This window comes from Gymnoscopelus braueri (genome assembly GCF_963280865.1).
Source record: "Gymnoscopelus braueri genome assembly, chromosome: 9".
Taxonomy (NCBI): domain Eukaryota; kingdom Metazoa; phylum Chordata; class Actinopteri; order Myctophiformes; family Myctophidae; genus Gymnoscopelus; species Gymnoscopelus braueri.
In genome coordinates, this window is record NC_137610.1 from 52959224 (window position 1) to 53031312 (window position 72089).

General features: G+C 40.3%; 2 protein-coding genes across 3 annotated transcripts; both read right to left on the bottom strand.

The window, feature by feature from the left end:
* Nucleotides 1–2220: 2220 nt before the first annotated feature.
* On the bottom strand, nucleotides 2221–26430 carry LOC308091355 (uncharacterized protein). Of its 2 annotated transcripts, XM_080436910.1 has the most exons (8): nucleotides 26261–26430; nucleotides 20034–20180; nucleotides 12561–12623; nucleotides 12288–12371; nucleotides 7735–7923; nucleotides 7362–7403; nucleotides 4266–4394; nucleotides 2221–3663 (listed from the first exon to the last, which is right to left on the bottom strand). In XM_080436910.1, exons 1-8 carry the CDS (start codon nucleotides 26394–26396, stop codon nucleotides 3377–3379), a joined length of 1077 nt encoding a protein of 358 aa, XP_080293036.1. In that variant the 5' UTR covers nucleotides 26397–26430; the 3' UTR covers nucleotides 2221–3376. The 2 variants fall into 2 exon arrangements, with proteins under 2 accessions (XP_080293036.1, XP_080293037.1); XM_080436911.1 differs by lacking the exon at nucleotides 12561–12623.
* An 8096-nt stretch (nucleotides 26431–34526) lies between these two features.
* On the bottom strand, nucleotides 34527–47376 carry LOC308091614 (cerebellin-1-like; the record flags this gene model as incomplete). The annotated part of the gene is made up of 8 exons (XM_080437277.1): nucleotides 34527–34950; nucleotides 35512–35640; nucleotides 38927–38983; nucleotides 39124–39165; nucleotides 39320–39361; nucleotides 45237–45278; nucleotides 47015–47056; nucleotides 47229–47376. The coding sequence occupies 8 exons, from the start codon at nucleotides 47374–47376 to the stop codon at nucleotides 34658–34660; spliced, it is 795 nt and encodes a 264-aa protein (XP_080293403.1). The 3' UTR covers nucleotides 34527–34657.
* Nucleotides 47377–72089: the final 24713 nt, after the last annotated feature.

Genomic DNA, 72089 nt, shown 5'->3' on the forward strand with positions numbered 1-72089 from the left:
TTCTGACATGTTACGTCATTCATAAATGTTCACCCAAAATTAGTTATAATTGCTGAATTCAACAAAGTGTCATTTTACAAAATGTACTTACTTCTGCTTGAAATAATATATGTTTTCCAGGTGTCTATAGCTGCCGTTGAAAAGGTCATCTCTGTTCAGGCTGACACTTCTGAAACACTTGTGCCTGGTCTGACTGCAAGAGCCATATTAACAGCTACAAGTTTTGAAAAAATGAAAGTATGTTGCACTAACAACACACACTTACTGTTTGGTATACTGTAAACAATGACAGTCATACAAAAGGCAACTGCCTTGCATCTTACAGGAGAATTTTGGAATCACATATTTTAATAGCTTTAAAAAAAAAAAAATGGTGATAGTGACAGAACATTATGCAACCAAAAAAATTAAATAAAGCAGAAGTCTCGCTAGACGAGATTGAAATCTCGAGATTTCAATCTCGTCTAGCGAGACTTCTGTTTTTTTTTTTTTTTTTTTTTTTTGTTGCATAGTGTTCTGTCACTATGAACGTAATTTCTTAAAGCTATTAAAATATGTGATCTAACCTAAGGCCTATCCGCGCACCTTTTAAGCTGTGGCGGCTCAGGGGTGGAGTTATGAAAATTTTCTACTGTACCATTCATCCTAAGATATCATAACGTCATAGAAAAGGTAAGAAAACTTTAGTCCAAAATTCTCCTTTAAGCCTTGCAGATTAATGTTTAAGTGCAGACAGTGTCCAAAAGGTGCAAAAGGCTTAGTAAATATGGCCTTGAGTGTATTAAACACTGAAAGTGCCTTCTCTTTCTATGACATACAATGACCAGGTGGATACAGACAGTTACGAGTATGTGCAGTATTTTCCATACTTACAGTTATGTTCTCTGCTTCAAGGTTCTACCAGCATGTAAAGTGTTGTCACACAGCACTGCAAGTGCCATTCGCACGCTGGTGCACTGTCAGCAGCTGCCAAATGAGGCCTTAACCACTGGCTGGTTCATTGATATGGTGAATGACTTGTTTGACATCGAGAGGTCACCTTTATGGTCAGCGCACACACTGAATTCACACTGAATATCAGATCTACAAGCTCACAACATGTCGCACTGCACCACGTTGTGGGCTTTTAGATCTGATATTTTCGGTGCACAACTAAAAATAAGTCACTATTTAGAGGTGAGACGTGTTCCCCAACATGAACAGTTGACTTGGTGTTTTGTTTTAGTCACATGTAAACTGTTCTCAACAGTCAGCAGAGCAACATGCTCATATAAACATTAAATATCCTCTCATTTCTGCTGTTTGAAGGGTAACTTTTAATTTACAGAGACTTTGGAGTCTAATGAAAGAACTTAATAATTTAAGGCCACACTGTCTGCCCCTTTAAGCTGTCAACTTACACAGGCAGTGTAGGCTGTGTCCCAATTAAGTTTACTGTTTATGTCATTTGGTGGAATGCTGTGCAGACTTTAGTCTTGCCCAGTTGACCTCTATTAAATGTAGTTGTATTTTTTGATAATAGGCAAAGTAAAGAATATGTTACATTCACTTTAAAATAACCATTAAAGAATGGCCTATATAATGACTAAAGCCGTTTTCTATACCAGAGTGTTATGGCTATGTTTAGACAAGCCTATATGGAGAGTAAAGGATGGTTCTATATTGTGTGGATGTGTAATTGAGTCTATACTCTGTGTTGGGGGTCCACTCATCATTCAGAGATTCCATTATTCCCACCATTAGGTTAGTGTGAGGTTAGGGTTAGTTATAATGGGGCCAGTCTGAATAATGACATGGCACCATGTGTTGTAGAGATCATTAGATCTATAGAACACCCTGTTCTTCTCATCCACCACCACTGTCTTTTATCTGGCTATAGTGGTCTATAAGTACATCCTCCAGCTGCAGATCTTTTGACATCTAGAGCTCAAAGAATGCACTTGAACTGATACATATGAAGAGTTAAATGATCTCTCTGGTTTCCTGTGCAAGTGCTGACATTTTTACCATTGAGCTAGTAGAGCCTGCCTGCTTGCTCAGGGGATAAATAGAATCTTTACATCAGGTGAGACACGTAATAATAATAATAATAATAATAATAATAATAATAATAATAATAATAATAATAATAATAATAATAATAATAGTAATAATAATAATAATAATAATAATAATAATAATAATAATAATAATAATAAAAACATACAATAGACACAACAGTGCTTTAGAATGTGTCTTTATTGACAACATGAATATGAGCATTATGGAAGCTCTTTAATGTAATGCTACCAGGACCAGTGGTGGAAGAAGTACTCACATTTTTACTGGAGTAAAAGTACAAATACCATTTACAAGTACAAGTTACAATTTAGACGTTTACACTCTTATCCACAAAGACTTACAAGTATAAACACAATGTAGAAATACTCTATTACAATAAAATACCTGCAAAAGTATTATAATTGACTTATATAATTTGACAAAATTGTCAAAATCTTTAATAAAAAAATCACACCCTGTGTGAAGTGGGCGGTGTCTTGCTAGCTAATCACAATACTGAATGGAGTCAACCAATCATGTACAAAAGATAAATACATTTATTGAAACACTCTTTATGATGGACGAAACCATAACTTGAAAAAAACCAAGTTATGGTTTTTTTCAAGTTATGTTTTTTTTCAAGTTATGGTTTCTTATATAGGGCTATGCACATGTGTCATGTGACACTGGCCAATCACAGTCCTGAATAGATTGTGATTGGCCAATCACGGTGCAGGATAATTGTACAAATTTCCAAACCTCACTTTTAGGGGCGGTTTCACAGCGCAGGATATTTGTACATTTTTCCAAATCTCACTTATAGGGGCGGTTTCACCGCCCAAAAATAGCAGATCTACAAAATCATAACGCGATGCATTGTGACATGCTGTGAGCTTGTAGATCTGCTATTTTGGAAGGGCCAACGTCAAAAATAGGGCTTAATGTGTGTTTTGTATTAATAATGTCAATCTACAAGATACTAATAACTAAAGCAGTTGAATAATTGTAATGGAGTAAAATGTATTTGGCTGCAGACCCCCATCTGAACAGATTTAGAGCCAGACACCCCCATAAGAGAAGATTTGTGATTTTATATTTAAACAAATTATTCCACATTATTCATTATGTATTTGTAAATAGCAGATCTACAAGCTCACAACACATCACTGTGAGCTTGTAGATCAGCTATTTCTGAATAGTAAGTAAAACATTGTGGTTAAAATGATGATGATGATGATGATTAAAATTAAAAAAATCTCTAAATCTCTAAATTGTACTTAAGTAGAGTATTTGAGTAAATGTACTCAGTGAGTTTCCAGCCGTGTCCGTAGCAGTGTTACATAGAATAGAGCAGAAAACCACTGAATGTGTTCTGATTGTTTGAGTCATCAGAGAGCCTGTAGGAAACACCAGGTAACCTCATGTCTACTGTGTCTCCCTGCTCCATCTCTACTATCACTCCATTAGACATGTATTCATACCATGCATGATCATTGTATCCATAGTTATTAATGAGTTGCTGATTATTTTTATACATGATGATACGCATCTCCTCTGATGATCCATAGGTAGCTGCAGTGAATCTGAAGTAATAAACTCCTTTCACTGGAGATCGAAAATAACCTAGAACGCACACGCGCGCACGCACGCACACACACACACACACACACACACACACACACACACACACACACACACACACACACACACACACACACACACACACACACACACACACACACACACACACACACACACACACACACACACACGTCATGTCGATGCTTTTAACCCATTCAATCCGGGGAAGCGTCTGTCATTTTAGATTTCTTTGGCTGTTCAAAAAATAGCAGATCTACAAGATCAAGCTCGAGTGCCGCGCTATGAGCTTGTATATCTGCTATTTTTTGAAAAATCTTGAAAATGTGTTCAATTTCGTCAATTCTACAAATGTCAGTTTTTTTAAAATGTATTTGTCCTCTGACCCCGCCCCATCTCAAATATATATATATATATAATAATATATATATATATATATTGTGTTAAGCTCATTAACATAATGAACTTAATCATTGAATGTAAAGTCATTAACATAATTAATGTCATCACTTAATATAAAGCTCATTAACATAATTAACGTCATCACTTAATGTAAAGCTCATTAACATAATTAACATAATCACTTCAAGTAAAGCTAATTAATATAAGTAACTTTCACCACCTACCTGTAAATGGATTGTAGGCGTTTCCGATGTTAGTGATGACTCTCTTATAAACCAGAGTGATTAAAGAACTAAATGGTCCAACATGTCCATCATTACTCAACCCAACAGAGAAGGCCACCTTTGGTTGGTCTGTCAACACAGGAGCATTATCACATTATTTATATTGTTATAAAAGCATATATTATACTATTCATTATCTAATAAATTATGATTATAAAGTTGTCGGGCAGAAACCTCATATATCCATAATTATTTGTAAATTAACGCCCTACTTCATCATAAAGAGTGTTGCAAAATGTTTTGAAAATAGCTACAAGATCACAATAAGTCACAATGCAACGTTGTGATCTTGTAGATCGGCTATTTTCACTAAAATGTTTTTAAAAGTATTCTAAAAAATGAATGGTTTAGGACATACAACGTTTCCACCTGCAAGCAATGATAAAAGCATATATTTTACTATTAATTAGATAATTATTTATATCATTATAAGAGCATTTATTATGTTAATTGTCAAGTTATTCATATTTAACATATCGTTGTTGTAAAACCTTTTATCTCTATATTTAGACTATTTTATGATTTGTTAAATTCATATCTTACTTCATCATACAAGAGTGTTGCACAACAATAGTGAAAATATCAGATCTACAAGCTCTTTGTATATCTGCTATTTTCACTATTTTAAATGTTTTTTAAAATAATAATAAAAAAGGAAAGGTTTCCACCTGACAGAGACGATATATAAATACAAGAACCGTCCATATGACCATATATAGCAGTGGTTCATATGACCATATATAGCAGTGGTTCATATGACCATATATAGCAGTGGTTCTCAAACTTCATCGTGTCAAGGACCCCCAAATTGATGTGTATTTGGCCGCGGACCCCCATCTGAAAAGGTTTTGTGCCAGGGACCCCCAGAAGAGAAGATTTATGTTAAAAGCATTTTCGATATTACTCTAAAATGTTCACAAATATTTGTACAAGCTCACAGCGCGGCACGATGTGAACGTATAAATGGATAAAGTGGTTTAAATGATTGTGATGCTGTATTAAATACTTTTGATGGAGACCTCCTGGAACCCCCTCAAGTTTTTTAAAATAGTGATAAAAAAGGAATGGTTTTGGACATACAAGGTTTTCACCTGACAGCGACGATAAAAGCATATATTTTACTATTTATTAACACATTATTGATATCTTTATAAAAAACATTCATTATACTATTAAATATCAAATTATTCATATTATTGTCTCCGCCGGAGGCGGAGAGTATGTTTTCACTTCGTCCCGCTGTGTGTTCACCTCCCTCCTAGCCAAGCTAACATTGGTCAAGCTCCACGTGACACGTGTCAATATGTTGACACCAATGCCTTTGATTGGCTAGAGGGACGCATGACGAAATAAAATCCTATAAATAGGTGTGTCACTTCAAAAAGTCATCTATGTTTTTGAAGTGAGGTAAGACAGGATCAATCAGTCTTGATTGGAACAGTACCTTCCAGTACAAATCACCCGTCCGTGCGTGTGTGTGTCCCTCTGAGAACACCTAACATTGGTCAAGCAAAGGCGCAGAAAGCCAAAGCTAAGAAAGCATACTCATCTACAACAGTAACACAGAAGAGGACTATAGAGTTGAATTGATCCCACAACAAGGCCGAAGTCTTAATACTGTAACAATTGGCCACCTTGATCAAATACATTATGTAGCACTAGAGAAAACTGACATAGATCAAACACACCAATCAACTGCTGAAACTGTTCAAGACAATGAAGATGAAGAAGACAGACAAGCATTTGAACAAACCAGTCAATTACGACGACTCCCATATGACACATTGCTTCAAGAAGAACATTTTTTAGATTTTTTATTCAGTCGCCCCTGCAGAACACCAAAAACCACGCGCATTCTACCAAGACGACCCGTTCTACCAAGACGACCCGTGCTATTAAAATAGCACGGGTCTGCTGGCGGAGACTTGTGCTCCGAGGAGCACATTTTCTAGTTATTACATCATATCGTTGTTGTCAGGCAAAAACCTTGCATCTCCATATTTAGACTTTTTCAGTTTTTTTGTGAATTAATAACTTATTTCATCATACAAGAGTGTTGCACAAAAACAGTGAAAATATCAGATCTACAAGCTATTTGTAGATCTGCTATTTTCACTATTTTAAATGTTTTTTAAAATAATAATAATAATAATAATAATAATAATAAAGGAATGGTTTTGGACATAAAAGGTTTCAACCTGATAGAGAAGATATATAAATACAAGAACCGTCCATATGATCATATATAGATATGACCATATATAGCAGTGGTCCATATGACCATATATAGCAGTGGTTCATATGACCATATATAGCAGTGGTTCATATGACCATATATAGCAGTTGACCATATATAGCAGTGGTTCATATGACCATATATAGCAGTGGTTCATATGACCATATATAGCAGTGGTTCTCAAACTTCATTGTGTCAAGGACCCCCAAATTGATGTGTATTTGGCCATGGACCCCCATCTGAAAAGGTTTTGTGCCAGGGACCCCCAGAAGAGAAGATTTATATTAGAAGCATTTTCGATATTATTCTAAAATGTTCACAAATAGCAGATGTACAAGCTTGTTCACGATGTGAACGTATAAATGGATAAAGTGGTTAAAATGATTGTGATGCTATATTAAATACTTTTGATGGAGACCCCCTGGAACCCCCTCAAGGACCCCTGGGGGTCCCCAGACCCCACTTTGAGAACCACTGATATATAGGACTATGTCCATATATAGGTCCACTATTTGTGGACTTTTGTTGTTGTTTTAACTTTTTTTATGTTCGAAATAAACATTAATTCATTCATTAATTCATTCATATATGGAGAACCGGTTGTCCAGAATCATCGATCTAACCGATATGACCATGTATGGGCATACCCGTATACAGTATGGGCATATGCTGATGACATCAGGGATCTCCATATATGGGTATGAAAGGGACACAGACAGGCTGACAGACGGCTACAACAGTTATTACATAACCAGGTGGGACATAATTATTTAACTTTTATATTTGATAAACATACTTACTGGAGAGACTACTTTTTACTGTGGACAGCTGAGCACCATGAGCTGAAATCAATACAACATGAATATTAAATCAATACAACATGAATACTAAATCAATACAACATTAATATTAAATCAATAAAGCATGAATATTAAATCAATACAACATGAATATTCAATCAATACAACATTAATATTCAATCAATACAACATGAATATTCAATCAAAATGCTCCTACGAGTGGATTATATGGATCAAACACACAATAAATAACATGATGAAAACAAGATCAGATCTCTGAGCTCAACTGAATTAATTATAAAGTAAAGTAAGACATTTTTCAACACTATCCTCTCATACATGGATTGACTGAACATCATTCTGGTCTAATTACCTCCACTTTCTTTCTTCAAGTTCACCACCTGGTCTTCACTGGTACTGAGTCTGGTCTGGATGCTCTGGATCTGGTCTTCACTGGTATTGAGTCTGGTCTGGATGCTCTGGATCTGGTCTTCAGTGGTACTGAGTCTGGTCTGGAGGACTTCAACCTGCTTCTGGCTGGCAGTCAATTCAGCAGCCATTTCTGGAAAACATATCACAAAACATATCACAGAGAAAGATTCAACCTTTACCTTTACATATTCTTCAGGCTGCATTTTGTTCCCTAACCAGCATTTTATTTTGCCATACCTTCAATCTCATGTTTGGTGATGGCCAAATCCACCAAATCTGTGTTCCTATTGGCTGGGGTTTAAACAGCCATAACTCCAATTCTCAGCAGGCTTGAAACTTGGTGGGTGGCCTTACGGAACAGGCTGTTATTACTTAAGACTCTGTGTTTCTATTGGCTGGGCTTTAAACAGCCATAACTCCAGTTTCCAGCATGCTTAAGGCCCCAAACTTGATGGGTGCTCTTAGACATCCAATAGGGATGGATTGTAATTAGCTGATTCCCCGCCCTATGTGTTCCTATTGGCTGTGGGGTTTAAACAGCCATAACTCTAGTTCCCAGCATGACACAGGCCTGAAACTTGGTGGGTGGTCTTATGGGACAGGTTGTCATTTAAGCCCTGCCCCTCTGTGTTCCTATTGGCTGGGCTTTAACCTGTTTTCAATCCTGTATACTTTGCTAAAAAATGTCTATACACAGCACACCCAAAGTAAATTGATTGTTGTTCTTGAACCATTTGGAATAAATGCATGGGCATGGTCTCATTTTGAAGGTAACACTTGTGTGTGAATGGAAGGTTTTCCTCAGCAAAAATAATCAACTCTATGAGCAACTGACATTGAGTTATACAAGTTTGAACTTACTGGAATAGAAGGTTTTTAATTTTCGCCTAAATATTTTCTACAAATAGATATATTTATAACACTGTTATTATCATATATGAGCTGGAAAACACAATGTGGCCACAGTATGAATCCTAACCTAGCCCATGGCCATAAAACATTTGATTATGTGAAAAACGAAACTAAAAATGTTATTATATGATATATATTTAATTAAAAAATATGTTGTTTTGCGGTTTTCAAAATTAGTTTTTCACAGAATCTAATGTGTTCTGGTCATGATTCACCAATCTAGGCTTAAAATAATTTATATAAATATTTTTGGAAATCTCTATGGGAAAAATGTATGTCCTTTTTTTGAGTGGAACCACAAAATGGCCACCACTGCTATGCCCTATTGGGGTTTATGTGGGGTTCTTGAAGGAAGTGGTTTGGTCTTTATATATCACTTAATTACTCTTCCCCAAAGTAAGGGGAGACATGTACCTTTAAAATGGTAAATAGCTTGGTAGGTGACACACACACACACACACTTTTGTACACTTGTTTGTCTGAAAAAAAAAACGTCCGTGGGCCCGCCGTAAACAGCCATAACTCCAGTGGTGCTCTTAGACGGCCAATATGGACGGGCTGTAATTGTCTGATGCCCCGCCCCCTCTGTGTTCCTATTGGCTGGGGTTTAAATAAATAACACACAAATTATGTATTTCTTCATCATATATCCACAACTGAAACGTTGCACACATCTTTTTTAAGTGTTTGAGTGACCCCAGAGGTGTAAATGCTTTGTTTTCCCTCTGTAATGCAATGAAATGTAATGTAATGTAATGTAATGTAATTTAATGTACTCATTGGCAAAACGGCCTACTCTGTGTGGAGTTTGCATGTTCTCCCCGTGTCTCATAGGGTAGTTAATACCCTCACAAAAACATGTAGTAATCCTGGTCACTATACTGCCTCCCCCTGGTCAGCCGGGGCGCCTGATGGAGGGGAAAGGAACTGGTTGGAATAACGTGTTCCTTCCATGCGCTACGTCCTACCGGGGAAACTTCCCCCTGTCAGGTGACAAGAAGGTCAGTTGGCTCTCATGCATTGAAGGAGGCATGAGCTCGGCCCTGGCCTCCCTAGGCTGGTGGGGGGAGTGTAGTGCCCAGGATCCCTTAGAAAATTAGCACCGGGTGAAACAAAAAGGGATACAAAATCGAGGGATACAAATTAGAAAAAAAAAAAAAAGGTAATGTTATGTACTCTATTGTCTGCTTGTTTAATGGTTTTTTTTGTGGGGACTACGGATGTAAATTAAAATCTTTAATAAATCCAGTGCATTTAAAATTACAATGATATATATTGTTCATTAATATGGTGTCCCGTTTAAATAAATAAAAAATAAAGTAAAATAAACTCTGAGGCACTGAGTCACAGGAGTATGCACTCATGCCGTGCGTCTGTGTGTGTTTCGATATTTTTCCAAAATGTTCTAAAATATCAGATGTACAAGCTCGCAGCTCGAATTGATGAGCTGCAAACTAGTAGATCTGCTATTTTTGAATAGCCTACGTATAAATGGATAAAGTGGTTGAAATGATTGTTGATGCTATATTAACTGCTTTTGTTGGGGACCCCCTGGAACCCCCTCAAGGACCCCTGGGGGTCCCCGGACCCCACTTTGAGAACCACTGATATATGGGATTATGCCTATATATAGGTCCACTATTTGTGGACTTTTGTTGTTTGTGGGCTTTTGTTGTTGTTTTTGTTTATGCTTTTTATGTTTGAAATAAAAAAGTATTCATTATTATTTAATTCATTCATTCATTCAATCATTAAATTATTCATAGGCATAGGAGAACCGGTTGTCTATGGGATACATATCCGTCGTCCCTCTGGGCTATGAGATACATATCTGGCCCTTCGAGCTATGGGATACATACGTCCCTACGGGCTATCGGTTAATTCCCACCAGGCTATGGGTTACATCCTCCCAGGCTATGGGTTACGTCCCCCCAGGGCAGGGGTAGGCAAACTTAGGCACGGGTGCCATCATTGCCACAGGGGAGGGTGATCACTGGCACACTGGCATAAGTGAGAGTGAGAGGATTTTTGGTTTTAAATACAATTTTTTTTCAACGTAGTCAATTAAATTAAGTCCCCTCACATCTGTATGCAAATTGCATCCTGCACATAATTCTACATTCATTCAAACTCTGAACTCTGACTGGAGATGCAGTGGGAGATGGTTATTGCTCTGAGTCTAATGATCATTACAATGTCCTGATGTGAAAGAAAATATTTCAAAAGAAGGAAAAAAAAGGTTATATTTATGGACAATCAAAATCTGCTGGAAATATTTTATTTTGATGTGGTGTCATAATTAATCTTAATGTTGATATGGCACACTGACCATCTAGAAAATAGAAACATGGCACTGCATTTCAAAAAGGTTGCCGACCCCTGCCCCAGGGTATGGGTTATGAACATTCAGGCTATAGGATCCATTCAGAAGCGGATCTAAAAGCTCACAACGTGTTGTATGATGCGGCGCGATGTGAGCTTGTACAATTCAAAAGCCGATCTACAAGCTCACAATGCGCTGGATGACGTGGCACGTTGTGAGCTTGTAGATTGATTGTAGATCATTCAATCAATGAAAAAGGTCAATCTGATGGCTAGGCCGTTTGGGCAGTAGGTAGAGAAACTACCGTGATCGAAGTGTTAAAGGTTTAATGACATTCACTTTTACACCACATTCAAAGTCTTTGTCCTGGTCCTTCAAAAGTGTACAAAAAGTTTTAAGTGAAAATTCCATTCCAGTGATCCACTGTAGGTGTTTTTGTCTCACATTTCTAAAGCCTTTTCAACTGCAATGTCAAAATAAATATTTGCCTGCGGGTGTCGCTGGTGAGGGATTTTGCCTGTCAATCATCGCCTCTGCTCCGCCCCCCCCCAAAGGAAAGGATAGGGGAGGGGAGGGGCGAGGAGGAGAGTGGGCGGGATTAATCGGCTGTGACCTCACTGTCGAAGGGCCAAGCTCAGATTACTTTTCAGCCTAATTATTCAGAAAACCCCAGACCACAGAAAATCCACTGAATGTTCAAAGTTCAGATTTTTTGGGTGTAATTGAGGTCATAAAACCCCCCAAAAAACATAAAAGATAAAAAAAGTGAAAATGAATGTCATGATACCTTTAACCAATCTTCTATCTTCCTGGCCTCCAACCTCAGACAGAACAGTAAAACGAGCAACGCCCCACAACCGTTCATTCTGAAACTGTAGATATTGTAATGTCTCGAACGGATGTGTGTATTTATTCAGTTTCCCTGGTATGTGGTGGTTCTTATTGGACGGAGGTGTGCAGCAATGCTGTTAGGGCTGTTAGGGCTGACACGGTTTTATAGAGGAAAAGGTAGGAATTAGAGTTAGTGTTGTGTTCCTCAAAGGACTGTTTTTGTTCTGTTTTGGAAGAGATAGGCAACTCCTTCATGCCTCCTTTAGATTGTTCCAATAGGGATTAAAATGTGCATGTGTTTTAGGTATTCTCTTCCTTATACTTTTTTAAGTGGACACTCATCATAAAATAACACAGATGACTAGTTTCAGATATTTTAGTTGTCTTTGTGTATGTGAGGACGACAGCAACACGTAGCGGTTTAATACCTGCATGCTGTCTCTTCAGTTCTTCGATTTCTCTTTCTTTTTCATCCAGCCTCGTTTCTACGATGGACAGCTTAGCACGGTGGGCTGAAATCAACACAGTATTGGTATTAGATCAATCATGAATACTCATACAGTTTTGTTTGAGTGGGTAAGCTTTACATATAAAGTAAATCACATTATCAAAACTATCAAAAATCTATTCTCTGAGCTCAAATTAATTTGTATTAATGCTAAAACAAGTCATTTTTAAACAACAGGGTATCTACAAATTACCTTCACTTTCTTTCTTCAAGTCCTCCACATTGTTATCACTAGCATTCAGTCTGGTGGCCATATCTGAAAAATATATAACAGAGAAACTTAGTGAAAGTTAAAGATCCCCTAAACCCTTGTAATGTGTTTTCCCACATTATTTTGTTATACTTTTATTGCAAGTCGTTCATATTACATTTCATATGTGCATTTCATATGTTACATTCTTCTTGCAATTGTTTTCTTTTTTTCTTTTTTCTATACACCCAGTGTCATACACTAAAATAAAATGCAGTAACCAAAAATATAATTGAATAAGTCAAACAAAGTAAATTATACTAATACTAATAATGATAAATTATAATAATGATAATACTAGTGATATTAATAATGATACATTTATTATTGGGGGGTGCGTAAGTGTGGGGGGGTGCGTAAGTGCGTCCTCTATGTTGAGAACAGTTGGTTGTCTCTATTTTTATGTCAGTTCTTAAGATCTGACTGCCTTTTTCCTATTTTAAATTTTTTATAAAATATCACAGACCGAGCTTCCGATATGGAATCGTTGCTGGGTCATTCCCCAACTTTTTTTCATCATAAGTTTTCCCACTTTAGACCAGGTAGATGTAAAAGGTCAAGTTAACGGTTAATAAGTGTACAATGAAGGATTTCTTAACCTTAATGAACAGTGTTTCCATTTAAGACCAGGTAGATGCAAAAAGCATAGTTAACTGTCAGAAAGTGTATAATACACATACTCTGCAGGTTTCCAGAAGCTAGCATACCCATGTCCTTAGTTTGATTGGCTCGGCTGCAATCAATCAAATGAAGCAGTGAAATCAGCCAATCAAATTAAGCTATAGACAAATTAACCAGAATATCAAACGTACAGTATGCCTCCTTCTGAACACCTGGGACTAAAATATGCACAGAGCTTATAAAGGATGTATTAACCTTAATAAAACATTGTTCCCACTTTAGACCAGATAGATTCAAATATTGTGGTTTAAATGTTAGTTTTATTTCTACAAATTCTATTATGGATAGATCCGTGGTGGGATGATTTTCAGAAAATAGCAGATCTACAAGGCAAACAGGTTTGATGTGGAGGGGAAAAAAGAGCAGACCAAGTACGGAGCCAAAGGTCAAGTTTACTACATATTGACAGTTTAAGTGGTTAAATGTCTGAAAGTACACCTTGGAAACAGAGTCCAAGAGGGAAGCACATCTCAACAAAAATACGTACAATGGAGAAGAGGGAAAGTCACACTGTTCTGTAGCTCCCAATAGAAAAGGTTTTATTTAAAATTAAGGCGACAACGTTTCAACCCTGTGTGGGTCTTCATCAGCTCTGATGAAGATATCAGTCCTCAATGCACTGCATATACACACACACACACACACACACACACACACACACACACACACACACACACACACACACACACACACACACACACACACACACACACACACAATATATATATACGCATTCCTCTTCCCAGAATGGAATTAAACATATTCAGCTATTTGTCTCAAACATTGACACATAATTGCTCATTGGATTGTTTAAAGCTAGGGTCAGTGATTTGTTTTTCTTAAAATAAGTGTAAAACAGCTCTATATTCTGATAGTATTCATTGCCATAGAGTGCTGGGGGTCTCCATTGTGCCATCTATCAATGTAAATGGTGACATCGATATTTTAGTTCGTGCTTTTAACCTGCACTGCTCTGACATTTTAGATGTAGTTGCTCCTTTTAAATCCCGCACTGTTCGCACTCTAAACTCATCACCCTGGTGTAATGAGGATATTCGTCGTTTTAGACGAAATTGCCGGTGTGTGGAGCGCAAGTGGAAGTCCACTAAGTTTGAGGTACATCGTCTTCATCTTAAGCAACTTTTAATAGATTTTAACAGTATGGTTAAGGAGGCAAGAGCTGCCTATTTCACAAACCTCATTTCCTCCAGCAAACAGAACCCCAAAGTCCTCTTCGACACGATTAACACCATTGTCAGTCCACAAACTCCTGTCACACCCGTTTTCTCTGCTGAGGACTGTCACAATTTTCTATTATTTTTTGTCAATAAGGTCGCCAGTGTCAGGGCAGGTATTACACCCTCCACCTCAAACCAACCATTATCTCCAAACCGCCAGTTTACTCTTAATTCCTTTTCACCCATTACCCTCCATGACCTATCAGAACTAGTGAGCAGCACAAAAACCTCCTCTAGCCCCTTAGACATCATCCCAACTTCTCTGTTAAAGGACGTTTTCAGCACTATTGGTCCCTGTCTGCTTTCCATCATAAACATTTCGCTGGTTTCTGGACAGGTCCCCGCCTATTTTAAACAGGCAATCGTTCAGCCGCTCTTAAAAAAGCCAAGCCTGGACGCCTCGTTACCAAGTAACTATCGGCCCATCTCCAAGTTAACTTTTATGTCCAAACTTTTAGAAAAAATTGTTGCCAATCAGCTTTTAGCTTTTTTAAATGAACACCACATTTTTGATAAATTCCAGTCCGGCTTTCGCCAAAAACACTCCACAGAGACTGCACTCTTAAAAGTGTCAAATGATCTACTGATGTCTGCCGACTCTGGTAAATGCTCTATTTTAGTTTTATTGGACCTCAGTGTTGCGTTCGACACTGTGGATCACAACATCATTACAGACAGGCTCAGAAATTGGGTGGGTGTCACAGGGAGTGCACTTAAATGGTTTAAATCAGGCTTGTCAAACTCGCGGCCCGCGGAAAGGTCCATTGCGGCCCGCGAAGTGATTTGAAAAAACACCTTTTCATACTAGCTCTAATGGAAAAAAAACGAGAGAGAAAAAAAAGACAAAAAAAACGGCGGAGCCGGCAGGCAGTTATCCCCCCCAACCCCCCTTGCCTCTGACTGTGAAGGTCTAATAGTGGCCAAACTTGTTTTGTGAGAACAATGGCCAAGTCATGTCTAAACAATCAAGACAAGAGGAGATCAAGAAATAAATCTAATCACCCACGCTGGCACAAACATGTCAGTCTAAAAGTGTATAGATCCCTGCTAACCAGCGCTGCCCAGGGAAACAAGGACGAGGAATTTTATTGGCTCACTAGGATACATCCTAACATCGCTTCTTTAAGGGGACCGTAAGGGTCCATTTGGTTCCATTTGTACGGGTGGTTGCGTCGTTGTGTTTACATGTGCGGTGGAATAACGGCCGTTACGAGTGAAACGCTCTAAAGTTTCACTCGTCCTCTGTCTCCGTTGACAATTTTAATAATCCAAATGATAATAATCTGTTTAGGAAACTCTTAAAAACGCGAATGAATGACTAGTGTCGCCTAGTGTGACATATTCAATGTGCGCTGTCTTTCGTTGCCGAAAATGGCTGATCTACAAGCTCACAACGTGGTGCGAACAGACGCGGTGTGAGCTTGGAGATAGGCCATGTTTGGTGCGTGACACTGTTGTACGATGAAGTATAAATTGCGCTTTTAAAGTGACAGTACACACATTAACCAGTTAACAGTTTCTTCAATATTAATTTGTATATAATCTTCATAACATTTTTTAAAGTGATATGCTGTAGTTATAGCAGTGACTGAGACAACAGACTGAAAAACAATGATGTATAACTGAATGTGCATGAGCGTGCATGCGTGTCTCTGTGTCTGCGTGCCCAGTCTGCCCACCTCAAGTCACCATTTGACCAATCTTGCCCGGACACCAAAATGAGTTTGACACCCCTGGTTTAAATCCTATCTCTCAGGTAGATATTTCTCAGTTGCAATAGGCCCTCATGTGTCTAAGTCTGTCCCCCTTTCCTGTGGGGTCCCCCAAGGCTCGGTACTTGGTCCAATTTTATTCGCACTGTATTTGCTCCCGCTAGGACACATTTTAAATTATTTTAAAGGCATCTCCTACCACCTTTACGCGGATGACATCCAGCTGTATTGCTCTTTTAACCCTGACTGACTTTAATTCTAACCTTGCTGTTTTAAATGAGTGTCTGTCTGCCATTAAGGCCTGGTTAGCAAGTAACTTCCTCCAGTTGAATGAGGCCAAAACCGAGGTGCTCATTGTGGCCTCTGATGGTGTTGCATCCAGGGTGGCTAATTGTATCGGGTCCCTCAAAAATAATGTTAGCCCCAATCTCAGGAACCTTGGGGACATTTTTTATCAGGCCATGCACCTGGACACGCACATAAAATCGGTGACCCGCACTTGTTTTTTCCATCTCAGGAACATTGCCAAGTTAAGGTCGATTGTTTCCCATTCAGATCTTGAAATGATTATACATGCCTTTGTTTCCTCTCGCCTTGATTACTGCAATTCAATTCTCACCTGCCTCAATAAGACATCCATAGACCGCCTCCAATTTATTCAAAACACTGCTGCAAGACTATTAACTAGCTCAAACAGAAGGTGTCACATTACTCCAGTTTTGGCATCTCTGCACTGGCTTCCAGTAATTTTCAGAGTTCAGTTCAAGGTCCTGGTGCTGACTTTTAGGGCTCTGCATGGCCAGGCACCTGCATATGTAACTGACCTGCTGGAACCATATGTGCCCAGCAGGTCCCTGAGGTCAGCAGACCAGGGTCTATTGGTCATTCCTCATACCAGGTTAATCACCAAAGGTGACAGAGCTTTTCAGTCTGTAGCGCCTAGACTCTGGAATGCCCTCCCGTGTGGCCTGAGAGCTGCAGCTTCTGTGACTATTTTTAAGAATCAGCTAAAAACTCTGTTGTTTTTACAAGCTTTTGGGTAATGTCACTGAGGTTTCTCCTCCAATGCTGAAATATGTCTGCTTTTGTTATTGTTTTCTCTGAGATGCATTGTGTTTTTGTTCTGTTTCCTTTTCATTTGATTGTTTTTTGCTGTATTTATTTCTGTTTATGTAAAGCACTTTGTGAGTCCTCTCTGTGAAATGTGAAATTACTTACTTACTTACTTACTCTTTATTAAACAGAACATGTATTTTCAGGCCGGGATACCATTTTCCCCCCCAATCAGGATAGAGAACTCAATCAGGATGCAGATTAAACAAGTGAAGTAGGAAGTGATGACTAGAGCCATATGAAATCCGTTTTATTTTTTTCCCAATTCCGTTTTATTTTTTCCCAAATTCTGTTTTTTCCATTTTAATATTTCTGAATTCTGTATTTTGCTTTTTTTACACCACTAACAACATTAATCAGAGTTTATTTTTAATTCACGTGTGTTAATTGTGTTACCCATACAATCAGGTCTGCTCACGTCACGTTTCAACTGCGCAGACGCTAATGGCCCTTGTTGTGTTATACGCAAAAATGTTCCCAAAATAATTCGGTCTGAGCATGCGCAAAATGGCGTCGCCCATGTATTATTATTTCTATCGTCTCTAAGACTATTTCTACGTGGATTTTATTGTTTATAAAGTAGGATGTGGCCATGCAAAGTGGTGGTGTCCCGTGGATTTGTAAAAATTTGCGGTAAAAAAAAATATTTTACCGCGAATATTTTTTTTCCTCCAAATTCTGCAATATTCCGCGTTTTATTCCAATTCCATTTTTATTGGTCATTTCCGCGATTCCGTCCGCGATTCCGTTAACATGGATTTCATATGGCTCTAGTGATGACACACATAAATGATGAGCAGACACACAATTGGAACTGGAACACTATCTAAATGAAGCTGATAAATGGGTTCTCTCTCCTGATTGACTGAGATTTGTTAAAGATAATTGTTTGATAAGATAATTGTAACAGAATGTTTTTCTTCACAGACCATTTCTATGAAGTCACCAGAACAACATACTAAAAGTCCTAAGAAATCCTATTTGCGGAAATTATGTTTAATTGGATTCAATCCAAAATGGCTGCCAATTATTGTCAAAAAGGCATATAAAATGATGGTGCGTCCAATTTGTATTCGTCTGAGATTTCAATTGACTTCCAATTACATTTTGAGGAGAGGAATTCAGATAAAATATCAAATAATATTGAACCAATATAACAGAACTACAGGGTGTTATTACCAGATATTCTAGCAACATTTCACATCAAAGTAATTGTAACAGATTTTTTTCACCATACATCATTTAAATGAGGTGTCCAGAACAACATACTAAAACGTTCTAAGAAATCCTAGTTGCAGAAGTTTGTTTAATTGGCATCAATCCAAGATGTCCACCAATTATTGTCAAAAAGCCATAATAAAATGATGGTGAATCTATGTCAATTAAACATATTTCCGCAACCAGGATTTCTTAGGACTTTTAGTATGTTGTTCTGGACACCTCATAGAAATGATGTATGGAGAAAAAATCTGTTACAATTACTTTGATGTGAAACTCTATAGTTTGCCTGGACTATCTATATGTAGCAATGCTTACAATATAGAGATATTTAAAGGGCAAGAACTCTTTGGTAGTTTCCTTGTTTTTTGTAGTTACCTTGCCATGATGTAACTCCAAATGTGGACAAGAAATACAAAATAATTGCTGCATTGATTAGACATTGATAATTCAAAATATGCTCCTCATTGACTTACATGGTATGGTCCTCAGTGTCACTCTTTTAGCAAACAAACACAATCAAAACTGATTCAGACAATAAAGAACATCACCAAACCCAGGCCTACTATTTGTTTTTTAAATACAAATTTCAACTTCCTGTTGATTTTACTATTTGAATATTTAGATCCGGCTCCAGGATCCAGTCCGGGTTTTATTACTAATTAAAATAGCAAAACCAAAAGGAAGTTGACATTAAAACAAAATAAACTAATGTGATGTTCTATTGTCTGAATCAGTTTTGTTTGTGTTTGTTCACGGGCTAAACGAGTGACTTTGAGAGATGTTTAACCGTACAATGAGGAGCATATTTTGATTGATCAATTTCTAATCAATGCAGCAATTAATTTTGATTTCTTATCCACCTTTGGAGTTACATCATGGCAAGGTGACTACACAACCCAAACCTCTACCAAAGTGGTCTTGCCCTTTAAAACTGTTACTGAACAAACACTCTATAGCAATGATTACTATCACAATATAGATCTATTTAACACTGTTACTGAACAAACACTCTATAGTAATTATTACTATCACAATAGGGAGCTATTTAACACTGTTACTGAACAAACACTCTATAGTAATGATTACTATCACAATATAGATCTATTTAACACTGTTACTGAACAAACACTCTATAGTAAGTATTACTATCACGATATAGATCTATTTAACACTGTTACTGAACAAACACTCTATAGTAATTATTACTATCACAATATAGAGCTATTTAACACGGTTACTGAACAAACACTCTATAGTAATGATTTCTATCACAATATAGATCTATTTAACAAAAAAAAACTATTTTAGTTGTAACCAAATAATATCACTTACCCTAACTATATGAACTATATGAACTTAGATTAGTACTTTCAAATGTGTATCTGAGGAATATCATTCTTGACAGCATCGGTTCAGACTTTTTAGACTGTTTTGAAGAATATTCTCAATACCTGCTTCGTGTTTCTGCAGTTCCTCCACTAGCTTCTCACTCTCACTGAGTCTGGTCTGTAGCTCTTCTGTCTTGGTTTCACTCACAGACAGTCTGGTCTGTAGCTCTTCTGTCTTGGTTTCACTCGCAGACAGTCTGGAAGCCATATCTGAAAACATATATCACAGAGAAAACTGATGTGAAATTCAGAGGTGGAAAAAAGTATTACACGTTTTACTTAGGTGTTCAAAATACTTGAGTAAAAGCACAAAAGTACTGGCATCAAAATGTACTTCAAAGTACCAAAAGTAGAAAGTACTCATTAGGCAGAATGTCCTATTTCACAAGTTTTCAAATGTGTAAAACGTATAACAATTTTTTTTTTTAAATAGCAGATCTACAATCTCACGATGCGACGATGTAGATATGCTATTTTCAAAAAGCCGAAATGTATATATTGGTAAAAAATGCCATATCGGTATAAAAACCGATCTCAAAATAAACCCGATTATATTCACCGATATTGAAGACGCAATAATGTGACCATCAAGGATTTTGTACTTGCAAAGCAGCCAGTCTGCCTGTCTCTTTAAGAGAGTCAGCTGTGAACGGCCGCCCCCTCCCCCTCCCCCTCCCTCCTCACACACACACTCTGAGTGAGAGCTCAGCTCAGCTGCGGGTGAAGAGAGATTGACACAGAGGAGCCTTGTAGTCACAAACAAGTTAACAAACTTAATGTCCATACCAAGAACAGTCGGAGAGGGTTTCTTGTACATCTTAAATCAGTTTAGAGTAGTGATACTGCAGAGGATATATTTTCAACACGAATGTGTATACTGTATTGCCTCATTATTTAACATCAAAGTAACAAGCACTCGTTGCTGGAGTGCAATGGCCGCTTTGACACAAGCAAGCCGTATTTAACCACAGAGAATGAGTACAAATTAACTCTCAGCTGGTAATATTTCTGTTTTTAATGTCCTGTAGTCTGACTGGATTAGGCCGGATACAGCCAGTAGTACTAGGGTGGGCAGGAAGAAATGTCAGGTTGTCAAACCCCGCAAAACCCCCGAAATGCATAGAACATCTATCTATCTATCATATCAGGTGTTGCCTTTTGTCTGACCTCTACTCTGAAACCTGCCTGGCTTGGTTGAACCTGCCAGGGGTATGACCCCTGCCGGTATAGACCCCAGGGTCATGGAGGCACACAAGCCTCCCCACCACAGCAAGGTAGCAACACAGGGGAGGTTATCTATCTATCTATCTATCTATCTATCTATCTATCTATCTATCTATCTATCTATCTATCTATCTATCTATCTATCTATCTATCTATCTATCTATCTATCTATCTCAACCTGTCTGTCTGTCTGTCTGTCTGTCTGTCTGTCTGTCTGTCTGTCTGACTGTCTGTCTGTCTGTCTGTCCATATCATGTCTGTGTCTGTCTCACCATATCATGTCTGTTACTGTCTCACCATATCATGTCTGTGTCTGTCTCACCATCTCATGTCTGTCTGACCATATCATGTCTGTCTCACCATATCTTGTCTGTCTCACCATATCATGTCTGTGTCTGTCTCACCATATCATGTCTGTGTCTGTCTCACCATATCATGTCTGTCTGACCATATCATGTCTGTCTCACCATATCATGTCTGTGTCTGTCTCACCATCTCATGTCTGTCTGACCATATCATGTCTGTCTCACCATATCATGTCTGTCTCACCATATCATGTCTGTGTCTGTCTCACCATATCATGTCTGTGTCTGTCTCACCATCTCATGTCTGTCTGACCATATCATGTCTGTCTCACCATATCATGTCTGTCTCACCATATCATGTCTGTGTCTGTCTCACCATATCATGTCTGTGTCTGTCTCACCATATCATGTCTGTGTCTGTCTCACCATATCATGTCTGTCTCACCATATCATGTCTGTCTGACCATATCATGTCTGTCTCACCATATCATGTCTGTGTCTGTCTCACCATATCTTGTCTGTCTCACCATATCATGTCTGTGTCTGTCTCACCATATCATGTCTGTCTCACCATATCATGCCTGTCTCACCATATCATGTCTGTCTCACCATATCATGTCTGTGTCTGTCTCACCATATCATGTCTGTGTCTGTCTCACCATATCATGTCTGTCTGACCATATCATGTCTGTCTGACCATATCATGTCTGTCTCACCATATCATGTCTGCCTCACCATATCATGTCATGGCCCTGTCGAGGATGTTAAGCAGGGATCTTTTGAGAGACTGAGAGGGGGTGGGGTTATCAGAATCTGTATTTTCTAAATTTGTGGGGGTCAAAACCACCAAAAACCCAGAAATGCATAGAAAGCTATGCATTATACCTATAACACAATACAAACACATTGGTCTTACACCTGCATTAGGCTACTACATCACACTTACTGTAACATGGTTTTAACAAGTTCTATTCAGACCATAATCACAAGGTAATTAAATGCAATGCTTCAGCCATACATCAGATATGTATTGTCTACGTATGTATATTTAGCAGTTTGACATTGGCAGTTGTTTGCAAAATGTGAAAAAGTAAATAATAAAAGTATGCTTTGGAAAAGGGTATGAAATAAGTAGGCTATACATGATGATTTGAACCTCCAAAATGTACCCTTCACCTTATTGTTTATGCCATAATGACATCCACAGGTTTTATAGCAATTGTTCAAATGAGGCCTTAAATGTGAAATGTTCTACAAGCATGTTCAAATCGGATACAGGATAGGTGGGCACTGGGGACATCTGGGCACCTCGATGTACAATTGGCTATTTTGTCCAAAATGTTGAAACAATTTATATTTGAAAATTGGTATAAAGTATACATGATGTGAACATGCACGGTACATCATTAATAGACTTAATGTTATCCTTCACAGTTCACACACACACACGAACACACACGCGCACACACACGAACACACGAACACACACACACACACACACACACACACACACACACAGGGAGTGCAGCCTACCTGCTGCAGCAGCCGCGCGGGGAGGAGGAGGAGGAGGAGGAGGAGGAGGAGGAGAGGACACAGCTCATTCTTTCAGAATATTCACACAGTTTTGGGGCCAAGCACGTTGGCTGTTATGCTGTTGTAGCTCAGTCCGTGTCTAACTAACTATAAGCTAGTATGATATACTAACGTCTTAAAGGTATCATGACATTCATGTTTACACCACATTCAGAGTCTTTGTCCTGGTCCTTCAAACGTGTACAAAAAGTTTTAACTGAAAATTCCACTCCAGTGATTCACTGTAGGTGTTTTTGTCTCACATTTCTTTTCAACTGCAATGAAAAAAGAAATCTTTGCCTGCGGGTGTCGCTGGTGAGGGATTTTGCCTGTCAATCATCGCCTCTGCTCCGCCCCCCCCAAAGGAAAGGATAGGGGAGGGGAGGGGCGAGGAGGAGAGTGGGCGGGATTAATCGACTGTGACCTCACTGTCGAAGGGCCAAGCTCAGATTACTTTTCAGCCTAATTATTCAGAAAACCCCAGACCACAGAAAATCCACTGAATGTTCAAAGTTCAGATTTTTTGGGTGTAATTGAGGTCATAAAACCCCCAAAAAAACATAAAAAATAAAAAAAGTGAAAATGAATGTCATCGAACCTTTAACCTCACATGCAGCAACTTGTTTTAGGTAGAGCAATGTTAGATGCATGCACCTTGATTTTGTTTCGCCCTCTTTAGCATGTCTGTGCCGGCATGTTATGAAACCTCCCTGTGACATACAGTAGCTCTGGTCCATAGTGTTAGAGGGAGTTCTAACGTGTTATAAACCTCCCTGTGACATACAGTAGCTCTGGTCCATAGTGTTAGAGGGAGTTCTAACGTGTTATAAACCTCCCTGTGACATACAGTAGCTCTGGTCCATAGTGTTAGAGGGAGTTCTAACATGTTATAAACCTCCCTGTGACATACAGTAGCTCTGGTCCAGTGTTAGGGAGTTCTAACGTGGTGTTGTGTCGTACGGACACAAGGACTGGTGCACTGCAGAAGGCTCTGAAACATCTCCACTCACGGGCTTAACACAGTTTTTCTTCCCACGGTTTAGGATCTAGCATCTGCCTCTTTCTATCTCCTCTCCAGCTCACATTTTTCCACAAACACAATGAGGAAAGTCTCACACAAGCACACGGGAGAGCCCACAGTGAGCCTACCCTGTCAACACAGCGGCACCCCCAGGGTCCTAGCGCCCTTCATATACAGCACACAAACACAGGCAGACGCACAGATTATTTTCAGGTGGGTCTAAAATGCTGCCCACGGTGCCCACCTAGAGTCTATGGTGCCCACCCAATCAAAATGAATAAATGTTACAAATATATTTTGTGGTATTTTTTTCTATTGGCAAAAAAAATAAAAAAATCCCCAAATTTTGATTGGGTGGGCAGGATGCACGTTTGGGTGGGCTAAATTACACAAACACAACGGACACCGAGTTAACATTTGGGGCAAGCGGGTAAGCACCTTATATTTAGCATTTTGTACATGTTTGGAGAAGTACGGGCTTTGGAGCTGACATTCCAGGGCAATCTGGGGGGGTGGTGGATAAGACTCGTAGAGATAAGGATTTCAAAATCGATAAAATACATCTACGAGAGTCTTTATCTAAGGCTACTTAAATACTTAATAACTGAAACTGCTCATTTTACATTGTTAACCAGTAATTTAAGGCTATACTGGATTGTTAGGGCATGCTGGGTGGTTGTTGTGGCTGTTCTGGCAAAGATTGTTTTTTTGTCAATGACATCAGGGCAAGAAGGTTGTGTCCCACTGCTGTAAGAGTAATATGTGTGACAGTAACTTTTGTGTGAATATTGTTCATGTTTGTGGATTCATAGTGTTAATTTAAAATGAGATATTCCTCTAAATCTGGGTAGAAATGTAAAAAAAATACATCATCCGGCCGGCGCCAGCAATAGGTGCCCTTTTGAAATTCCAGCCCCTGCCTCTCCAAATCCCTCTGGACCAGAGCCGTGCTAGAAAGAGCATGTCAGCCCCTCCCTCTCCTGCTAAACTCAGTCACTGCTGATGTTATAGAATGGTAGACAGTGATAAACTAAACAATGCATTGTATGTATTATTATCTTAGTTTGTATAGCAAACACAGTGGTGGCTCCAGGGAATTGTGATTGGGAGAGCTAAGGGGGGCTTTATTGTTTAGAGCAGAGGCTAATGAATTTAGGCAACAGACAATAATAACTTAGTTTCATAGGCCATGTAACATAAATATAAATGACTAAATGTTTTGTGTTATACAACGATTCAAATAATGATGTAATAATGAGATGGCTTATTATAGCATACACATATGATGTCATACGTTTAGTTTAGTACTAGAAGTCAGTCAATTGTCTTTCAAATGTATATATATTTAATTAATGTATTTATTCCATAAAAAAATATAATCACAGTAGGGTTAGTGGGGAGGGGGTCTTACCATCAACTTTCAACAGCAAAAAAATTGGAAACAAAAAAAAATCAGCATTGAGCTCAATATAAATATAATATTTAATAATGTAATATATCGGATCGGTATCGGCCGATATGACCCAGCAAATAATCGCTGATCGGATATCGGTCATGATTTCATAATCGTGCATCTCTAGTATTTAGATATGTGTTATTTTATTTTATTTTTTTCGAAATTTTTATCCCGCGATTTTGTAACCCTATTTTTTACACCCAGTGCCAATTGTCTATGTAATCCTGGGCACTACCTTCCCTCTGCCAACCTAGGGAGGCCAGGGCCGAGCTCATGCCTCCTTCAATGCATGAGAGCCAACTGACCTTCTTGTCACCTGACAGGGGAGAGTTTCCCTGGTTGGACGTAGCGCGTGGAAGGAACACGTTATTCCAACCAGTTCCCTTCCCCTCCATCAGGCGCCCTGGCTGGCCAGGGGGAGGCAGTATAGTGACCAGGATTACTGCATGTTTTTGTGAGGGTACCTACCCTGGGAGACACGGGGAGAACATACAAACTCCACACAGAAAGGCCCTTTCGCCAACCCCACCTAGGGTAGATATGTGTTATTGATTTTATCAGACACTCCCACTTCCTATACAAACACGTTGTGACTTCAAACTCCATTTTAAAGACTCATTGAAAACCCACGTCCCTGTTTCTGGTGACTGATATTGTCTTTCTAATGAATGTTTGAAAAACATTTTCATGTTTGAAAGGTAGACATCCTAACCTGCATTTTGTCCCTCTAGGTGGCTCTGCCTCTCCTCCAGGTTGCTCTTCAGCTGTTGGAACAGCGCCTTGACCTCATAGCGGAGGTCATCAGCCTCAACCAGACAGAACAGGAAAAGAAGCAAAGCAGTCTTCATTGTCAAGCCGAGACTCTGAAGAAAACAAGCATGAAACCTTGTATTTATTGGATGTTCAGACCCTAACATGGATCGTTTCGTTCAGGGGGGAGTGACAGATATATTCTATTCCTGTTTCTCATTGGATGGAGGCGTGGAGAAGCATGTTTGGAGGCAAACGATTGGTTCCTTCACGGAACGCACACTTTTAGGGGAGGTGGAGTTAGCTGTGTTCCTGAGAGCAGTGGTTCTCAAAGTGGGGTCTGGGAACTAGGAACAATTTAAACACACTTAAACCTATTATTATATTTAGTTAATTGGAAAACAGCTGATCTACAAGCTGAACATTTTTGAAAAATGGTGTGTAATTGTGAAGAATTTAGAATGTTTCATTTTTTTTCATGTTTAACTACACCAATCTTCTCTCTAAACGTATCAATACCACAATGTAGAAATACTCACAAGTAAAAGTCCTGTATTCAAAATGTACTTGAATTAGAAAGTACAAAAGTACTGGCTTCAACATGGAGGCTACTTAAAGTACCAAAGGTACCAGTTACCAGTTACTTTGCAGATATGCATCATTATATTATAAAACATACATTGACTACTTTAGCCCTATTTTATACCTGGGCTATTTGAAAATAGCCGATCTACAAGCTCACAACGCGTCGCAATGTGAGCTTGTAGATCTGCTATTTTCAAACATTTTAGTACTTTTACTTTGGGTACTTTAAGTATATTTTGAGACCAATACTTTTGTACTTTTACTCAAGTAACATTCTGAACACAGGCCTTTTACTTGTAACAGAGTATTTTTTATATTGTGGTATTGCTACTTTTACTTAAGTAACATTTGAGTACTTTTTCCACCACTGCTGTCTACAGGGAGTTGCAGTAACCCAAGTGAAAGGATAGAAAGGCAGAGAAAAATGGCTTGATTTTGGAAATGATTCAAAGCTAGAAAAAAAAACCCGGAATATTTCTATTGCTTTTACCTGCTTGTTAAACTTAAAGGCAGAATCAAACATCCCACCAAGGTGTTTCACATTGGGTTCAACCCATTAAGACCTCAGGCCCATTCTACAAAATGTCTTCTAAATCATAACAGTTTTTTGAAAAAACGTATGTTACTATATCAGTGGTTCTCAATCTTTTTCATGTCAAGGACCGCCAAAATGTATTTGGCCTACATGACCTACATCTCAAAATATTTTGTTCCAGGGACCCCCCAGGAGCAAAGATTTGAGTTACAAATGTTTGCTTTAAAATATATATAAGATTTGCACACATTTTCACCATTTCTCAAAAATAGCAGATCTACAAGGCACAAGCTCATAGCTCGGCACCGAGTGCCACGCTATGAGCTTGTAGATCTGCTATTTTTGAATAGCCAAAGTGTAAAATAATGCTTTTTAGCTCAAATATAAAAATGACACAGATGTTTCTCCCGGTCTTAAAGGGTTAATAAGTGTGGACAAGTTGTTGGTATTCCCTGTGATGGAGTGACTGTGAGGGAGCCAAACAGAACAACTTCCAACTTGCCTTCATTCAGCTGTATAAAGGTGTGTGCCACGCAACACTTGATGTCCTCAAAGCAGGTCATGAGCCTGACTGCAGAGACAGGACTGGTTGTTGGTTTCAGGGGAGATAAAGCTGTAAATCTTATCATCATCTTATCGTCTCAATCATTAGGTATTTGTTTTGATTGTATTGCATTGCGTGAGAGCATGCACAACCTTCAACAACATGAATTCATGTTCAGACACAGTACATCTGAACAAACAGACACTCACACCCCCAGGCTCATTTCATAACGCCTCAATGAGTCACCTTTGGTAAAAACACATAAACTTCCCACAGAGTTGAAAGGCCTATAGTGCATGGAATATGTTCCCCCTCTGAAGGTAAACTAAGGTGATAAACACCCACTTCACATCTTGTGTGAATGTTTTCTTCACTGTGACTCTTGGGGCTGTTTATTGACATGCATTACTAAGACCTTTAGATGTGACAAGAAATGCAAAGTTAAAGTTAATTAAAGCTGCAAGCAGCGATGACCGGGCCCTCGCACCTCTGCCCACGTTGGGGGCAAATATCGACCAATCAGAACAGGGAGCAGAGCCAAGTAACTCTAAGGAAGGACAAGGATTTTCAACCGAGTCCAGTGAGACGACTCATTGCTCTGTACGACAAATTGTTCAAAAGTTAACCACCAATATGGACCAATATATATTCAAAGATTTGCACGAATTTACGATTTTTGAAAAATAGCAGATCTACAAGCTCATAGCGCTATGAGCTTGATGACAATAAAAAAAATGACAATAAGCAGGATCCCAGCTCTGTGTGTGTGTGTGTCTGTGTCTGTGTCTGTGTCTGTGTGTATGGAAGTCCATAGGTCCAAAAATTTTATAATAAATACCACAATGAAATAAATAATAAACACAATGATATAAATACAAAATACAATTAAATAAATACAAAATACAATTAAATAAATACAAAATACAATTAAATAAATAAATGTATTTATTTATTGTGTATTTTTTTATATATCATTGGGTTTTCTATTTATTTCTTTGTGGTTCTTATTTATTTCATTGTAACTTTTAATGTCAACCTATATATATTACATGATGCCACTTTTAGCTATTTAATCAAGTCCATTGGTCCAAAAATTAAAAAATAAATATCGCAATGAAATTAATCAAATCCACAATGAATTAGATAAAAAACACAATGATATAAATAAAAATACAATTAAATAAATAAAAAATACAATTAAATAAATACATTTATTTATTTATTCTGTAATGTTTTTTATTTTATTGCGTTTTATATTTATTTCATTGTGACTTTTAATGTCAACCTATATATATTACATGTTGCCACTTTTAGCTATTTCATAAGGTACATTGGTCCAAAAATGTTATAACAAATACCACAATGAAATATATAAAAAACATCATGATATAAATAAAAAATGCAAATAAATAAATAAATACATTTATTTATTTTTTAGTGTTTTTCATTTAATTGTGCTTTTTATTTATTTATTTTGGTATTTATTAAATGTTTTTTTTATTTCATGCTGTCTTTTCAAAAGAATGGCTTCCATTTACCCAATCATGGTTTGACATCGCCGTCTGTCAATCAACAGGAACAGGGCGGGACCATAGGGCGGGACCTATTTGCTGATTGGGTAATCCCTGGCTCTGGATTACTTTGGTCTGTCTGTAAAACTGAAGCCAGCTCCGCCATTTTTAAATCCCACTGAATATCACTAGTGTTTTTATCTGTAGATAAAGTAGGCCTATTATAATCGATTTGTAGTAAAAGTTATGGCATATGTGAATGAGAATGACTTGAGGGATGTGATGTTTACTTTAGATTAGATAGTTGTTGTTTTTTTCGCGGACCCCCCGAGGACCCCCCGCGATTTCCTCCCTCACTAAAATGATAGCCTACTTACTTGTTAATGTTTTTTTTTCTTCATACATTTGGTAAATAGATCAGAGAGAGAGAGAGAGAGAGAGAGAGAGAGAGAGAGAGAGAGAGAGAGAGAAGTTGCCACAATAAGGTGTCAACGAGGTGGTCAGCAGTGTAAATGGCTCTTACAATTTAAATGAGGCTACAATGACCAGTTACAGATACACTTCATCCACCTGAAAGGTGCGAATAGTTGCTAAGCTACTATACTTTTTGGGAGGGATGTTCAGCAATAAAAATGACACAAAAAAATGACAGTAGCAGTATGCTCAGGTTTAAAAACGTGACAGTGCTTACAGACAAATTATATGCTTGGCTTGATTAATAAGCTAAATTGAAAAAAGAAAGAAAAAAACAGATTACAGGACAACAATATCAGATATCCCCATCATGCAAGAATAAAGACAGTAAACTCAAATAGCATTCAATGTGGGTTAATAATGAAAAAATATGTAATCAGTTACTTCAACTTGATTATATGCAAGTATAAAGACCGTAAAACTATATATACATTGGGGGTGGTTAATAAGGAAGAATACAAATGAATATTTGATGGGGCGCTGGGTCCGCGGAAGTTTACAAAATTGTGGAGGGGGACCTCCAACCACCACAATGATATGAATTTGGCCACGGACCCCCATCTCAAAATATGTTGTTCCAGGGACCCCCAGAAGCACAGATCGGAAAAGAATTGCACCAATTCAAGATTTTTCTAAAATAGCAGATCTGGAAGGCAGTCAAAGCCAATTTGAATGGGATCTGAAAACTCTTGACTCGTACATCTTGATCACATGACCCCAGAGATAATGTGTACCGATTTGTGGAAGTTTGACAAAATCTGTAGGAGTCTGTAGTAGCAAAAAGTGTGTTTTGAAGAAAACGCACTATGACAGACACTGTATTCTGGCACAAACAGGGCCTATAAATTGCATCATGATGGGCTGTTGTAGCGCCACCATGAGGAGATTTGTTTTTTTTTGAAAGATGGAGTTTCCTCCTTGGCCAAGTGGGAATGTGTCTGCAAAGTCTGCAAACTGGGGATGAACACTAGGGTGGCATTACAGCTCTGAGGCTTTCACTCCCACCAGCTTTTCACCTCCATTTTACTATCAGAAGCCAACATATCCTAATGTAATTATAAGGAAAGTCAGTCACACGTCACACTCTGTACAGCACATAACCCAAAGTCTGCAAACACTTTGAGTGAACACATCCCTGGGTATGGACAAGTCTGGGTGTAAAGGCAGGATATGTGGGAGCAAATACAAGGCCGACAAACATTATCATGTCAACCAGAAATAATGGACCGTGAACCAAAAAGAGGGCTGGACAAAGTTTAGATGAGCCCCCAATTCATGTTAGGACCCATCCTAGGGGTCACCAGGTGTAACATAGAAAATGGACTCCCTCCTTCTCAGTCCCCAAACAACCAGGACACACAGGTTTTGAAATCCCAAGAGTCAAGGATTTATTTGGATAAAAAAAACATTACCTCAGGGTGGGACCATGACATGAACTCTTATTCTTACCTAACAAAGGAAACCAAAAATACAAATATCGATCCTAATATAAACTGAGAACAAGCTAATAACAAAAAGAGAGGTCACCCACCCCTACACACCCAAGGCATTACATTATCCAGGACTTTAAACCATAATAATTCTAAAAACAGTGCTGGTGTTTGGAGGCTGGCTATGACATGGTTCAGCTCTATGCAAAGCAGCCATATTGGAAAGAAATCGGGCCTCTTCTCTTCTTCCTTCACAGGTGTTACCACTAATGAAGGCTTTGTTCCATTCTGGTCAGGGTGTTGGCTCACTAGAAACACTCCATTTTGGTTCCCAAATGGCCCCTTATGGTAGGTGTGTAACTCTGAGAGTGTACAAATGGAACCAAATGGACCCGTTCCATTTGTACACTCTCAGAGTTATGGGGGTCTTTAAAATAAGATAACCACTGTGCCACATTAAATGGAACAGAGCCTTAATCAGTATCATTGGTAACGCCTGTAGAAAGTAAGGAAGAGGCCCAATTCATTCCCAATATGGCTGCTGCGCATAGAGCCTGAGTGATATTTTATATATCTGTGATATTTCCATGGGTCTCAATACGTTTTCAGGAAGTAAGTTTGCTTCTCCAGTATATCAGACCTAAAACCTTATAACGCATTTTAGTTCTTAGATAACTATTGACTTGGAGTGACTTTTGACAGCAATTCAAAATTTGACAAGCAGATCAGTTCTGTGGTCAAAGCAAGCTTTTTCCAACTCAGGCTTTTGGCCAGGATAAAGGCCTATATCTGCCCTCACCCGACCTAGAGAGGGTCATCCATGGCTTTATTTCTTCGAGGCTCGATTACTCTAATGCTCTGTATGCAGGTGTAACAGGGGGGTATGAATTAATATAGCTAACTATTGAATTGCACCCTAGGAAATGGTTCCTGAGGTGCACCTGATTACACAGTATGACTCCCCACAAAGTTTGAGACATTTTAGAATTGGCTCTACTCCAGTGATTCCCAAATGCTTTAGACCTGTGACTCTAAAGAGAACTTTGACGTCTCCCAGGACCCAAACAAGTGAATATAGCAGATCTACAAACTCACAACGAGTTGTGAACTTGTAGATCGCCTATTTTCACTTCCGCTTAAAGTTGCATTTGCGGAATGTATGTAATTTATTTTAATTGTTTTAATTTTTTTCATGAAATTCTTTTGAAAAATGTGTTGAATATCTTTTTAATGTAAAAAAAACATATGTTTTTAAAAATAATTATGGAAAATATTTTGAAATAGAAATAATAAAAAAGAGACTTGTTTTCTTTCTACCTCTATTCTTTCCCCCTTCCTGAAAACTGCAAATGATGGGAGCATATACCTCAGTAAACCTGTGATGTGACAATGAAGTTGTTGCGCACTGAAAATATCAGATCTACAAGCTCACAACATGTCGCACTGCGCCACGTTGTGGGCTTGTAGATCTGATATTTTTGGTGCACAACTAAAAAGAAGTCACTCTTTAGAGGTGAGACGTGTTCCCCAACATGAACAGTTGGTTTTAGTCACGTTGCTGTTACAAGCTGTTCTCAACAGTCAGCAGCATTAAATGCAGCAGCAGAGCAACAAGCTCATATGAACACTAAATATCCTCTCATTGCTGCTGTTTGAAGGGTCACTTTTAACTTACAGAGACTTCAGAGTCTAATGAAAGAACTTAATAATTTAAGGCCACACTGTCTGCCCCTTTAAGCTGTCAACTTACACAGGCAGTGTAGGCTGTGTCCCAATAAAGTTTACTGTTTATGTCATTTGGTGGAATGATGTGTAGACATTAATCTTGCCCAGTTGACCTCTATTAAATGTAGTTGTATTTTTTGATAATAAGCAAAGTAAAGAATATGTTACATGCACTTTAAAATAACAATTAAATAATGGCTTATATAATGACTAAAGCCGTTGTCTATACTAGAGTGTTATGGCTATGTTTAGGCAAGCCTATATGGAGAGTAAAGGATGGTTCTATATTGTGTGGATGTGTAATTGAGTCTATACTCTGTGTTGGGGGTCCACTCATCATTCAGAGATTCCATTATTCCCACCATTAGGTTAGTGTGAGGTTAGGGTTAGTTATAATGGGGCCAGTCTGAATAATGACATGGCACCATGTGTTGTAGAGATCATTAGATCTATAGAACACCCTGTTCTTCTCATCCACCACCACTGTCTTTTATCTGGCTATAGTGGTCTATAAGTACATCCTCCAGCTGCAGATCTTTTGACATCTAGAGCTCAAAGAATGCACTTGAACTGATACATATGAAGAGTTAAATGATCTCTCTGGTTTCCTGTGCAAGTGCTGACATTTTTACCATTGAGCTAGTAGAGCCTGCCTGCTTGCTCAGGGGATAAATTGAATCTTTACATCAGGTGAGACACGTAATAATAATAATAATAATAATAATAACAATAATAATAATAAAAACATACAATAGACACAACAGTGCTTTAGAATGTGTCTTTATTGACAACATGAATATGAGCATTATGGAAGCTCTTTAATGTAATGCTACCAGGACCAGTGGTGGAAGAAGTACTCACATTTTTACTGGAGTAAAAGTACAAATACCATTTACAAGTACAAGTTACAATTTAGACATTTACACTCTTATCCACAATGACTTACAAGTATAAACACAATGTAGAAATACTCTATTACAATAAAATACCTGGAAAAGTATTATAATTGACTTATATAATTTGACAAAATTGTCAAAATCAAAACGCGATGCATTGTGACACGCTGTGAGCTTGTAGATCTGCTATTTTGGAAGGGCTAACGTCAAAAATAGGGCTTAATGTGTGTTTTGTATTAATAATGTAAATCTACAAAGATACTAATAACTAAAGCAGTTGAATAATTGTAATGGAGTAAAAAGTATAATATTTGCCTCTGAGATGTAATGGATTATTAAATTACTATGTATTTGGCTGCAGACCCCCATCTGAACAGATTTAGAGCCAGAGACCCCCATAAGAGAAGATTTGTGATTTTATATTTAAACAAATTATTCCACATTATTCATTATTTATTTGTAAATAGCAGATCTACAAGCTCACAACACATCACTGTGAGCTTGTAGATCAGCTATTTCTGAATAGTAAGTAAAACATTGTGGTTAAAATGATGATGATGATGATGATGATTAAAATAAAAAAAAATCTCTTAATGGTACTTAAGTAGAGTATTTGAGTAAATGTACTCAGTGAGTTTCCAGCCGTGTCCGTAGCAGTGTTACATAGAATAGAGCAGAAAACCACTGAATGTGTTGTGATTGAATGCGGTATCATAGAGCCTGTAGTCACCAGGTAACCTCATGTCTACTGTGTCTCCCTGCTCCATCTCTACTATCACTCCATTAGACACGTATTCAAGACCTAGATGATTATTCTGTCCAACGTTAAAAACGAGTAGCTGATTATTTTTATACATTTCGATACCCAAAAACTCTGATGATCCATCAGATCCAGTGGTAGCTGCAGTGAATCTGAAGTAATAAACTCCTTTCACTGGAGATCGAAAATAACCTAGAACGCACACACACACACACACACACACACACACACACACACACACACACACACACACACACACACACACACACACACACACACACACACACACACACACACACACGTTGATGCTTTTCACACGTTGATGCTTTTTAACCCATTCAATCTGGGGAAGCGTCTGTCATTTTAGATTTCTTTGGCTGTTCAAAAAATAGCAGATCTACAAGATCAAGCTCGAGTGCCGCGCTATGAGCTTGTAGATCTGCTATTTTTTTTTAAATCGTGAAAATGTGTTCAATTTCGTCAATTCTACAAATGTCAGTTTTTTGAAAATGTATTTGTCCTCTGACCCCGCCCCATCTCAATATATATATATATATATATATATATATATATATATATATATATATATATATATATATATATTGTGTTAAGCTCATTAACATAATGAACTTAATCATTGAATGTAAAGTCATTAACATAATTAATGTCATCACTTAATATAAAGCTCATTAACATAATTAACATAATCACTTCAAGTAAAGCTAATTAAGATAAGTAACTTTCACCACCTACCTGTAGATGGATTGTAGGCGTTGCCGATGTTAGTGAAGACCTTCTTATAAACCAGAGTGGTTGTAGAGCTAAATGGTCCAACATATCCACTACCCAAAGAATAAGCAGTGAAGGCCACCTTTGGTTGGTCTGTCAACACAGGAGCATTATCACATTATTTATATTGTTATAAAAGAATATATTATACTATTAATTATCTAATTAATTATAATTATAAAGTTGTTGTCGGGCAGAAACCTCATATATCCATAATTATTTGTAAATTAAAGCCCTACTTCATCATAAAGAGTGTTGCAAAATGTTTTGAAAATAGCTACAAGATCACAATAAGTCACAATGCAACGTTGTGATCTTGTAGATCGGCTATTTTCACTAAAATGTTTTTAAAAGTATTCTAAAAAATGAATGGTTTAGGACATACAACGTTTCCACCTGACAGCAGTGATAAAATTATATATTTTACTATTAATTAGATAATTATTTATATCATTATAAGAGCATTTATTATGTTAATTGTCAAGTTATTTATATTTAACATATCGTTGTTGTCGGGCAGAAAACCTTTTATCTCTATATTTAGACTATTTTATGATTTGGTACATTCATATCTTACTTCATCATACAAGAGTGTTGCACAACAATAGTGAAAATATCAGATCTACAAGCTCTTTGTAGATCTGATATTTTCACTATTTTAAATGTTTTTTAAAATAATTATAAACTAGAAAAAGTGCTCCTCGGAGCACAGGTCTCTGCCAGGTCAGGTACGTTATTGTGGCCTCCTGGTGGCGCTATAATAGGCCAATGTGAAAAGGGTGCCATTTATTCTTAGGTTGTTCACGGCAATCGCACACTGCATTCATGATTTGAGGCATTTTGTTCCAAAAATGTGTTTTGCTAAATTAGACCTGCTGGTGGCGCTATAACAGGCCAATGTGAAAAAGGGTGGCATTTCCTCCTTGGCCTTTAGTGGGAATGTGTTTGTGAAATTTCACGGAAATTGCAAGCTGCGTTCATGATTTGAGACATTTTGTTAAAAACGGACCAATCCTGCAAATTTTGGAAGCGAACCTTAGCCAATGAGGATGGAATATGGGGAATCGGACAGATCCGTGTTGATCACATGACTATAGAGATACTGTGTACCGATTTGCATGACGTTTGGATAAAATCTGTAGGAGTAATGTAAAAAATCACACCCAGTGTGATTATTTAGAACAGTGGTCATCACAGTGATGGAACTACAGTTTTTTTGAAGTGCGTGGTGCTATTTATAGGTTATGAATTTCATCATGCGTCTCGCTAGCCAATCACAGTACTGAGCAAAGGGTTTGAATACTTATCAGCCAATCACAGTACAGCGAAAGACACATTTTCACGACGGATGGGTCATGGGTCCCAACCCCACTTATAGGAGCGGCTACACCGCTCAAAAAATGGGTTTTGCACAAATCGGCCTCCAGGTGGCGCTATAAAAAGCCCATGTGAAAAATTTGAGGCAGAGGTTCTGAATTGGCATCCAGGGAGTGTGTGTGCACAGTTTCGCAGCGACCGGGCCAACGGTGCCGGAGATTAGCTGCTAACACACGGACAGGACACACGGACAGGACACACGGACGGACGGACACACACACGGACGGACGGAGGGTAAAACATACTCTCTCGCCATGCCTTCGGCCTGGCGGAGACAAAAAGGAAAGGTTTCCACCTGACAGAGACGATATATAAATGCAACAACTGTCCATATGACCATATATATAGGGTTTTCTATACACACATATACATCTGTCTCAATACACGTATGGTTCTACACATACATATACTCCTTAATGTATATTTTCTATAAATACATGTCCTAGGTTTCCCCGTCAACTAAGTGCACGGTTCTTCCTAAATATATATGTATATATATATATATACAGATGCGGTCTGCCTACATATACACATATATATCTGCCTTAATAATACACCTTTTGGTCAGGGTTTATGACTTTTATGCATATAATGCAATCATCCTGTGGTCCCAAGATCTTTCTTTCGCGCTGAGTGATCAATTCAACTAGATCGTCTCCTTGTTCCAGGTTACGCAAGTGGATACAACTGGTGCAGAACGGGGGAGTTAGCCGCAATTAATACCATTACTGCTACTCGCCAAGCTTTTATTTCAACAACCTAGGTATCTGACACACCTATGGGCAGCAACACATTTAATTTTCACTATTTCTACTCGAATGCAAAACCTCGTTTTGAGTGTAATTTTCTGTCCAATTGGTCCAGGTTTAAACACTACAAACTATGTTTTCCTCCCATTTTAAACAGGCAATTTCCTCTCCTATAAGAGGAGTGGCTGGATTTTTAGTTTGAGTTTGAGTTCTACTAGCCTTAGTTTTTGTAGGTACTGGTTCCTAAAAATTTAACTGAGCAAAAGTTGTAGCATTTCTCCATTAAGCCACTGTCATCTCTGTCATCGCTGAACAGTGTGCTACTCCTTTTGGCAAATTTCAATGTGTTACCTCAGCTTGAATTTCGCTGGTTAAGCATGACACTTTTTCATCTCAAAGGGGTTTCGAAGTTTAACAGGATAAGTAGTCTAATACATCACCATAGAACAGTAAAATGTTTAGTGGTTAGACATGCAGTACTCATTGCCTGCCACCAGGTTGGGCGCCTTATTAACCGTCCCAGACCACGACTGGAGCGGCGTTCAATACAGATAGGAGGTCCCCGGGCTCAGGGACCTTTTAAACAAGCAACACACAGAAGCGTAAAACTGTATATTTACTTGTGGCGACGGAAGAACAACCTGTTCTCCGCCATGGTGATTTCAGAGCAAATTCGACTGTGTTAGCAGGCCCGTGGCCTTCAGGGAATTTGCGGCAAATTTTTAGTCTAAGTCTGGTCACCATCTGTAAGCCTATTAATAACTTAATCCCCTACCATAATATCCAGTCCCCGACTTAAGACAAACTATGGATCTGAGGATATCACAGTTATAAGAAAGGCAGGAGGCAGAGGGGCCCCCTAAACTTACTGGCCCGCTTCAACAGAAATATCAACTTGACCTTCACTCAGTCAAGAGACTCCACTGAAACAACCTATTCTACTCCTCTGACTAGAGAAATGCACTGAAGCTCATGTGTTATACAAACCCACTACATCCCCAATGCCTACCACCCAGAGAATTATTGTTACTCTTAAGTCTAGTCACATAGGGATAATGAGCCAATATCTGGGGTACCTGGGGTTCATGGGGGTACATGGGGTACCTGGGGTACATGGGGGTACATGGTGGATAAGGGTGGCTCTCTGTCTCCCTATAGGATTCCACTCTAACCAAAGTCTGTTAGAGTGGAATCCTACACATTTATGAACTTTTTGTATTATGTTTATTAAAGTTTATGTGAGATGAATTCACCTGGGTTCTCTGCCTTCAGGTCCGACACGTCATTCTGCAAGGCTGCAAACACAGGAACTGAAAAGTATACATTTATTTAAATATAATCTTTATATAGTACATATAAATAGTGAAAGGTCACGTGTCAAAAACACTGGATACACATCATGTTATTCTCTGCAAAACCATCTATTAAAGTTGATTTAACATGAATTCACCTGAGTTCTGTGTCTTCAGGTCTGACACATCATTCTGCAAGGCTGTAAACACAGGAATTGAAACGTATAGGCTACATTTATATAATACAATATTTATATAGTAAATATAAATCGTGAGGTCCCATGTCAAAAATACTGGATACATATGTTATTCTCAGCAAAATCATCTATTAAAGTTTATTTAACATGAATTCACCTGAGTTCTGTGTCTTCAGGGCCGACATGTCAATCTGCAAGGCTGTAAACACATGAAATAAAACTTTATTAGTCATTTAAATAATCTTAAACATAAACAGAGTGAGGCCACACATTAAGAGAACATGAAAAAGACTGGATTCACATAATGTTATGCAGAACTATTACATTAAAGGAGTAGTTCACCCCCAAAATGACTTTTTTCCCCTGTCAGTTGAGCCTTCTAACTGATAGAAAAAAATCTAATTGATAGAGAATCTTTTTTTTTAGTTTTGTCATGTTTTGCGAATCGTGCTCTGCCACGTTTTGGCAAAGACAAAAAGACTTCAGGGCTAATGTGTCATTCTGCAAGTCTGTAAACACATTAATTTAAACTTTTATAATCATTTAAATCAAACAAACAGAGCACGGCCACACATTAAGAAGAAGATGATAAAGACTGAAAAATTAAATACATGTAAAATTAAATAAATAAATAAAATTGCATCCCGACAATCAGGGGGTCATGGGCATGTGCCCCCTCAGTGTCAAAGGTCATGATGCCACTGGACTGGATACACATCTTGTTATTCTCAGCAGAACCATCAACACATAAAACTAAAAGTTCAGAAATGTGTATTTGGTAGATAATACTTCTGTTATAATACAATGCTCCTTGGCAATAACTTTTATAATGTTGGAAAGCCTGTTTATTTCTCTTATAAATGGAGCCTCATTTGTAAGAAACATGCATGTGTGTGTGTGTGTGTGTGTCTGTGTGTGTGTGTGTGTGTGTGTGTGTGTGTGTGTGTGTGTGTGTGTGTGTGTGTGTGTGTGTGTGTGTGTGTGTGTGTGTGTGTGTGTGTGTGTGTGTGTGTGTGGGAGAGGTTGAGGCAGAGGTTCTGAATTGGCATCCAGGGAGTGTGTGTGCACAGTTTCGCAGCGACCGGGCCAACGGTGCCGGAGATTAGCTGCTAACACACGGACAGGACACACGGACGGACGGACACACACACGGACGGACGGAGGGTAAAACATACTCTCTCGCCATGCCTTCGGCCTGGCGGAGACAAAAAGGAAAGGTTTCCACCTGACAGAGACGATATATAAATGCAACAACTGTCCATATGACCATATATATAGGGTTTTCTATACACACATATAAATCTGTCTCAATACACGTATGGTTCTACACATACATATACTCCTTAATGTATATTTTCTATAAATACATGTCCTAGGTTTCCCCGTCAACTAAGTGCACGGTTCTTCCTAAATATATATGTATATATATATATATACAGATGCGGTCTGCCTACATATACACATATATATCTGCCTTAATAATACACCTTTTGGTCAGGGTTTATGACTTTTATGCATATAATGCAATCATCCTGTGGTCCCAAGATCTTTCTTTCGCGCTGAGTGATCAATTCAACTAGATCGTCTCCTTGTTCCAGGTTACGCAAGTGGATACAACTGGTGCAGAACGGGGGAGTTAGCCGCAATTAATACCATTACTGCTACTCGCCAAGCTTTTATTTCAACAACCTAGGTATCTGACACACCTATGGGCAGCAACACATTTAATTTTCACTATTTCTACTCGAATGCAAAACCTCGTTTTGAGTGTAATTTTCTGTCCAATTGGTCCAGGTTTAAACACTACAAACTATGTTTTCCTCCCATTTTAAACAGGCAATTTCCTCTCCTATAAGAGGAGTGGCTGGATTTTTAGTTTGAGTTTGAGTTCTACTAGCCTTAGTTTTTGTAGGTACTGGTTCCTAAAAATTGAACTGAGCAAAAGTTGTAGCATTTCTCCATTAAGCCACTGTCATCTCCGCGGATGATTGTGAAATCACATAACAGTGTGCTACTCCTTTTGGCAAATTTCAATGTGTTACCTCAGCTTGAATTTCGCTGGTTAAGCATGAAACTTTTTCATCTCAAAGGGGTTTCGAAGTTTAACCGGATAAGTAGCCTATCTAATACATCACCATAGAACAGTAAAATGTTTAGTGGTTAGACATGCAGTACTCATTGCCTGCCACCAGCTTGGGCGCCTTATTAACCGTCCCAGACCACGACTGGAGCGGCGTTCAATACAGATAGGAGGTCCCCGGGCTCAGGGACCTTTTAAACAAGCAACACACAGAAGCATAAAACTGTATATTTACTTGTGGCGACGGAAGAACAACCTGTTCTCCGCCATGGTGATTTCAGAGCAAATTCAACTGTGTTAGCAGGCCCGTGGCCTTCAGGGAATTTGCGGCAAATTTTTAGTCTAAGTCTGGTCACCATCTGTAAGCCCTTTAATAACTTAATCCCCTACCATAATATCCAGTCCCCGACTTAAGACAAACTATGGATCTGAGGATATCACAGTTATAAGAAAGGCAGGAGGCAGAGAGGCCCCCTAAACTTACTGGCCCGCTTCAACAGAAATATCAACTTGACGTTCACTCAGTCAAGAGACTCCACTGAAACAACCTATCCTACTCCTCTGACTAGAGAAATGCACTGAAGCTCATGTGTTATACAAACCCACTACATCCCCAATGCCTACCACCCAGAGAATTATTGTTACTCTTAAGTCTAGTCACATAGGGATAATGAGCCAATATCTGGGGTACCTGGGGTTCATGGGGGTACATGGGGTACCTGGGGTACCTGGGGTACATGGGGGTACATGGTGGATAAGGGTGGCTCTGTGTCTCCCTATAGGATTCCACTCTAACCAAAGTCTGTTAGAGTGGAATCCTACACATGTATGAACTTTTTGTATTATGTTTATTAAAGTTTATGTGAGATGAATTCACCTGAGTTCTCTGTCTTCAGGTCCGACACGTCATTCTGCAAGGCTGTAAACACAGGAATTGAAAAGTATACATTTATTTAAATATAATCTTTATATAGTACATATAAATAATGAAAGGTCACGTGTCAAAAACACTGGATACACATCATGTTATTCTCTGCAAAACCATCTATTAAAGTTTATTTAACATGAATTCACCCGAGTTCTGTGTCTTCAGGGCCGACATGTCAATCTGCAAGGCTGTAAACACATGAATTAAAACTTGATTAGTCATTTAAATAATCTTAAACATAAACAGAGTGAGGCCACACATTAAGAGAACATGAAAAAGACTGGATTCACATAATGTTATGCAGAACTATTACATTAAAGGAGTAGTTCACCCCCAAAATGATTTTTTTCCCCTGTCAGTTGAGCCTTCTAACTGATAGAAAGAAAATCTAATTGATAGAGAATCTTTTTATTTTGTTTTGTCACGTTTTGTGAATCGTGCTCTGCCACGTTTTGGCAAAGACAAAAAGACTTCAGGGCTAATGTGTCATTCTGCAAGTCTGTAAACACATTAATTTAAACTTTTATAATCATTTAAATCAAACAAACAGAGCACGGCCACACATTAAGAAGAAGATGATAAAGACTGAAAAATGTAATACATGTAAAATTAAATAAATAAATAAAATTGCATCCCGACAATCAGGGGGTCATGGGCACGTGCCCCCTCAGTGTCAAAGGTCATGATGCCACTGGACTGGATACACATCTTGTTATTCTCAGCAGAACCATCGACACATAAAACTAAAAGTTCAGAAATGTGTATTTGGTAGATAATACTTCTGTTATAATTCAATGCTCCTTGGCAATAACTTTTATAATGTTGTAAAGCCCGTTTATTTCTCTTATAAATGGAGCCTCATTTGTAAGAAACATGTGTGTGTGTGTGTGTGTGTGTGTGTGTGTGTGTGTGTGTGTGTGTGTGTGTGTGTGTGTGTGTGTGTGTGTGTGTGTGTGTGTGTGTGTGTGTGTTTTGCCCAAGAAAAAGATTATTCTGCTTATTCTGCTGTTGACTCTCGTTTTGAGTTTCCTACCCCAGGGTATATGGGGGTACATGGGGTACCTGGGGGTACATGGGGTACCTGGGGGGTACATGGGGTACATGGGTGGCTCTGTCTCCCCAGGATCCCACTCTAAACAAGGTCTGTTTAAAAGGATCCTATGGAGAGACACAGAGTCCTGGGCTGTTCCCCTCTCCCCTCTTCCGGGGAAGAACCTCCAGAAAAACAGAGGGACTCAGGCCGGCACTTGTATGGGAAAATGAAGGCCTGTCCCTCGGATAAGATTAGTGTACGGTCCCTTAATGGCCTGGAGGTCTGTTAGAGTGGGATCCTATGGGGAGACACGGAGCCACCCATGTACCACATTTCCATGGGCACAACCCACACACTCAGCTGTGCTGCTCATCCCACAAATGCATTTCTTACAAATGTTCCACAATTCCGCTGAACTTTTCTTTTATAGTCATTTAAATCGGTAGTTCTCAACCAGTGGTCCTGGGACCACCAGTGGTCCTTGGGGGGGTACCAGGGGGTCCCCGGCAAAATGAAGTAACATTAGCGTCAGAATCATTTGAACCACTTAGCTTTGGCTATTCAAAAATAGCAGATCTACAAGCTCATAGTGCGGCACCGAGTGCCGCGCTATGAGCTTGCAGATCTGCTATTTTAGAAAAATCGTGAAAATGTGTGCAAATCCTTGAGTATATATTTCTAAAGCACATTTTTCATTCAAATCTTTGCTTCTGGGGGTCCCTGGCACAAAACATTTTCAGATGGGGGTCCGCGGCCAAATGCATATAAATTTAAGGGTCCATGGCATGAAAAAGGTTGAAAACCACTGATTTAAATAATACATTTATATAGTAAATATAAATAAAGTACTCATTGCCTGCCACCAGGTTGGGCGCCTTATTAACCGTCCCAGACCACGACTGGAGCGGCGTTCAATACAGATAGGAGGTCCCCGGGCTCAGGGACCTTTTAAACAAGCAACACACAGAAGCGTAAAACTGTATATTTACTTTTGGCGACGGAAGAACAACCTGTTTTCCGCCATGGTGATTTCAGAGCAAATTCGACTGTGTTAGCAGGCCCGTGGCCTTCAGGGAATTTGCGGCAAATTTTTAGTCTAAGTCTGGTCACCATCTGTAAGCCCTTTAATAACTTAATCCCCTACCATAATATCCAGTCCCCGACTTAAGACAAACTATGGATCTGAGGATATCACAGTTATAAGAAAGGCAGGAGGCAGAGGGGCCCCCTAAACGTACTGGCCCGCTTCAACAGAAATATCAACTTGACCTTCACTCAGTCAAGAGACTCCACTGAAACAACCTATCCTACTCCTCTGACTAGAGAAATGCACTGAAGCTCATGTGTTATACAAACCCACTACATCCCCAATGCCTACCACCCAGAGAATTATTGTTACTCTTAAGTCTAGTCACATAGGGATAATGAGCCAATATCTGGGGTACCTGGGGTTCATGGGGGTACATGGGTTACCTGGGGTACCTGGGGTACATGGGGTACATGGGGGTACATGGTGGATAAGGGTGGCTCTGTGTCTCCCTATAGGATTCCACTCTAACCAAAGTCTGTTAGAGTGGAATCCTACACATTTATGAACTTTTTGTATTATGTTTATTAAAGTTTATGTGAGATGAATTCACCTGAGTTCTCTGTCTTCAGGTCCGACACGTCATTCTGCAAGGCTGTAAACACAGGAATTGAAAAGTATACATTTATTTAAATATAATCTTTATATAGTACATATAAATAGTGAAAGGTCACGTGTCAAAAACACTGGATACACATCATGTTATTCTCTGCAAAACCATCTATTAAAGTTTATTTAACATGAATTCACCCGAGTTCTGTGTCTTCAGGTCTGACACATCATTCTGCAAGGCTGTAAACACAGGAATTGAAACGTATAGGCTACATTTATTTAATACAATATTTATATAGTAAATATAAATCGTGAGGTCACATGTCAAAAATACGGGATACATATGTTATTCTCAGCAAAATCATCTATTAAAGTTTATTTAACATGAATTCACCTGAGTTCTGTGTCTTCAGGGCCGACATGTCAATCTGCAAGGCTGTAAACACATGAAATAAAACTGTATTAGTCATTTAAATAATCTTAAACATAAACAGAGTGAGGCCACACATTAAGAGAACATGAAAAAGACTGGATTCACATAATGTTATGCAGAACTATTACATTAAAGGAGTAGTTCACCCCCAAAATGACTTTTTCCCCTGTCAGTTGAGCCTTCTAACTGATAGAAAAAAATCTAATTGATAGAGAATCTATTTTATTTTTTTTTGTCACGTTTTGTGAATCGTGCTCTGCCACGTTTTGGCAAAGACAAAAAGACTTCAGGGCTAATGTGTCATTCTGCAAGTCTGTAAACACATTAATTTAAACTTTTATAATCATTTAAATCAAACAAACAGAGCACGGCCACACATTAAGAAGAGGATGATAAAGACTGAAAATAAAATACATGTAAAATTAAATAAATAATAAAATTGCATCCCGACAATCAGGGGGTCATGGGCACGTGCCCACTCAGTGTCAAAGGTCATGATGCCACTGGACTGGATACACATCTTGTTATTCTCAGCAGAACCATCGACACATAAAACTAAAAGTTCAGAAATGTGTATTTGGTAGATAATACTTCTGTTATAATACAATGCTCCTTGGCAATAACTTTTATAATGTTGGAAAGCCTGTGTGTGTGTGTGTGTGTGTGTGTGTGTGTGTGTGTGTGTGTGTGTGTGTGTGTGTGTGTGTGTGTGTGTGTGTGTGTGTGTTGTGCCCAAGAAAAAGATTGTTCTGCTTATTCTGCTGTTGACTCTCGTTTTGAGTTTCCTACCCCAGGGTATATGGGGTTACATGGGGTACCTGGGGGGTACATGGGGTACCTGGGGGGTACATGGGGTACCTGGGGGGTACATGGGGTACATGGGTGGCTCTGTCTCCCCAGGATCCCACTCTAAACAAGGTCTGTTTAAAAGGATCCTATGGAGAGACACAGAGTCCTGGGCTGTTCCCCTCTCCCCTCTCCGGGGAAGAACCTCCAGAAAAACAGAGGGACTCAGGCCGGCACTTGTATGGGAAAATGAAGGCCTGTCCCTCGGATAAGATTAGTGTAACGGTCCCTTAATGGCCTGGAGGTGTGTTAGAGTGGGATCCTATGAGGAGACACGGAGCCACCCATATACCACATGTCCATGGGCACAACCCACACACTCAGCTGTGCTGCTCATCCCACAAATGCATTTCTTACAAATGTTCCACAATTCCGCTGAACTTTTCTTTTATAGTCATTTAAATCGGTAGTTCTCAACCAGTGGTCCTGGGACCACCAGTGGTCCTTGGGGGGGTACCAGGGGGTCCCCGGCAAAATGAAGTAACATTAGCGTCAGAATCATTTGAACCACTTAGCTTTGGCTATTCAAAAATAGCAGATCTACAAGCTCATAGTGCGGCACCGAGTGCCGCGCTATGAGCTTGCAGATCTGCTATTTTAGAAAAATCGTGAAAATGTGTGCAAATCCTTGAGTATATATTTCTAAAGCACATTTTTCATTCAAATCTTTGCTTCTGGGGGTCCCTGGCACAAAACATTTTCAGATGGGGGTCCGCGGCCAAATGCATATAAATTTAGGGGTCCATGGCATGAAAAAGGTTGAAAACCACTGATTTAAATAATACATTTATATAGTAAATATAAATATAGTGAAGTCACATGTCAAAAAGACTGGATACACATCATGATATTCTCAGCAGAAGCATATTAAAGTTTATATGAGATGAATTCACCTGAGTTGTCTGTCTTCAGGGCTGACGTATCATTCTCTAATGCTGTAATCACATGAATTAAGACATTTGAATTAATTTAAATAATCGTAGTGTAGGCCTATAGTAAATATAAACAGATGAGAGGGCACACAACAGATGTGATCAAACAGATGAAAACGATTGGATGGCCATTAATGTCCATCTCAGCGGAAACATCTGTTAAAGTTGTTGTTACCTGTATTCCTTGTCTCCAGCTTCTCAATCAGCTTTTCAATCCTGTCGTAGTCGACCTGGGGCACGGCGGGTCCACAGTCCTGAGCCACAGTCCTGGACAAACACAACAGCACCACCAGATGGAGCAGCAGAGTAACAGCAGCCTTCATCCTTGTGGTGGATAAGAATGTATCAGACAGGATGGATCAGCTTTATATACTGTAGCTCAGCACAAGCTCATGAATATTTAATTTTGCACCAACGCGTGTCAGTGTTTGTGGGAAAGCCTGTTGCTCTGTGTCCTCCAACAGGCTTCAGTAAACAAAAAGCTGCCACATAGTCCATGGCTCTTCAATATGGGGTCTGGGACCGCTATGGGGGTCCTCAGAGTTATAACAGGGGGTCCGGCTTCATCATTCATTTTTAAACGACTCATCCGTGCATACGTGCATGCACACATGCACAGCACAAACAAACATAATTTCCACACATATAGCATATGTATATATATATACATACGCACACACACACACACACACACACACACACACACACACACACACACACACACACACACACACACACACACACACACACACACACACACACACACACACACACACACACACACACACACATATATTTACTGATCTACACGTGAATCAAATGGGATCAGGTGTTTAGGAAAATCACTGCGGAGAGATGAACTTGCAACCTTATATCTGTACGTGTATGTATGCAAGACTTTCTTTATGTGAGTACAATAAGTGCATTTATTGTCAGTCTCCTACATGCTGTTGGTTGTACATACCATGTTATATGATCACTTTCCTATTCAGCCCTTCATCCATTATGTCTATGCTATACATTATTGAACTGATGATAACGTAATGCCATAAGACAAAAACATTTCGGGCTTGTAGATCTTCGATTTTCGCATAAGAATTGAATAAGTGTGGAAAAACTCATTGGTTTATGATTGGAGTCATTGGACTAACAGCTATTTCACAAAAATTGAAGAACAAGGCACTGGATTAATAAAGCTTGGCTGTTAGCCTGGTCCGGACCAGGCTAACTTCACAGCTAAATTGCCATGGTAACTAAGGCAGGATTGCTTCAATTTTCTTTTGTAAGCTAACTCAGCTTTCGTGAAACCGATTCCTGGATAATTTAAGCCAGGATAGCCGATTAAACCCGGTTTAAACCCGGTTTATCCCTAATCCAGGTTTCGTGGAATAGACCCCAGGTCTATGAAAACAAGCCCAAAAGAAGCGACTATAGGCCACATGAGCACTTTAAACCTATAGCAACTGCTGTTTTACCATACCAACCGCCCATTAGACCATAACAACCACCTATACCATAGAAACCAGCTTTGGACCCTGGCAACTACTGTTTTACCCTAAAACAAACTATGTTTAACACTACTCAAACTATGTTTTATACTGTCAACACTATCAAAACTTTTAACACTACTAATACTTTAACGCCCTTAGAACCTTTTAACTCCTTTAACTCTTTTAATACCGTTAATACTTTTAACACCTTTAACACCTTAACACTTTAAAACTTTAAAACTTTAAACACCTTTAACACTTTTAATACCTTTAATACATTTAAAACATTTGACACCTTTAAAACCTTGAACACTACTACCTTAACTAATGCTGTAATACCTTTAACACTATGAATACTTAATACTATTAATATTCTTAGTGATCCCACACCGTTTCTTCAGGAACAGTACGTTCTAGTTATTATTGCTATTATTATTAATATGATTGTGAAATGAAGCATTCGGCATAATGCATACTTTTACTTCAGTACGAAGTACATTTTGATGCCAGTACGTTTATACTTTTACTGGAATAACATTGTGAATACAGGACTTACATGAGTATTTTTTTACATTGTGGTATTGCTATACTTTTACTTAAGAAAGGTAAGTAGTCTGAGTAGCCTACTTCTTCCATCACTGCCAGTAATGATGACTCATACATTCATTCTGTCAAGTTTCCAGTAAAGTTGTCTTTCTACTGTGAGAGCAACAGGAGACGACCAGCTCCACTTACAACCACCACCAAAAGTACCTGGCATCACCTCAGATTACCCTTAAACATCCACTTTACGGTGTGGGAGCGAGCGAGGGACAATAGCGCAGAAAAGTGAAATACAGAGAAGGGATTAGGAGGAAAATAACCAGTAAAAGTAGAGCAAACAACAAACAACAGCCAGCGTAACCAAATTCCCTCTCTGCTCTCCATTGGCCGGCACTCACAAAGCCCCAGCGTCCCCACAAAGGACCAATCACACAACAGCATGCAGTGGGGCTGGGCGGGGCCAGAGAAAGGGATCAGAGTGACTGAGTCATCTCAGTTCAACCGGGGAAAGAATTATCGTAACTTTTTAAGTAACTTATATAACTTTATGTCCTCTATACACAAAATGATGTAGCTTTACAAGTAACAGTGCATGGAAAGTGGTGCAAATGGACCATGAGAACTATGTATTCGTAGGGATGGCCCATGGTTCACCAATAGGCTGCCCGCGGGCCGCAGGCAACTGTCCGGCCCGCACCAACATTTATTACGGGGACAGAGCTCAGCTCTGGACCTGTTTTAAGATTGGCAGTATTCCGTTTCTGCCACTTTTCGCAGTTCTGGCTGAACCGTGCATACGCTTTTTACAAAACTTGGCCATATGGTAGATGGTCATGAAAAACTATCAAGAAATAATTCTCACAATCTTTCGTCAAAAGGTGGCGCTATAGCAAAATGCCAACTTTGAACAGGTACAACTCATGCCCTGTTTGACCTACAGCCATGAAACTTCAATATACATATTACTCTACTCATGATCAACAACTTTCACACTCTGACTTTTGACCTCTGACCTTTAGATCTCCCACCATTTTGAATTATATGAAAAACAGTTCAAACCTATCTCCTCCTGGGATTTTTGAGTAATCTGCACGAAACGTTTTACACATGAACTTTGGACCTATGCCGACAAACAAGCAGCAAAGATTTTCCATAAGTGAAAAAATGAAGCTTTAATGAGCCAATGAATATTGCAGTTTTATGACAATTATTCATCTGCCCCTAACACATACATGCAGACTCACATTTCTTTGAAACTTTGCGGTAATGTTGAGGGTCATTCCAAATATCACTGAAACCAATCTTACTCCAATTGGTCAAAGGGGGGGCGCTATAGCGATTTTTTTTAAATGCAAACTTTAAACAGGCAAAAGTCATGCCTCGTTTGGCCGACAGCCATTAAACCTGCTTACACATGTGCCTTGACTCATGAGGAACACATGTATCACGTTGACCAGTAAGCTCCGCCCTTAGATTGTCCGCAATTTTGAGCAGTTTGAAAAACACTTAAACCCAGGATTTTTTAGCTATTTGCGTGAAACTGTATCATCTGTGTGATCTCCTTTTTCACAGGTTTTTGTCTGTTGGTCCAATGGCTTCCCCCTTAAGCGAGTGCCTCATGACCGCAAGGTTGCCGGTTCAAGCCTCACTTGATGCACACTCCTTTAAGTTGAATTGCAAAAAACATGACTGTATCAATGAAAAGGGGCGGCCATAGCTGCAGGAAAGGCGAAATCCGCCACCGACTCGACTCAGGTTGTGACTGAAGTCGCCTAGGTCGTGATAGTCGGTTCCTTAGTCGCTAGTCGTTTCCTTAGTCACGACCTCAACGGAGGTTGCGACCTAGGTCGCTAAAGTCCCGACGCACCTCGCCAGTCGTGACCCAGCATAGCTAGTCACGACTCATGACGTCCAAGTCTCGACCTTAGCCACCTAGGTCGCTAAAGTCGCGACCTCAGCGACCTTATAGCGACCTTAGGTCCCGACGCACGTCGCCTGCCAGCTAGGTCGCCAGCTAGACCAGTGTGCCATGACGCACGGACCGCTCGGCAGCTCATGAAGAGAGTTGACATTTCACTTAGGCAGAACTCTGTCAGTAATCAATGGATTCTTGTAATTAAAAGTTTTCTATGATCTATCCAGTTTATATTTTCATTTGGTTTATTTATTTTATTTTTATTTTCTGTCTATCGAAGATATCAAGCGAAAATAGAGCGGACAATTACGCAGAACGGCCATAGAGTCATGTTCCACTCCCAATTTAGGTGGGATTTCAAATACTTATTCCTTCATTAATCCCCCCACGTTGTGCCCCCCCCCCCCCCATCACTCGTCACTCATAATAATCTGTCTATCAAATGATATCAAGCCAAAATGAAATGTCGGACTGGGGAAGCGGACAATTACGCAGCAGGGCATTGAATGAGCCCTGTTCCACTCCCAATTTAGGTGGCATTTCAAATACATATTCATTTATTCATTTATTTAATCCATTGCAATAAAATAATGTTTTTTACAGCGTTTTTTCCTAGTTTACGATTACGAGTGAAAAGGTTCCAGCGCCTCAGTGCGGCTGCAGAGTTCATGTGTATCACTAAGTGGTGGCACTTGAATTAAGAGCAGTGGTGTAAAGTAACTAAGTACATTTACTCAAGTACTGTAATCAAGTACAATTTTGAGGTATTTTTACTTTCCTGGATTATGTCAAATGTTTAGGATTTTTTCTTGTAGGCTACTCCACATCTATTGCAGATATAAATTATTAAATTATAAACCATAGGTATACATTAACCACTTCAGCAATATTGTATACATACTATTTGAAAATATCAGATCTACAAGCTCATCGGCTATTTTCAAACATTTTAGTAAAAATTTTGACCATTGTTGCGTGCGCAATAATTGTGATCAGAGATTCAGAGACGCTCAGACAGTCTCGTCATCTGGACACGCAGCCGACGCGGTCCGTGCGGTCGGTCGGGAGCATGGCTCGGGCCCGGCAGGCGACGTGCGTCGGGACCTAAGGTCACTAAGCTCGCTGAGGTTGCGACCTTAGCGACCTCGATGGCTAAGGTAGCGGCAGCGACGTGTCGGCTCAGTCAACGACCTGTTACTCGACGGAGGTCGCTAAGGTCACGACCTCAACGGAGGTTGCAACCTAGGTCGCTAAAGTCCCGACGCACCTCACGAGTCGTGACCCAGCATCGCTAGTTACGACTCACGACCTAAGTCTCGACCTTAGCCGCCTAGGTCGCTAAAGTCGCGACCTCAGCGACCTTATAGCGACCTTAGGTCCCGACGCACGTCAGCTGCCAGCTAGGTCGCCAGCTAGACCAGTGTGCCAGGCTCCCAACCGACTATCTATCTATCTATCTATCTATCTATCTATCTATCTATCTATCTATCTATCTGCGGTAGAGTTCAGGAATTTAATTATTATGTATAATATCATCATATTCTTTATTATGGTGGAGAAATTGATGCTATTCAAGGATTATTATTATTATTATTATTATTATTATTATTATCATTATTATTATTATAACCCTTATTGTTATTATTATTATAGACCTATTGCAATAATAGACTTTATTATTATTACTGGAGTATTTCCATTTTTCTACTCCACTAAATCTCAGAGACAAATATTGTACCTTTACTCCACTACAATTATTTGAAAACTTTAGTTACTTTGTAGATTTAGATTATTATTACATCCTCAACCACTTCAGCCCTATTTAAACGTTGACTATTTGAAAATAGCAGATCTACAAGCACACAATGCATCACAATGTGAGGCGTTGTGAGCTTGTAGATTGGCTATTTTAAAAAGATTATTATACATTTTAGACATAATGATAACTTGTGAAACGGTACACTCTGCATAACAAGTACTTTTACTTTTGGTACTTTAAGTATATTTTGATGCCAATACTTTTGTACTTTTACTCAAGTACATTTTTAATCCCCATGAGTATTTCTACAATAGGGTATTGATACTTTTACATATAAGTAAATATGTTTAGTACTTCTTCCATCACTGACTACACACACACACACACACACACACACACACACACACACACACACACACACACACACACACACACACACACACACACACACACACACACACACACACACACACACACACACACACACACACACACACACACGTGCAAAACTTTCAGGTGCTATTATTTAGTAAAAACTGACCTGAGTTGCACTGTACTTGGAGCTTTCTTTTTCAGTCTACACCAAATCTCTTCGCCACAAATAGCAGATCTACAAGTGCACTTTGTGACGTGTTGTGAGCTTGTAGTTTCTTAGTATCTTACGCACTGTAATATGACCTAAGGTTCTACAAATTAAAAATGTCATTCAGAGGTGCCGTGGATGAAGTTATTTACAAGGGGTGCCCTGAGCCATAGATGTTTGTTGAGTCTACACCACTGGTTCTCAACCTTTTGAGGCTGTGACCCCCCCAAAATAATCATTTTCAACTGGGGACCTCCCACCCTGACAATCACTTGGAATTGTAGGAGTTGAGGCATTACATTTTCTTTGACTCAGTTCCAAAATATACGATATACAAGCTTGTAGATCAGCTATTTTCAATTTGGCCAATGTTTGACCAGTTTTTATTGTATATAGTTTGTTGATTACTTTTGATGCAGTATAATGGTATTTTTTAATTTCTTTTTTTTAAGGTATTAAAAAGGTCTTAAAAGTCCTTAAATTGCCACTTTAAAACTGCCATCTGGGGACCCCCCCCAAAATCATGTGGGGACCCTACTGGGGGTCCCGACCCATATTTTGAGAACCACTACTCTATACACTACTACCAACCTGATAATGTTTCATAAACAAATCCAGCTTTTGTCCCCACAGTACACCACCCTGTGGCACAGGCAGCTTATTTTTCAAGCTCAAGCGTTTTGACTCACAGACGCACGGCTTTAGATCTCATTTTCCACCTCCTTTATGTCCGCAGGGCTAAACGGAGATCCGACTCCAGTTGTCAACTTGTACGTGTTATAAAATAGGGCTCGCTAACTATGGTGACTGGAAGATGTTTAGGACGAGACAGATCTGTGGCTCCACTGTACATTATGTGTGCATACATTACCGTACCATGACGTCAAACAGAAATAAAATAACAAGACTATTGTATTTTAAAGAAAGGGGAAGAGGAAATGGATTGGTTTTCACCTAGTTTGAACTCACTCGGGTTACAACTGACTAAATCTCTGATACCCATTGTGACAAGTGTGTGTGATAAGTGTGTGTGTGTGTGTGTGTGTGTGTGTGTGTGTGTGTGTGTGTGTGTGTGTGTGTGTGTGTGTGTGTGTGTGTGTGTGTGTGTGTGTGTGTGTGTGTGTGTGTGTGTGTGTGTGTGTGTGTGTGTGTGTGTGATAAATACATTCAGGGCATGTCAGTCTACGTAGGTGAACATTTTCAAATTATTATTATTAATTTATATTAAAAAAAACAGGTCTCCAAGCTATTTTTGAAATAGGTCTTTGAGTGGTTACTTTTTTGCCACCCTCTATGTTTTTTTCTTCCTGAAATGTCTACACCAGGGGTGTTCTATGTTTTTCAGGCCAAGGACCCCTTAGCTGAGAGAGAGATGAAGCAGGGACCCCTACTACATATTGTATAGATGAGAGATGAATCAGGGACTGAAGGCGCTTTAGGTCAGCGGTATACATTGTTGTCACCTTAGCGCATATAGAGACAGTGAACTGATAGTCTTGTATGAGTTACAATATGTATAATGATTTGTATATTTACACGAGTAATGGTTTATTATATGACAGACTGATGAAGACATGACACTGCTTACCTTATGTAAATGGAACAATTAACATCGGGAGGTTCCCAGCGTGCGTAATGACGCACAGAATACATTAGTGGATTTCAAGTGCAAGCTGTAGGCTAACATACAATACACAACATACTGTAGCCTACATGTAGCCTACTGTATATTAATTGGGGGTGCTATGGCCTAGGGTGTGTTGAAATAAAGCTCACCCAAGCACTGTCTATTGGGCTGCTTTCTGCGTGTGACAAATGCGCTCTGAAAAAGCTGCTGGTGCGAATGGTTTTGATATCTCCACCTATCTGTGGGGTTCGGTGAGTCTGAAGCTATGGGTATAGCCCTAGAGACAGTGGTAGGACTAACGGATGGTCGAACCACTGCCATGTTACCGTTATCATAATATGTCTAATCTACATCATAACTAACGTTTTCAAATAATTGTCGTGGATTAAAAATAGGCTACAATATTTGCCTCTGAGATGTAGTGGAGTAGAAGTAAAAGTATAGAAAAATGGAAATACTCCAGTAATAATGATAAAGTCTATTATTGCAATAGGTCTATAATAATAATAATAATAATAAGGGTAATAATAATAATAATAATAATAATAATAATAATAATAATAATAATAATAATGATAATGATAATGATAATAATAATAATAATAATAATAATCCTTGAATAGCATCAATTTCTCCAACATAATAAAGAATATGATGATATTATACATATAATAATTTAATTCCGACCTGAACTCTACCGCAGATAGATAGATAGATAGATAGATAGATAGATAGATAGATAGATAGATAGATAGATAGATAGATAGATAGATAGATAGATAGATAGATAGATAGATAGATAGATAGATAGATAGTCATTCGGGAGCCTGGCACACTGGTCTAGCTGGCGACCTAGCTGGCAGGCAGGCGACGTGCGTCGGGACCTAAGGTCGCTATAAGGTCGCTGAGGTCGCGACTTTAGCGACCTATAGGTGGCTAGGGTCGAGACTTGGACGTCGTAAGTCGTAACTAGCTATGCTGGGTCACGACTCGCGAGGTGCGTCGGGACTTTAGCGACCTAGGTCGCAACCTCCGTTGAGGTCGTGACCTTAGCGACCTCCGTCGAGCAGCAGGTCGTTGACTGAGCAGACCCGGCGCTGCCGCTACCTTAGCCACCGAGGTCGCTAAGGTCGCAACCTCAGCGAGCTTAGTGACCTTAGGTCGCGTGTCCACCCCCCCTCCCTAGCTTCGAGGGAAGCTACCCCACCCGCCCCCCCCCCCCTCCACCCCAAAACTACCCCCCCCCTCGATAATAAAATAGCCAATCTACAAGCTTGCGATTTCAGCACTGGACAGCTCCCATGCAGCGTAATCTCTCTCTCAAAAAACACGGGTGCTTGTCTGATAGTTCTTTTTTATAAACAGAAGTGTTGTGGGGATAATTCCTTAGACTTGTTACAGCCTATGATTGTCATGATTCCAAAATATAAAATAAAGGTCTTTAGTTATATGGGATCATTGGAATGCATGCAGTAGAAGTAACACCCAGAAAATAACAAAAAATATATATTAGCCAAATTAACACCCAGAAATAGCCAGAATTTAGAACATTTCGAACCAAGGCCAAATGTCTTTTGTAAAAAAATATTAATAGAATATGAAAGCTATTTTTAATGTTTACAGTTGCTCAAAAATAATGAATTACAAATGGCCAGTGCGCTGCGCAAAAGTGGGTCAAACCATAGCTCTGGCCTTAGAAGGAGTTCTCCTTAAGGATATGGACCAGAGCTACTGTCCAGGCTTGGAGCTGAGCTGCAATATTAAACATTAACTTTATCCAGTTCATACAACCATATCAAATATCCATTAAAACAAACGGGGAATAATGCTTTTCATATAACCTGCAGGTAAGTTTGAACATTTCCGCACTGACTGACTGAAAGACCGCACTGGCTGCGCTGTCTGTAATGTATTCAGACATCTATTGATGTCAACTGTGCTAGTATATATATATATACTATATATATATATATATATATATATATATATATATATATATATATATATATATATATATATATATATATAGTGTGTGTGTGTGTGTGTGTGTGTGTGTGTGTGTGTGTGTGTGTGTGTGTGTGTGTGTGTGCGTGTGTGATCTGTTCCGTGTAACTGGACTGATGTTTCTCTGGAGTGGAAAGGACAGATGATGAGACTGTCTGAGCGTCTCTGAATCTCTGATCACAATTATTGCGCACGCAACAATGGTCACAATTTTTACTAAAATGTTTGAAAATAGCCGATGAGCTTGTAGATCTGATATTTTCAAATAGTATGTATAAAATATTGCTGAAGTGGTTAATGTATACCTATGGTTTATAATTTAATAATTTATATCTGCAATAGATGTGGAGTAGCCTACAAGAAAAAATCCTGAACATTTGAAATAATCCAGGAAAGTAAAAATACCTCAAAATTGTACTTGATTACAGTACTTGAGTAAATGTACTTAGTTACTTTACACCACTGCTCTTAATTCAAGTGCCACCACTTAGTGATACACATGAACTCTGCAGCCGCACTGAGGCTCTGGAACCTTTTCACTCATAATCGTAAACTAGGAAAAAACGCTGTAAAAAACATTATTTTATTGCAATGGATTAAAAAATTAATATGTATTTGAAATGCCACCTAAATTGGGAGTGGAACAGGGCTCATTCAATGCCCTGCTGCGTAATTGTCCGCTTCCCCAGTCCGACGTTTCATTTTGGCTTGATATCATTTGATAGACAGATTATTGTGAGTGACGAGTGATGGGGGGGGGGGGGGGGGGGCACAACGTGGGGGGATTGGGGGGGGGGGGGACGTGGGGGATTAATGAAGGAATAAGTATTTGAAATCCCACCTAAATTGGGAGTGGAACATGCCGTTCTGCGTAATTGTCCGCTCTATTTTCGCTTGATATCTTCGATAGACAGAAAATAAAAATAAAATAAATAAACCAAATGAAAATATAAACTGGATAGATCATAGAAAACTTTTAATTACAAGAATCCATTGATTACTGACAGAGTTCTGCCTAAGTGAAATGTCAACTCTCTTCATGAGCTGCCGAGCGGTCCGTGCGTCATGGCACACTGGTCTAGCTGGCGACCTAGCTGGCAGGCGACGTGCGTCGGGACCTAAGGTCGCTATAAGGTCGCTGAGGTCGCGACTTTAGCGACCTAGGTGGCTAAGGTCGAGACTTGGACGTCATGAGTCGTGACTAGCTATGCTGGGTCACGACTGGCGAAGTGCGTCGGGACTTTAGCGACCTAGGTCGCAACCTCCGTTGAGGTCGTGACTAAGGAAACGACTAGCGACTAAGGAACCGACTATCACGACCTAGGCGACTTCAGTCACAACCTGAGTCGAGTCGGTGGCGGATTTCGCTGTCTCTCCATAGCTGAGTGGTTAGTGAGCCCGCCTAGGGAACCAGAGCTGGCCCTGGTTGCCCCAGGTTCGATTCCAGGCTATCTCAGCATATGTGCCGATGATATGAAATTTGTCCCTGAGCAAGACTCTTAACCCCAATTGCTCACAGGTTCTCATTGGAAACAAGACCGCAAGGACTTTCATGAACGACCTGTTCAAAGGAATTATCCTTATCCTTAATACATGTGCAAACGGTAAAGATAACATGAAATGCTTATTTGAGAGTATGTTTTTTCAATGTATGACGTACTTCATTGTGAAAATAGCCGATCTACAATCTCACAACTTTTCAGATAGCAACGTTTTTGCTTGTAGATCGGCTGCTTTCACTGGTTTCGGTTTCGAGGAGACATACAATTTCTCTATTGGTAAATGGTTTGTGAACGGGTGATCTTAGTGTTAGTGTTAGTGTGAATTATTTTTTCACTGGTTCTGGTCTGTTGGTCCAATGGCGTCTCGCTTCAGTATCAGCCTCTGGATCCAAGGTCGCCAGTTCAAGCCTCAACTCTTGCTGGCTACTTCTCAATTGTATCGCACAAAACATGTATCAATTAATGCATGCGCAACTGTTAAAGGTAACATGAAATGCTTCTTGGAGAGAGTATTTTTTGCAATATATGACAAAATTGTGAAAATAGCCGATCTACAATCTCACAACTTTTCAGATAGCAACGTGTTTCTGAGCTTGTAGATCGGCTGCTGTGTTATCTCTTTTATCACAGGTCTTGTCTGTTGGTCCAATGGCTTCTCCCTTAAGTGAGTGCCTCATGACTCTAAGGTTGCCGGTTCAAGCCTCACTTGATGCAGACTCATTTAATGAATGATACATGAATGTATCAATGAATACATGTGCAAAGGGTAAAGATAAAATGAAATGCTTATTTGAGAGGGTATGTTTTTGCAATATATGACATACTTCATTCTGAAAATAGCCGATCTACAATCTCAAAACTTTTCAGATAGCAACGTGTTTCTGAGCTTGTAGATCGGCTGCTTTCACTGGTTCACTTTTATCTTCAACAGACAACCTCAGACTGGACAAAGCTATAGCACTATAGGTAGTGTTGCAGCCTGTCAATCCGAAGGTTGAGGGTTTGATTCCTGTTAATGGCAATAGGTGGAGACGTCCAATCAATCCATTCTGCTTCCATCTCTCTCTCTCTTCAATCTATTCCGTTTCCATGTCTCTCTCTCCGTGTTTCTGAGCTTGTAGATCAGCTACTTTCACCAGTTTCAGCCAGGGGCTTGGTTCATGACAGAAGGCAAAAATGTATGATCTTCAACAGACAACTTCAGCCTGGATGAAGCTGTAGCACTACAGGTCGTGTCTCAGCCTGTGAGTCCGAAGGTCGAGCGTTCGATTCCTGTCAATAGCAATAGGTTGAGGTGTCCATGTGTGAGGTTCTTAACCTGGGATTGCCCCCCTGCGTCCTATGTATGTCCACCTCAGCTGGGTCGGGCTTAAAAGTAATTTTACCTGTTGGAATCATTTGCTTTGTCTCAATTTCAATCTATTCCGTTTCCATGTCTTATTGTGCTATTATTGCACTTTGCTTTTTGTCTGTCTGTCTCTCTGTCTCTGTGTCTCTCACTCTGTGTCTCTGTGTCTCTCTGTCTCTGTCTCTGTGTCTCTCTGTCTCTCTGTCTCTCTGTCTCTGTGTCTCTGTGTCTCTGTGTCTCTGTGTCTCTCTGTCTCTCTGTCTCTCTGTCTCTCTGTCTCTCTGTCTCTCTGTCTCTGTGTCTCTGTGTCTCTCTGTCTCTGTGTCTCTCTGTCTCTGTGTCTGTCTGTCTCTCTGTCTCTGTGTCTCTCTGTCTCTGTGTCTCTGTGTCTCTGTGTCTCTGTGTCTCTCTGTCTCTGTGTCTCTGTGTCTCTGTCTGTCTGTCTGTCTGTCTGTCTGTCTCTCACTCTGTGTCTCACTCTGTCTGTCTGTCTGTCTGTCTGTCTGTCTGTCTGTCTGTCTGTCTGTCTGTCTGTCTGTCTGTCTGTCTGTCTGTCTGTCTGTCTGTCTGTCTGTCTGTCTGTCTGTCTGTCTGTCTGTGTCTCACTCTGTCTGTCTGTCTGTCTGTCTGTCTGTCTGTCTGTCTGTCTGTCTGTCTGTCTGTCTGTCTGTCTCTCACTCTGTCTGTCTGTCAATCTGTATGTCTGTCTGTGTGTCTGTCTCTCTGTGTCTCTGTCTGTCTGTCTCTCTGTCTCTCTGTCTGTCTGTCTCTCTGTCTCTCTGTCTCTCTGTCTCTCTGTCTCTGTCTCTGTCTCTGTCTCTGTGTCTCTGTCTGTCTCTCACTCTGTGTCTCTGTCTGTCTCTCACTCTGTGTCTCTGTCTGTCTCTCACTCTGTGTCTCTGTCTGTCTCTCACTCTGTGTCTCTGTCTGTCTCTCACTCTGTGTCTCTGTCTGTCTCTCACTCTGTGTCTCTGTCTGTCTCTCACTCTGTGTCTCTGTCTGTCTCTCACTCTGTGTCTCTGTCTGTTTCTCACTCTGTGTCTCTGTCTGTCTGTCTGTCTGTCTGTTTCTCACTCTGTGTCTCTGTCTGTCTGTCTGTCTGTCTGTCTGTCTGTCTGTCTGTCTGTCTGTCTGTCTGTCTGTCTGTCTGTCTCTCACTCTGTCTCTGTGTCTCTGTGTCTCTCTGTCTCTCTGTCTCTCTGTCTGTCTGTCTATCTGTCTGTCTGTCTGTCTGTCTGTCTGTCTGTCTGTCTGTCTGTCTGTCTGTCTGTCTGTCTGTCTGTCTGTCTCTCTGTCTGTCTGTCTGTCTGTCTGTCTGTCTGTCTGTCTGTCTCTCACTCTGTGTCTCTGTCTGTCTGTCTTGTCTCTCACTCTGTGTCTCTGTCTGTCTGTCTGTCTGTCTGTCTGTCTGTCTGTCTGTCTGTCTGTCTGTCTGTCTGTCTGTCTGTCTGTCTGTCTGTCTGTCTGTCTGTCTGTCTGTCTGTCTGTCTGTCTGTCTGTCTGTCTGTCTGTGTCTCTGTCTGTCTGTGTCTCTGTGTCTCTGTGTCTCTGTGTCTCTCTGTCTCTCTGTCTCTCTGTCTCTGTGTCTCTCTGTCTCTGTGTCTCTGTCTGTCTCTCACTCTGTGTCTCTGTCTGTCTGTCTCTCACTCTGTGTCTCACTCTGTCTGTCTGTCTCTCACTCTGTCTGTCTGTCTGTCTGTCTGTCTGTCTGTCTGTCTGTCTGTCTGTCTCTCACTCTGTGTCTCTGTCTGTCTCTCTCTCTGTGTCTCTGTCTGTCTCTCAATCTGTCTCTCTGTGTCTCTGTGTCTCTGTGTCTCTCTGTCTCTCTGTCTCTGTGTCTCTGTGTCTCTCTGTCTCTCTGTCTCTGTGTCTCTGTGTCTCTGTGTCTCTGTGTCTCTCTGTCTCTCTGTGTCTCTGTGTCTCTCTGTCTCTGTGTCTCTCTGTCTCTGTGTCTCTCTGTCTCTCTGTCTCTGTGTCTCTGTCTGTCTCTCACTCTGTGTATCTGTGTCTCTGTCTGTCTCTCACTCTGTGTCTCTGTCTGTCTGTCTGTCTCTCACTCTGTGTCTCACTCTGTCTCTCACTCTGTGTCTCTGTCTGTCTCTCACTCTGTGTCTCTGTGTCTCTGTCTGTCTCTCACTCTGTGTCTCTGTCTGTCTCTCACTCTGTGTTTCTGTGTCTCTGTCTGTCTCTCACTCTGTGTCTCTGTCTGTCTCTCACTCTGTGTCTCTGTCTGTCTCTCACTCTGTGTCTCTGTCTGTCTCTCACTCTGTGTCTCTGTGTCTCTGTCTGTCTCTCACTCTGTGTCTCTGTGTCTCTGTCTGTCTCTCACTCTGTGTCTCTGTCTGTCTCTCACTCTGTGTCTCTGTCTGTCTCTCACTCTGTGTCTCTGTCTGTCTCTCACTCTGTGTCTCTGTGTCTCTGTGTCTCTCGTCTGTCTCTCACTCTGTGTCTCTGTCTCTGTGTCTGTCTCTCACTCTGTGTCTCTGTGTCTCTGTGTCTCTCGTCTGTCTCTCACTCTGTGTCTCTGTCTCTGTGTCTGTCTCTCACTCTGTGTCTCTCACTCTGTGTCTCTGTCTGTCTGTCTGTCTGTCTGTCTGTCTGTCTGTCTGTCTGTCTGTCTGTCTGTCTGTCTGTCTGTCTGTCTGTCTGTCTGTCTGTCTGTCTGTCTGTCTGTCTGTCTGTCTGTCTGTCTGTCTCTCACTCTGTGTCTCTGTCTGTCTGTCTGTCTCTCACTCTGTGTCTCTGTCTGTCTGTCTGTCTGTCTGTCTGTCTGTCTGTCTGTCTGTCTGTCTGTCTGTCTGTCTGTCTCTCACTCTGTGTGTCTCTGTCTGTCTGTCTGTCTGTCTCTCACTCTGTGTCTCTGTCTGTCTGTCTGTCTGTCTCTCACTCTGTGTCTCTGTCTGTCTGTCTGTCTCTCACTCTGTGTCTCACTCTGTCTCTCACTCTGTGTCTCTGTGTCTCTGTCTGTCTCTCACTCTGTGTCTCTGTCTGTCTCTCACTCTGTGTCTCTGTCTGTCTCTCACTCTGTGTTTCTGTGTCTCTGTCTGTCTCTCACTCTGTGTCTCTGTCTGTCTCTCACTCTGTGTCTCTGTCTGTCTCTCACTCTGTGTCTCTGTGTCTCTATCTGTCTCTCACTCTGTGTCTCTGTCTGTCTCTCACTCTGTGTCTCTGTGTCTCTGTCTGTCTCTCACTCTGTGTCTCTGTCTCTGTGTCTGTCTCTCACTCTGTGTCTCTGTCTGTCTGTCTGTCTGTCTGTCTGTCTGTCTGTCTGTCTGTCTGTCTGTCTGTCTGTCTGTCTGTCTGTCTGTCTGTCTGTCTGTCTGTCTGTCTGTCTGTCTCTCACTCTGTGTCTCTGTCTGTCTGTCTGTCTCTCACTTTGTGTCTCTGTCTGTCTGTCTGTCTGTCTGTCTGTCTGTCTGTCTGTCTGTCTGTCTGTCTGTCTGTCTGTCTGTCTGTCTGTCTGTCTCTCTGTGTCTCTGTCTGTCTGTCTGTCTCTCACTCTGTGTCTCTGTCTTTCTGTCTGTCTCTCACTCTGTGTCTCTGTCTGTCTGTCTGTCTGTCTGTCTCTCACTCTGTGTCTCTGTCTCTCACTCTGTGTCTCTGTCTGTCTGTCTGTCTGTCTCTCTGTCTGTCTGTCTATCAGTCTGTCTGTCTGTCTGTGTCTCTGTCTGTGTCTCTGTCTTTCTGTGTCTCTGTCTGTGTCTCTGTCTGTCTGTGTCTCTCTCTGTCTGTCTGTGTCTCTGTCTGTCTGTCTGTCTGTCTGTCTGTCTGTCTGTCGCTTTTTACGAAACTTGGTAGATGGTCATGAAAAACTATCAAGAAATAATTCTCATAATCTTTCGTCAAAAGGTGGCGCTATAGCAAAATGCCAACTTTGAACAGGTACAACTCATGCCCTGTTTGACCTACAGCCATGAAACTTGGATACACATATGCGTCTCTTCATGCTGAACAACTTTTGACCTCTGACCTTTTGGTCTCCCACCATTTTGAATTATATGAAAAACAGTTAAAACCTATCTCCTCCTGGGATTTTTGAGTAATCTGCACGAAACGTTTTACACATGAACTTTGGACCTATGCCGACAAACCTGTGCAAAAGATTTTCCATAAGTGAAAAAATGAAGCTTTAATGAGCCAATGAATATTGCAGTTTTATGACAATTATTCATCTGCCCCTAACACATACATGCAGACTCACATTTCTTTGAAACTTTGCGTTAATGTTGAGGGTCATTCCAAATATTACTGAAACCAATCTTACTTCAATTGGTCAAAGGGGGGCGCTATAGCGATTTTTTGAAAGTGCAAACTTTAAACAGGCAAAAGTCATGCCTCGTTTGGCCGACAGCCATTAAACCCATAAAACACATGTGCCTTGACTCATGAGGAACACATGTATCACGTTGACCAGTAAGCTCCGCCCTTAGATTGTCCTCAATTTTGAGCAGTTTGAAAAACACTTGTTTTTGGCAGTTGTGGCTTAACCGTGCATACGCTTTTTATGAAACTCTGCCATATGGTAGATGGTCATGAAAAACTATCAAGAAATAGTTCTCACACACATTCGTCAAAGGGTGGCGCTATAGCACCAAATTGAAAGTGCCAACTTTGAACAGCTACAACTCATGCCCTGTATGACCTACAGCCATGAAACTTCGATACACACATGCGGCTCTTCATGCCCGACAACTTTTGTGGTCTGACTTTTGACCTCTGACCTTTAGATCTCCCACCATTTTGAATTATATGAAAAACAGTCATTGGCTCCTAACTTCTGCACCTTATCACTTATGGAAAATCCGCCGCTTTTGTTTTGTCGGCAAAGGTCCTAAATTCATGTGTAAAATGTTTCGTGCAGATTACTCAAAAATCCCAGAAGGAGGTTTTAACTATTGCAGTTTAATGAAAAGTATTCATCTGCCCCTAACACATACATGCAAGACTCACATTTATTTGAAACTTTGCAGTAATGTAGAGGGTCATTCCAAATATCACTGAAACCAATCTTACTCCAATTGGCCAAAGGGGGGCGCTATAGCAATTTTTTGAAAATGCTAACTTTAAACAGGCATAAATCATTCCCCGTTTCGCCGAAAGTCGTGAAACTTGCTTCCACTTGTGCCTTGACTCATGAGGAACACATCTATCGCTTTGACCAGTAAGCTCCGCCCTTAGATTGTCCTCAATTCTGAGCAGTTTGAAAAACACTTTCACACAGATGATACTTTGCCTGTATCATCTGTGTGAGCTGCTTATTCACCAGTTCAGGTCTGTCGGTCCAATGGTTTCTCACTTAAGGGTCTGCCTGACAACCGCAAAGTCGCCAGTTCAAGGCTCACTTGATGCAGACTTTTGCATGTACTGCAGAGAGTTGCATTGCACACAACATGATTGTGTCAATTAATGCATGTGCAATTGTTAAAGATAACCTGAAATGCTTATTTGAGAGTATGTTTTTTCAATGTATGACATACTTCATTCTGAAAATAGCCGATCTACAATCTCACAACTTTTCAGATAGCAATGTGTTTCTGAGCTTGTAGATCGGCTACTTTCACTAGTTTTGGTTCCGAGGAGACGTACAATTTATCCATTGGTAAATGGTTTGTGAACGAGTGATCTTAGTGTTAGTGAAACAGGGGCTTGGTTCATGACAGAAGGCAAAAGTTTATGATCTTCAACAGACAACTTCAGGCCCGGATTGGCCGTCGGGAGGACCGGGACTATTCCCGGTGGCCTGCCTCCTTAGTGGCCTGCCTGGCTCCCCAGGTCAGACCAGCCAGCCACAGCCAGCGCGGCGCTTAAGTGCTGCAGCAAAAAAAAAATCTCTCCTAAGCTCTGTGTCTCTGTCTGTCTCTCACTCTGTGTCTCTGTCTGTCTCTCACTCTGTGTCTCTGTCTGTCTCTCACTCTGTGTCTCTGTGTCTCTGTGTCTCTCGTCTGTCTCTCACTCTGTGTCTCTGTCTCTGTGTCTGTCTCTCACTCTGTGTCTCTGTGTCTCTGTGTCTCTCGTCTGTCTCTCACTCTGTGTCTCTGTCTCTGTGTCTGTCTCTCACTCTGTGTCTCTCACTCTGTGTCTCTGTCTGTCTGTCTGTCTGTCTGTCTGTCTGTCTGTCTGTCTGTCTGTCTGTCTGTCTGTCTGTCTGTCTGTCTGTCTGTCTGTCTGTCTGTCTGTCTGTCTGTCTGTCTGTCTCTCACTCTGTGTCTCTGTCTGTCTGTCTGTCTCTCACTCTGTGTCTCTGTCTGTCTGTCTGTCTGTCTGTCTGTCTGTCTGTCTGTCTGTCTGTCTGTCTCTCACTCTGTGTGTCTCTGTCTGTCTGTCTGTCTGTCTCTCACTCTGTGTCTCTGTCTGTCTGTCTGTCTGTCTCTCACTCTGTGTCTCTGTCTGTCTGTCTGTCTCTCACTCTGTGTCTCACTCTGTCTCTCACTCTGTGTCTCTGTGTCTCTGTCTGTCTCTCACTCTGTGTCTCTGTCTGTCTCTCACTCTGTGTCTCTGTCTGTCTCTCACTCTGTGTTTCTGTGTCTCTGTCTGTCTCTCACTCTGTGTCTCTGTCTGTCTCTCACTCTGTGTCTCTGTCTGTCTCTCACTCTGTGTCTCTGTGTCTCTATCTGTCTCTCACTCTGTGTCTCTGTCTGTCTCTCACTCTGTGTCTCTGTGTCTCTGTCTGTCTCTCACTCTGTGTCTCTGTCTCTGTGTCTGTCTCTCACTCTGTGTCTCTGTCTGTCTGTCTGTCTGTCTGTCTGTCTGTCTGTCTGTCTGTCTGTCTGTCTGTCTGTCTGTCTGTCTGTCTGTCTGTCTGTCTGTCTGTCTGTCTCTCACTCTGTGTCTCTGTCTGTCTGTCTGTCTCTCACTTTGTGTCTCTGTCTGTCTGTCTGTCTGTCTGTCTGTCTGTCTGTCTGTCTGTCTGTCTGTCTGTCTGTCTGTCTGTCTGTCTCTCTGTGTCTCTGTCTGTCTGTCTGTCTCTCACTCTGTGTCTCTGTCTTTCTGTCTGTCTCTCACTCTGTGTCTCTGTCTGTCTGTCTGTCTGTCTGTCTCTCACTCTGTGTCTCTGTCTCTCACTCTGTGTCTCTGTCTGTCTGTCTGTCTGTCTCTCTGTCTGTCTGTCTATCAGTCTGTCTGTCTGTCTGTGTCTCTGTCTGTGTCTCTGTCTTTCTGTGTCTCTGTCTGTGTCTCTGTCTGTCTGTGTCTCTCTCTGTCTGTCTGTGTCTCTGTCTGTCTGTCTGTCTGTCTGTCTGTCTGTCTGTCGCTTTTTACGAAACTTGGTAGATGGTCATGAAAAACTATCAAGAAATAATTCTCATAATCTTTCGTCAAAAGGTGGCGCTATAGCAAAATGCCAACTTTGAACAGGTACAACTCATGCCCTGTTTGACCTACAGCCATGAAACTTGGATACACATATGCGTCTCTTCATGCTGAACAACTTTTGACCTCTGACCTTTTGGTCTCCCACCATTTTGAATTATATGAAAAACAGTTAAAACCTATCTCCTCCTGGGATTTTTGAGTAATCTGCACGAAACGTTTTACACATGAACTTTGGACCTATGCCGACAAACCTGTGCAAAAGATTTTCCATAAGTGAAAAAATGAAGCTTTAATGAGCCAATGAATATTGCAGTTTTATGACAATTATTCATCTGCCCCTAACACATACATGCAGACTCACATTTCTTTGAAACTTTGCGTTAATGTTGAGGGTCATTCCAAATATTACTGAAACCAATCTTACTTCAATTGGTCAAAGGGGGGCGCTATAGCGATTTTTTGAAAGTGCAAACTTTAAACAGGCAAAAGTCATGCCTCGTTTGGCCGACAGCCATTAAACCCATAAAACACATGTGCCTTGACTCATGAGGAACACATGTATCACGTTGACCAGTAAGCTCCGCCCTTAGATTGTCCTCAATTTTGAGCAGTTTGAAAAACACTTGTTTTTGGCAGTTGTGGCTTAACCGTGCATACGCTTTTTATGAAACTCTGCCATATGGTAGATGGTCATGAAAAACTATCAAGAAATAGTTCTCACACACATTCGTCAAAGGGTGGCGCTATAGCACCAAATTGAAAGTGCCAACTTTGAACAGCTACAACTCATGCCCTGTATGACCTACAGCCATGAAACTTCGATACACACATGCGGCTCTTCATGCCCGACAACTTTTGTGGTCTGACTTTTGACCTCTGACCTTTAGATCTCCCACCATTTTGAATTATATGAAAAACAGTCATTGGCTCCTAACTTCTGCACCTTATCACTTATGGAAAATCCGCCGCTTTTGTTTTGTCGGCAAAGGTCCTAAATTCATGTGTAAAATGTTTCGTGCAGATTACTCAAAAATCCCAGAAGGAGGTTTTAACTATTGCAGTTTAATGAAAAGTATTCATCTGCCCCTAACACATACATGCAAGACTCACATTTATTTGAAACTTTGCAGTAATGTAGAGGGTCATTCCAAATATCACTGAAACCAATCTTACTCCAATTGGCCAAAGGGGGGCGCTATAGCAATTTTTTGAAAATGCTAACTTTAAACAGGCATAAATCATTCCCCGTTTCGCCGAAAGTCGTGAAACTTGCTTCCACTTGTGCCTTGACTCATGAGGAACACATCTATCGCTTTGACCAGTAAGCTCCGCCCTTAGATTGTCCTCAATTCTGAGCAGTTTGAAAAACACTTTCACACAGATGATACTTTGCCTGTATCATCTGTGTGAGCTGCTTATTCACCAGTTCAGGTCTGTCGGTCCAATGGTTTCTCACTTAAGGGTCTGCCTGACAACCGCAAAGTCGCCAGTTCAAGGCTCACTTGATGCAGACTTTTGCATGTACTGCAGAGAGTTGCATTGCACACAACATGATTGTGTCAATTAATGCATGTGCAATTGTTAAAGATAACCTGAAATGCTTATTTGAGAGTATGTTTTTTCAATGTATGACATACTTCATTCTGAAAATAGCCGATCTACAATCTCACAACTTTTCAGATAGCAATGTGTTTCTGAGCTTGTAGATCGGCTACTTTCACTAGTTTTGGTTCCGAGGAGACGTACAATTTATCCATTGGTAAATGGTTTGTGAACGAGTGATCTTAGTGTTAGTGAAACAGGGGCTTGGTTCATGACAGAAGGCAAAAGTTTATGATCTTCAACAGACAACTTCAGGCCCGGATTGGCCGTCGGGAGGACCGGGACTATTCCCGGTGGCCTGCCTCCTTAGTGGCCTGCCTGGCTCCCCAGGTCAGACCAGCCAGCCACAGCCAGCGCGGCGCTTAAGTGCTGCAGCAAAAAAAAAATCTCTCCTAAGCTCAGGCCAGGCCAACCACAGTCAATTTCAATTCAATTCAGTCAGTGTTGATTGCAGCTCAGTGCAGCTGCGGGCCTGCTTGCTGGCCTGACCCCCCCCCCCCTGCTCTCACACTGCTCTGTGACCAGAGGGGTAGGGATTGGTCAAAATGACGGCACTGAACGTTTTTTTTTTAAGAATCAATACGTGATTGGTTTGTTTGGCTTTTTGCCCCTACACCCCTACACCCCTGCGCTAACACACACAATAAGCCAGCATGGTCTGTGAGAGGAGAGGGGCGGAGCTAAGGAAGAGAGGAGAGAGTGGAGGAAAGAGGAAAAAAAAACAGCTGGATGGATTTATTCGACAAAATAAATAAATAAACTAGTGTAACGTTACGTTATATTATGGAGTTTGAAGTTACAATGGGTTTGTATAGGAAGGGGGAGTGTCTGATAAAATGAATATCAAATATCTAAATAATTAATCAAGTAACTTAAAAACTGTCTGGGGGGTTCACAAAGGCCTGAGTAGATGATAAAATGACCAAAAGTTTTTTTGAAAGTGAAATATCCCTTTAACTCTAAAGGCCCCCCAAAGGCTAATAACAATAACATCAGATGATACATTTCTCATGTGAAATTGTTGTAACTTAACTGTAAAGGCCCCCCAAAAATGTAAGGCCCCCCCCCCAAAAATGGGGGCCCCCCCTAAAAATTTTCGGCGCGCGCGCGTGATATTCGCGGCGCGCGGGCACGGGGTGGCCTGGGTGGGCGTGTATCTCCCGGTCCGATTTGGAGCCCCACTCCGGCCCTGGACAACTTCAGCCTGGACAAAGCTGTTGCACTACAGGTCGTGTCTCAGCCTGTTAGTGACAACAAATGCAAAGTTAATAACTGTGACATCATACAGAGGCAGTGGTGGATCCCGAGCGGGCCTAGTGGCCCCAGGGCCAGGGGCGGCCCTCTAGAATAATGGGCCGACTGATATCCACTGTTCCAGAGCCCGAGTCCGACCCTTAATTAAATTAAAACTAAATGGGCCCCCACATAGAGAGCCCCCCGTCCAGCTCTCGTCTATTGAATTTGTATTTTTTGCCCTGTGTCCGTCCGTCTGTCCGTCTGTCTGTCAGCAGCTAATCTCTGGCACCGTTGGCCCGGTCACTGCGAAACTGTGCACACACACTCAGTATCTCTATAGTCATGTGATCAACATGGATCTACCCAATTTCCCATATTCCGTCCTGATTGCCTAAGATTGGCTTCCAAAGTTTGCAGGCTTGGTTCGTTTTGAACAAAATGCCTCAAATCATGAACGCAGCATGCAATTTCTGTGAAATATTGCGCGTACATTCCCACTAGGCCGGGGAAGAAATGCCATTTTAAAATCAGCTTCATGGTGGCGCTATAAAATGTCCGTGTCACGTTTTTACCTATAACTGCACCGATCTATGTGAAACTTTGCACGCACACTCCCTATAGAGGCCAAGGAAAAACCTTTGCCCTGCATTTTTTGGAACCCCTGTTTTGTTGTGGGTACTTGTGTTGTTGTGGAGCATTTCCTATAACAAAGTATAGATAGCCTACACCCTACAGTAGTGTCATTGCTGTAACTTGGTATCTGGAATGTGATGCTGTTGCTGCAGGGTGAACTATGGGTATATCCATATAGTATAATGGATGTCTTTTAGCCGCCCCAGCCAAAATCACCGCCAGCCGCTACTGAAACTATGCATATGATAAAGAACTCACACACAACAAAGCGATGACAGCGTTCAACGTTCGCATGATAGAAACAGAAGCAGAACATGACCTGAGGACTGAAATGAGACGATGCCTCAGTGTCCAATGAAAAGCTTTTATAGTACACTTCTGTTCTCAAGAGGATACAATCGTTGCTGTCAGTCAGAAACCTCTTATCTCCATATTTTATATGTCCTACACTTCATCATACTACAGTGTCGCACAAAAGTAGCAAAAATAGCGAATCTACAAGCTCTTGTAGATTGGCTATTTTAGCTACTTTTGATTTAGTTTTAAGTGAAAGTGGTTACAATATACAATGTAGGCATTTATCAGACTCTCTTTATCCAGAGTGACAAATTGTAAACAAGGTAAGCACATACATAGAATGTAGAGAGACAGTGTAGTGTGTCAGTACATTTCCACCTGACAGAGACAAATTGAAAAGCTGTTATGATACAGGTTTATTGTGTTAATAATACAGGTTTATTGTTAATAATACAGGTGCAGGGGATGAACGATTAAGTGACACTGAGATCAGTGGTAATTGTTGTCAGGACCGGTTCCATCTGGTCTGGATGGAGCCCTGAGGCCACAAACCAAGCCACGTCAACACTATAGTTGTGTGTCTATCACACTCACCACTACACAACACTAGTTGTGTGTCTATCACACTCACCACTACACAACACTAGTTGTGTGTCTATCACACTCACCACTACACAAAACTAGTTGTATAATTATTACTGTTGGTTCAAAATAATTGAATGGTTTAGCTGATCTTGTGTGATATCATGAACTATCCAGACCTCTCAAGTCATCTGGGGTCAGGTCTACTTTCTGTCCCTAGAATCACAACTAAACATTCAGTTTTTATGCTCCATATATCTGGAACAAACTCCCAGAAAACTGCAGGTCTGCTGCCACTCTTATTCATTGTCTCCGCCAGGCCGAAAGGCAAGGCCGAGACTATGCAGCTGGATCCGCTCTGACACCAGGCCCAAGACGACGGAGCTAGACGATACCATCCCGGCCCTCCCCAGTGCTTGGTCCCAAGCCGGGGCCAGACCCAAGGATCCACCTTTGGTCAGCTCCACTCCAGTCCCCTGGACAACGGTCTCCCGGGGTAAACATGGGGCACCCTGCCCCGACTCCCCTCCTCCCTTTACCAAAAATAAGTACTCCCTCTTTAGCCTGGCGTAGCCAGACTATATCACTGCATGGATATGAGTCT

Excerpts from the sequence above, each read along its gene's own strand:
- LOC308091355 (XM_080436910.1), bottom strand. The coding sequence starts at position 26,396 with ATGAAGACTGCTTTGCTTCTTTTCCTGTTCTGTCTGGTTGAGGCTGAT. Across the intron at positions 12,372-12,560 it reads CTTGAAGAAAGAAAGTGAAG|CCCACCGTGCTAAGCTGTCC; the intron begins GTAATTTGTAGA and ends TGTTGATTTCAG. Across the intron at positions 7,404-7,734 it reads CTTGAAGAAAGAAAGTGGAG|CTCATGGTGCTCAGCTGTCC; the intron begins GTAATTAGACCA and ends TATTGATTTCAG.